Source organism: Gossypium arboreum, chromosome 3, assembly GCF_025698485.1.
Source record: "Gossypium arboreum isolate Shixiya-1 chromosome 3, ASM2569848v2, whole genome shotgun sequence".
Taxonomy (NCBI): domain Eukaryota; kingdom Viridiplantae; phylum Streptophyta; class Magnoliopsida; order Malvales; family Malvaceae; genus Gossypium; species Gossypium arboreum.
Window position 1 is genome coordinate 104,171,656 of NC_069072.1, and position 72,089 is coordinate 104,243,744.

Below are 72,089 nucleotides of genomic sequence, written 5' to 3' on the forward strand. Positions count from 1 at the left end.
ACTAGATCAACTCCGTGAATCTGCTTTCTCACTAAGCTCGGTCCAATATAAAGGAGTCCGACACTTACGACCATATAAGGCTTCAGACGGTGCCATTTGTATACTTGATTGATAACTGTTATTGTAGGCAAACTCAATCAAAGATAGATATTTCTCCCAACTACCTCCAAATTCTAAAACACAAGATCTAAGCATATCTTCGAGTACCGGATTACTCTTTCCGCTTGACCATCTGTTTGTGGATGAAATGCGGTACTAAAGTTCAATTTTGTACCCAAAGCTTCTTGTAACTTTTTCCAAAATCTCGAGGTAAATCTTGGATCTCTATCGATATTATAGACATAGGTACTCCGTGCAACTTCACAATTTCAGCAATATATAATTCGCTAATTTATCAAGTGAGTAATCGGACGCATCTTGGTATAAAGTGGGCTGACTTTGTTAATCTATCAACCACTACCCAAACAAGATCCTTCTTTTTAGGAGTTAAAGGCAAACCGGTTACAAAATCCATGGTAATCTTGTCCCATTTCCACTCAGCACCATTACCGGTTGAAGTAATCCTCAAGGTACTTGATGTTCACTTTTACTTGTTGATGATCAAACACTTAGTTACAAATTCGAAATGTCCCTTTTCATACCGCCACCAATACTGACTTTTTAAATCATTATACATTTTGTGCTACCGGGGTGAACTGATAAACACCATTGTGCGCCTCATGTAATATTTTTCGAATCAATTTATCATTTTTCGCACACATATTCTGTCTCAAACATCAAAATATCATCCGTCCAACTCGAAAATCGAGTCATAACTCGATTCGCATTGAGTTCTCTTGATCCGCAACTCACTATCATTCTTTTGAGCATCACAAATCAATCGGAGAAATAACGGTTTAGCTCTCATCTCGCTAAAATTGACCCGTCATTAGACAATGCTAACCCCATGTTCATGGCTCTCAAAGTGAAAAGAAATTTTCGCTCAAGGCGCCAAGAACTACATTTGCTTTTCCCGGATGATAATCAATCACTAGATCATAATCCTTTAATAATTCAAGCCATCTTATTTGTCGCAAATTTAGGTCCTTTTGATTCATCAAATACTTCAAACTTTTGTGATCAAGAAAATTCGCATTTTTCACCGTATAAATAATGTCGCCAAATCTTCAAGGCAAAAACAACAATGCCGCCCAAATCATGTGTAGGATAGTTCTTCTCATGCGGTTTTAAGCGCCTCAAGCATAAGCTACTACTTTGCCCTCTTGCATCAACACACATCCAAGGCCATCAATGATGCATCACTATAAATTACGAACTCCTTTCCGACTCGGTCAGTACTAAAATTGGTGCTTCATCAATCGTGCTTTCAACTTTTCAAAACTCGTTGACATTTATCATCCATTCAAACTTAACATTCTTTCGCAACAATTTAGTCATAGGAGAGGCAATTATCGAAAATCCTTCAACAAAACGCCTATAATACCCGGCCAAGCCTAAAAGCTTCTAACCTCGATACATTCTTGGGCGGTTTCCAATCAACGATCGCGAAATCTTGCTTGGATCCACTCGAATACCATCACCGAGACTATATGCCCCAAAAATCCGACTTCACGAAGCGAACTCACTTTTACTAAACTTGGCAAACAGCTTTTCTCTCAAGATCTGCAATATAGTTCTCAAGTGTTCGCATGTTCAAACTCATCTCGAGAATAAATTAAAATGTCATCTATAAACACTACTACAAACTTATCCAAATATGGCCGGAAAATCCGATTCATTAAGTCCATAAATATGGTGGAGCATTTGTTAAGCCAAAAGGCATCACCGAAACTCATAATGTCCATACCTTGTCCTAAAGGCGGTTTTCGCACATCTCGACTCCTTAACTCTCAATGGTAGTAACCGGACCTCAAATCAATCTTTGAAAACACTGTGGCCCCTTTAACCGATCGAATAAATCATCAATCCTCGGCAATGGGTACTTGTTCTTTATAGTCACCTTATTGTCGACGGTAATCAATGCAAAGTCTCATTGAACCATCCTTCTTCTTACGAATAATACAGAGCACCCAGGAGAGAAACTCGGTCTCACAAATCCCTTGTCGTTAACTCCTGAATCGAGCCTTCAATTCTTTTAATTCAATGAGCCATTCTATATGGAGCAATCGAGATCGGTGCAAGATGCAAGCAACAAATCAATGGCAAAATCTATCTCTGTTTGAGGCAACCTGCAATTCCTCCGAAATACATCCGAAACTCACGGACTATAGGTATCGATTCAAATTTCAGTTGAGACATCTCAACATTCATTACATAAGCCGATAAGCTTCACACCCTTTTCTCATGTATTTCGTGCGGACATGTGCGAAATCACCATAGGCAATTTATTTGATTCGTCTGTTTCAACCCACGAATTTCTCCATTTTCACATTTTAACTCTAGTGTCTTTTGTTTACAATCTACCTTAGCATCATACAATGTTAACCGGTCCATTCCCAAGATAACGTCAAACTCACCAAATGGTAACAAAGATCAAGTTGGCCGGAAAACAGTGACCTTGAATCATTAATGGGCAATTCTTGCAAACCTTGTCAACTAGCACATATTGGCCTAAGGGTTCGACACTTTAATCGTAAACTCAAGAAATTCAACAGCAACTTTTATTGGATACTAAATTCATGCAAATATAGGAATGGGTGGACCCGGATCAATCAATGCAATAACAATAGTATCATAAAGAGAAAATGTACCAAGAATGACATCGGAGATGATGCATCTTCTCGAGCACGTATAGCATAAGCTCTAGCAGTGCTCTAGCTTCGATCTTGCCGTTAAATCTTTCATCACGCTTCTACTACTAGTCCCACCTCCAAGATTTCTCGGTGGTCTACCTCTACTAGCGGTGGTATTCTGCATCTAACACTCAAATCTTTCTTCTTTAACCTTCTCCGGACAGTCTCTAATAAAATGCTCATGAGAACAAGACTTTTGAAACAAGCTCGCTCGGTCCCCAACACTCACCATAATGTTGCTCGCCACATTGTCGACACTCGGCTTTCTAGGTCGCACATTACCCACACTTGCCATCAAGTAGCTTGAGCTTTAGACCCGAATATGCTCTACCACGATCTCTGTAAATCCCCAATTGAAACCGCTATTCGAGGGTTTGTCTCTTTGGACCTCTTTGGTTGAGATTGAAATGGCTTACTTATCTGTTTTTTTCGACATCTCGAGCCTCAATAGCGACTTTTCTTCTTTCTTTGTTCAATTCTTGACTTTAAGAGCTCGATCAACCAATACTACAAATTCTTTCAACTCCAAAATCCCTACAAACACTTTAATGTCCTCATTCAGCCCATCTTCAAATCTTCTACACATAATGGCCTCGGTGGACACACATTCTGGGCATACTTGCTTTGAGTCTTACAAATTGCGTTCATACTCTGCGATGACATTTTTCCTTGCTTCAATTCAAGGAACTCCTTCCGCTTTTGATCAATAAATCGCCGACTTATGTATTTCTTTCTAAATTCTTCCGGAAGAAATCCCAAGTAACTTTTCTTTTGGCACCACGCAACCAAAGTCTTCCACCAGTGGTAGGTCAATCTCTCAAAAGTGATACAAAGACACTTTAAGCATTCCTCGTGTACATGAGAGCTCATCAAATACACGGTAGAATTTTCAAGCCGAATTCCGCTTTCTCGGGATCATCATCAACCTTTGCTCTAAACTCTTCGCCCCTTGTTTTCGAATCTTGTCAACCGGAGGCTTGTTCATTCTTACCAAATTTATACCTTGAGCAGACTACAGAATCGTCCGAGGTATAGGAGGGGTGGAGGAGGTTGAGCATTTGGATTTGCTCGAATAAATTCAAGATACCAATTGTTCATCATTTGGAGAAAGGCGCCCCGAGCCTCATCTCCTTGTCCCAATGTCTCGTGTCTACTTTCCACAGCGCGGTCCCTTGTGCGGAGCCGGCGACATTAGCAAAGATCATCACCGCAGTTCCTTGGGATCCATTACTATATTAAAACAAAACACGCTTTAGAATAATCAGAGTCACCACACAATCACAATATTTTTATGGCATGTATAGCTAGACTTTTACACACACTTTATTAGTCCGAGAACCGACTAAACCATAGCTCTGATACCACTAAATGTAACACCCCTTACCTGTTACCGTCGCCGGAACAGGATACAAGGTATTACCAGAACATAACATATACCAAGATAGAAATATGTCATCCCATTTGATAATGCATCGTATAACATATATCTTGAACAATATTAGCCAACTTTTATGGCTTGTACAAAGTAATTGGTCGAGTAATCAGAACTAATATTTTAAACCTAGACAAATATGACACATAACAAAATAATTTTTTGTCTACTATACATGCCATAATTCAAAACATTTAGTTCAAATACCCCAAAGTATGATAGTGCGGGTAGATCTTCACGATCCTTGACTCTGAGCAAGTGGAGAACACTATAAGACAAAAGAGAGAAAACGAAGTAAGCTTATAGCTTAGTAAGTAGTATGTAAATACTAATTTAAGAATCTAACATGTTTACACAACAATTCAAGTATGTCTACTTTAACTTCACTACTTATTCCACTTCGATTAAGCTGTCTCGCTGTGTCATATTCACTAAATAAATCATAACTCGAGTTACAAAACTCGAAATTCATATCCGTAAAATTTCCTGAATCTAGACTCATAAAGCTTCTTGCTAAATTTTTTTATAATTTTGGTTCAGCAGATTAGTACAGTTTATTAGTTAAAGTTTCCCTGTTACACAGCTCGACTGGCCTGACCTCTGTCCACTACGAATTGAATTTCTCTCAGTACATAACTCAAACAACCCTGAAGTCTGTTGTATTTAAAACTAGTCTCAATAAGGAATTTAGGCATGTAAACTATATTTCTTAATTTGCTTTGTACAATTTTTAATGATTTTTCAAAGTGGAAACAGGGGATCACGTATTCATCCTGAGCAAGTCAGTTACAATTGTAAATATCTCAAAATATAGAATTCCTTTGCTTGCCCTGCTTCTTTTATATGAAAGTAGACTCATTAAGCTTTAATTTCACATCTCATTCAACCTCTAATTATATTCCTCCTATTTTTGGTGATTTTCAAAATCACGTCACTACTGCCATCTAAAAACAGTTTTAATACTAATTTCACTCTTTCACACATTCTTTATACTAACCTCATTTTATCGTATATATGTATATGCCACAATTCATTTTCACCACATTTCATTCACTATAAGTGTAGGTCCAAACCACAATGTCACCACAAAACCATCCCGTTGAACAATTCGGATCAATCCTCGATATTTAACGGTTTCAAAGACACACCCCACCATCATACTTCATTTAGTTCGGCTCTCTTGTACACATGGGGAACACTTAGTACCACTCATGCGACCTAGCCGATTTGTCTCGTAGCTCTCTTGTCTACATGGTGTCCTTCACTTGGAATCACGCATGCGACCTAGCTACATTTATCTTTCACGTAGCTCTCTTGTCTACATGGTGTCCTTCACTTGGAATCACGCATGCGACCTAGCTACATTTATCTTTCACGTAGCTCTTTTGTCTACATGGGATACATCTCGTATCACGCATGTGACCTAGCTACTACTGAGGTGTCTCGTAGTTTCTTGTACACATGATGTGCACTCAGCATCATACATGTGACCTAGCTACGCCCTCTATTTCATTCGATCTCTCCAATGTTCAACCGGATCTCTCTCTCAGATTTATTTCCATTCTTCCAATAGTCAATTTATATTTTAACATCAGCTAGTATATTTATATAATAGGCTGAAATATAAGAATGTACATGAAATTATTGTAATATTTACATACAACTTACCTTGGTGCAAAATATGGAAATTTTGCAATTTAGTCCAAAACTTTTTCTTTCCCTGCTCGAGGTCGGGCCAGCGCCTTTCTTGATCTATAATAACACATTTAGCTCATTTAATACTCATACTATTTATTTCAATCCAAAAATCACATTGTAGAAAAATTACATTTTGCCCCTAACTTTTACAAAATTACAATTTTGCCCCTAGGCTCGGAATTTAATTTCAGCCCTTATTCTTATGTTTTATGATATGCTGAACATTTTCTCTTCTACAACAACATCAAATTCCCACTCTATCATATAGTTATGAACATTAGGTATTTTTACCGATTATGCTGCTTTTACTCGTTTTCACTTAAAACCGAGTAGCACAAATTATTTAACACAATTTAAAACCTCATATTCTATCATAAAACATCAAAATACACAAATTTCACCTATGGGTATTTTTCCAAATATGAACCCTAGGTTAAATTATTACTAACATAAGTTTAATCGAGCTTCCGGGATTCCAAAAACGTAAAGAACATTAAAAACGGGCTTAGAATCACTTACTATGGAGCTTGAAAGTTGAAGAATCCCTAGCTATGGAGAGAGTGAAGTTTCGGCAGCAACTAAATGGGGAAGATGACTATTTTGTGTTATTTTTACCATTTTATTTCATTTAATATCAAAATGACCAAAATACCCTTACTACTAAACTTTCCAAAAATTCCTTCCATGTCCTAAATTTGTCCATGAACTTAAAATTGGTAGAATTGCTATTTAAGACCTCCTAATAAATATTTCAAAACAATTTCATACTAAAATTTCTAGTATGCAAATTTTGCAACTTATTCGATTTAGTCCCTACTTTCAATTTAAACACTTTAGGCATAGAATTTCATCACGAAATTTTCACACAATCATGCAATCATATCATAAACCCCAAAATATTTATAAAACAATTATTTCTATCTCGGATTTGTGGTCACGAAACCACTATTCCGATTAGGCCCTAATTCGGGTTGTCACAGGTATTGATTTAAATGATCGTAATACCTATGCAATTGTGTTTAATGAGATGAAATGTATACAAATGTATATGTATGTAGAGATGAAATTGTCGAATGTAAAAAGGAAGTGAAGCGTATATAGTGGCTGGTTTTCGGCACTAAGTGTGAGGACAATAAGTGTTCACGGTTGAGAGAATGACACTAAGTGTGCGGGCTTGAAATGCATGGCACTAAGTGTGTGAGTTTAAAGTACATGGCACTAAGTGTGCATGGTTGATTATTAAGCACTATGTGTGCGAACCCACTATATAAATATATATATATATATATTTTCTATCAATTATTTATATTAAGGGTGCGACTTTACCGAATCGATTTTGAACAGCGGAAAGGGTAAGTACCTTGAGTTCATGGCTAATAGGCGCTATGTTTATATATGGAGTTGAGCGTGGTAAGTTTTGAACCTATGTGATGATTATAATTGAAGTCACGTACATAAGGTTCATCGTGGAATACGTGAAAGTTCGTTTAGTTGTATGATTGTAACGAAAAAAAAAATGATGTATGGAAATGCCTCAATTATCCTATTGAATAGCGTATGAAATGTCAATGTAGGACTTGGAATGAGATTGAATCGTAAGGTCTAAGAAACTATGGCATAGTTCGGTATGGATGGAGTACTTAGCCTCATTTCGTTGTTTCCTCTTGTGAAAATTTTATTAATGGATGGTAGTGTAATGCTTATGACTTCATCGAGTTATATACTCATTCGGTGTTTGCTTGTCACCCATTTTAGGTTTCTTGGACTCGACTTTTTTATGTATTCGGGACCGTCATCGAAGTCATCACACCAGCTTGCAACTTTTTGGTATCTTCTTCTTAGTTGGTCTAAGAGAACATTTCGCATGTATAGGCTATTATGTTTGTTTGAACTTTGGTATGTAAAACTTTGGATAGCCATGCGAAAATGGCTTATATAATGCTTTTAGCATAGTACTATAATCGTTTGTATGTTGATCACTAAGAGGTATGGAAATGTTTGGAAACGATTAGCCATTGAATGGTTAATCATGATTATACTTTGTGCTATGTATGCAAAAGGGCTAATTGAATCATGGAAACTATGAAATAGGTAAAGTCTACCTTAAAGGCAGATGCTGACAGCAGCAGCGATGTGGATGTGAAAAATCACTAAAAATAGTAGGAATGGAATTAAATAGTGAATAAATTATGTAAATGAACCTTGATGAATGTACTTTCATATGGAAGAAACGAAACGGTCATATGAGTTGTATGTTAAGAGATATTTAGGTTTTCGTGAAACAGGGCCAGAACGGTTTCTGGATTCCCTGTTCCGACTTTGGAAATTCATTATAAATTAACCCGAGACATTTAGAAGTCATGCCATATATTTATAGATTTATTTTTGAGTCTAGTTTCTATAGAAACAAACGGCATCAATATTGAAGCCCTGTACAGGGAGATATCCAGGTCGTAATGCATGAAGGTCAGTGTAGTCACACCCTGGAACAGGGGAGACTTTAACTAATAAACTGTACTAATTGGCCCGACCAAAAATTCTAGAAAAAATTTTTTAGATGGATATATGAGTCTAGTTTCAGGAAAAAATCACGAAACTGATTTTCGAGTTGTAGAACTCAAGATATGATTTTTAAGGTGACAGTGACACAGTTAGCCAGCTGTCTGGAAAATTTTTTTATTTATGAACGGTGAAATTAAGTGAACGGAGTCTGTTAACCCCTCGTGTCCGACCCCGGCGACGGTCTCGGGTACGGGGTGTTACAGGGTTGATTTAGTTAAAGAAACTAAAGAGAAAGTGAAAGTTATCAGAGATTGCTCAAAAGTAGCTTCAGATAGACAGAAGTCTTATGCAGACTTGAAAAGAAAAGAGATTGAGTATCAAGTTGGTGACAAAGTGTTCTTGAAAGTATCCTCGTGGAAGAAAGTCTTTAGATTTGGCAAGAAAGGCAAACTAAGTCCATGTTTTATTGGACCTTTTGAGGTGACTGAAAGAGTTGGACCATTAGCATATCGGTTAGCTTTGCCGCCAGAGTTAAAGAAGATCCATAATGTGTTCCATGTGTCCATGTTACGTCGTTATCGTTTTGATCCTTCACATGTGATTTCACAATAGAGGTTGAGATTCAGCAAGATATGACTTACGGTGAAGAACCGGTAAAGATTTTAGCTCGAAAGGTCAAGCAACTAAGGAAAAAAACTATTGTACTTCTGAAAATATTATGGAATAGGCATAGGGTAGACGAGGCTACATGGGAGCCTGAAGAGGTTATAAGAAAATAGTATCCAAATCCTTTCATAGGTAAGATTTTCGAGGATGAAAATCCCTAAAGGGGGAAAAATGTAACATCCCAAAATAAGGCCTAAACGCAACAGTGGTTGCAAAACCACGAATCTGAGATAGAAAAGTTTATTTCGATTAATTTTATAATTTACCGAATGATTAGATGCATGTGTTAGAGTATTGATGGTAAATTTTATAGATAGCATGCTTAATTTACCTACAAGGGCTTAATTGCAAAAGTTGATAAATATGAGTTTTAGATGCTAAAGGATTAAATTGAAGAGTATAATTGAAGTAGAGGTCCTTAAATGGTAAATAGACCATTACGTTTTCTTGGACAAAAGTGGACATACATAGATAAAAATAACTAAAGTTTTAATGAAGGGTATTTTAGTCATTTGGTAATTAAAAGATTAAAAAAGGGAAAAAGATGGCAAAATTTGTCCATCTTCTTCATTAGGCCGAAATTTCAAGGGTTCTTCATAGCTAGGGTTTTTTCAAGCTTCCAAGCTTCATAGTAAGTGATTTCAAGCCCTGTTTTTTTAATGTTCTTTACGTTTTTGAAGTCCCGGTAACTTGATTTAACTTATTTTAGCAATAATTTAACCTGGGGTTCATATTTGGAAAACTACCCATAGGTGAAGTGTGTTTGTTTTGATGTTTTATGGTAGAATATGAAGCTTGAAATTATGTTAAACGACTTGAGCTAAGCGATTTTAAGCGAAAACGAGAAAAACGACATAATCGGTAAAAATACCTAATGGTCATAAGTACATGTTAAAGTGGGAATTTGAGGTTACCGTAGGTAAATAAATGATCAGTATGTCATAAAACATAAGAATTAGGGATAAATTCTCATTTCCGAGCCTTGGGAAAAAAGTGTAAATATGCAAAAGTTTAGGGGCAAAATCATAAATTTGCCAAAGTTAGAGTTAAGGATTGTTTTGATAAATGTGAATATTAAATAAGTTAAAATTTCTATTATAGATCAAGAAGAACGAAATTCAGGGTTAAACTGAGGAAAGAAAAGGTTGAGGACTAAATCAAAATATTTGATCGTATTTTTATCGAGGTAAGTTTGCGGTAAATAAATGCAATGTTTTATTATTTATAATTAATGATGTTATTTTTCAGCATCTATATATTTATTTTGTAAATTTATTCCTTGATGATTCAAGCAAGAATTGACGGAGAAATGATATTTAAAAGTCCCGGTTGAACATTAGGAATGTGTAGGATACAAATGTCATGACATTAGGGTTTAAGGATACCAAGTAAGACCATGCCAAGGCAAGGAAATCATGTAAGACCATGTTTAGACGTGGCATTGATAAACTACTATAAGGCAAAGATCCCATGTAAGACCATGCCAAGGCATGGCAATGGTGAGTTCATAAGGCAAGGATACCACGTAAGACCATGTCAAGACATGGCAATGGTAAGTTTAAAAAGGAAAGGTACCCGTGTATCCTTAGTATTCCAAATGGTTCAACGAAAAATTCAAGAGTGTACCAAAGGGAAGGTAAGATAACTCCATGTTCGAAAGGTTCAGGTTATCTTGATAATTCATTTAGAATGTTGTTATTTATTTACATGCAAACTTACTAAGCTTTACGCTTACTCCATTTATTTTCTCTCTTTTTTATAGTATCTCAAAGCCAACTCAGAAAATCAAAAAGATATCGAAGATCGCCTCACACTATCAACGAGCTATCTCAGTATTTTGTGACCAGAAATACTTTAAGTTATGGCATGTATAGGGACTTGGCTATTTTGTGTGTATGTCCTTATGATATGATTAAAGAATGGCATGTGAATACTTGGTAATGATTAGCTTATGATATAGCTAAATAAGAACATGATTTGGTATTATGTATGCCTAAATCAGGTTTGATGCAAAGAAATTATGGAGTAAGAGTTGGCCATGGAACAATTAGGAAATAGTAGCAGTGACTTGGTTTTGAAAAATCACTAAAAATTGTAGAGATGGAATTAAATGGTGAATGAGATATAGAATTAAAGCTTATTGAGTATATTTTCATAAGAAAGAAACAGAGCAAGCAAAGGAAGTCTATATTCTGATATATTTAAATTTTTGTAAGACTGGTTCAGAGTGACTTCATGATCCCCTGTTCAAATTTTGGAAAATCCCTAGAAATTGTACAAAAATAATTATAAGTCATAGTTTATATTTCTAGATTCCTTAGTGAGTCTATTTTCATTATAAACAAACAGAAACATTATCTGAATTCTGTATAATGAGATAATTGATTTTTAGTGAAGAGAGGTCAGGTCCGCTGAACTGCGAAACAGGGGAACATTTAATAAATAAATTTACAAATTGGAAAAACCAAAAATGAGTCTAGTTTCACAAAAAATTTACGGATTTAAATTTTGAATTTCGTAACTCAAGTTATAATTAATTTAGTGACTGTTACGCAGATGGATAGTTTTATTATGAATAGTGAAATAAATTGTTTTGATTTGTGTAAGTAATTGGAAAATTTTTAATGTTCTCGGTTTGGGCCTGAACTGTTCCAATTGCACGTTTTAGGGCCTCGAAGGCCCTTTTTAGGGTTTTATTGGATAAATGCGAGCAAATTAATTTTTAAAAGTAAATTTTTTTTTGCCCCGAACAAGTAAGATAAGTCTGGTAACGCCTCGTGCTCGACTCCAACGACAGTCTTGGGTAAGGCGTGTTACAAGTCGAATGCAATATTATAGATCAAGAAAAATGAAGTTCAGACTTAGAACGGGGAAAAAGAGTATTGGACAATTTGGTCAATTTCTTCATTTTAGGTCGAGGTAAGTTCGTATATTAATAAATGTTATTGATTTGTTTTAATTATGCAATATTATTATATATTTGATTAAATTATGAAAATTAAAGTAAACGTTCGAATTGAGTAAAAACGCAAGATCGATCATGATCGTTGCATAGTGAAATATGAATTGACGGTAAAAGACCATGGTTAAACCATGGCAATGTGCTAAATGAAATAAGTGATTCACATGTAAGACCATATCTAGGATATGACATTGCGCTAAGTGAAATAAGACTATCGCATCTAAGTGAAATAAGTCAATGGCAATGTGCTAAGTGAAATAAGTCCATGGCATTGTGCTAAGTGAGAAATTTCTCGATTGAACCTTAGGAATAAAATACCTTGGACACAAGTGTGGTACTATGTGAAGGCCACTTTGTGAATAAAATAGCTTTGGACACAAGTGTGGTACTATGTGAAGGCCCCTTTGGCTACTAGGGTGGTACAGATACTATGTGAAGGCCACTGTGTATTCGTTATAATTCCGATGTGTTTAATGGGAATTGACTAAGTGTAAACGAATATGACTATGTGATGATTAAATGTGAAAGAATTATGATCCAATAATATTATTTGATGTTGAATTGAAATAATGTGTTTTCGTTGAGGTTTAAGTGTATCAACTGACCTAGCCAAGATAAAAAAATAAAAGTATAACTGGTTTAAGCGATACAGGTACGTATGAAATCTATGTGAATGTTTAATGAAATTTAATATAAAGAAAACGTGAGAGAGTAAAATTAGCAATAAAATAGTTTTGGACAGCAGCAGTTGTGTGACTTTGAAATATCATCAAAAATGGTGGAAATCAAATTAGAAGTTGAATAAGATGTGAAATTAAATTTTATTGAGTATATTTTCACATAAAAGAAACGGTGTAAGAAAAAGAATTTCATATTAAGAGATATTTGAATTTTTGTGAGATAGGATTAGAATGATTTCAAAATCCCCTGTTCTGATTGGGAAAATAATTTAAAATTGTAAAAAAATAATTATGCGTTATAGTTTATATTTTTAAAATCCTTAATGATTCTACTTTAAAAAAAAACAAATAGAAACATCATCTGAATCCTGTATGAGGAGATAATTAATTTTTAGTGAAGAGGGGTCAGAACTGTCGGACTGCAAAACAGGGGAGACTTTAAAGAATAAACTATACTTATTGGCTAGACCAAAAATTTTTAAAATTTTATGGTAATAACATATGTGAGTCTAGTTTCAAGAAAAATTAGTGGATCTTAATGTAGAGTTTCGTATCTTTGGATATAAATAATTTAGTAACTGTGACTTGAGTAGACAGCTTGAGATGAACAAGAGTAAATAGTGGAACTATGTGCAATTATGATTGTATTATCTTGAGAACATATTCTGAGAATTGGTAAAAGCATGGTAATAAATTTCTTATTATTTACATACCAACTTATTAAGCTATATAGCTCACTCCATTTATTTTCTGTGTTTATAATATCCTCATGTTAGCTCGAGTTGGAAGTCGTCAGAGAACCTACCACACTATCAAACTAACAAATTGGGTATTGATAATTCTTATACTTAAGATTATGGCATGTATAGGGGACTTGGTTATTTTTGCATGTGTCATAATTGTTTTGCCCTAAAATGTTGGCCTATGCTATTTGAAAGTTCATTGTTGTGTAAGGTCATTTGATGTTGGTATATTGTCTATATTATAAGTCCATGATGATGCATTTAAAGGATGTGTATGCTTACATATGTGGTTGAATGAGTTGTGATATCTATGTGTGACATAAATTTGTTTGCAATGGCAAGTCAGATTAGTGCACGGGCTAGGGACATGGTCAGGCGAGCCACACAGTAGTGTCCTAATATCACACGGGAGTATGCCTCTGTTTTTCATGAAATTTTTCAAAGTTTTCTAAAGTTCTTAGTTTGGTCCCGAACTGTTTCCAGAGCATGATTTGGGCTTCGTAGGCCCATATTAGGGACTTTAAGATGAAATGTGAAAATTTTTAAATTTGAACACAAATTCATGACCCGATTTTTTATGATTGCATGTGTTTATGTCCAGTAATGCTTCATACCCTATTTCGGTGTCGAACACGGGTAAGAGGTGTTACAGGTTGCTAATTATGTAAGTCAACCTATGAGACCTTATCATGTTATGAATGAAAGTTGTATGTGATGTTTATAAATATACTTAATTTTGAGTTGACTGGTGCTCAATAGGTTTATACTAAGTTTAAAGTATTGGTGTGAATCATGTTTAATCTATATATGATAGTTTTGAAGTGATAAGTTATGTTTCAAGTTTATATGAACTTACTAAGCATTCATTGCTTACGTAGTCATCTTCTTCTTACTTTGCAAATTTTCAGAAGCTCAACCGGTTTGGAAACTCGTCGGATATCTGTCACACTATCCAGTGACTATATCGGTAGTTTTTGATGTCTTGATCAAGGTTATAATGGCATGTATAGGTGGACTTGAGTTTTATGTTAGTTGATGAGTTTGGCATGTATATGTCATGTTGGTTGATTTAATCTTAGCATTTTTGGTGCATTATTGATGTGAGTTATTTTGACAATGTGTTAATGCATGTCTGAATGGCTAAAATGGTAGGTGATGAATTGACCTCAATATGGTCAAGTTATGGTATGCTTTGGAAAGGTTTTGAATAGATGTGCATGATTGAAATATGGTTCGTATATATGTTGGATGTTGGAACCATTTGGAAATGGCTAGGTTTGTGTCATTTAGAGAAATGATCCAAATGGTAAGGTTATTTTGATGTGGTATGAATCTAATATGGTATGGTTGATATGTGTCAGTGTGATATGTTTTGGTATGGAAACAAGTTAGTTGATACATGGTTAAATATGCATATGTTTAGGTATATTTGATGTATGTGCTTGAGGTGCCAAAATGGTATATTGGTTGTATGGATTATTAGCCTATTGTATGAACCTTTTTTTGTAGGTTTTGAGTATGTTTAAAAGCTTTGATCATATGTGAAAAAGTACTTAGGCTTATGCTTGGGAAGGGTGAAAGAAGTGGCTTTATTTTAGCCATTTTCTTGTCCACACGGCCTAAGACACGGGTGTGTGCCTCAGCCGTGTGTGACACACGGTCGTGTGTCCCCTGTAGGTTTTAATGGTTTCTTTTCGAAAGATACATGACCTAGCACACGACTTTGCACAGGGGCATGTGAGGCCATTTTGAAGGTTACACAGCCTGGCACACGGGCGTGTGGCTTGGCCGTGTGACCGAAGTTAGAGAGTTACACGAGCACGGAAATGGGCTAGGACACGACCGTGTGTCCCCATTTCGAATGTTACATAGCTTGAGACATGGGCGTGTGTATCAGCCGTGTGACCCCTACAATGTGAATTTTTCTAACTTTTTCTTCAAAGTTTTAAATGTTTCTGATTTAGTCCTAAATCATTTCTAAAGTGTTTCTAAGGCCTCGAGGGCTCGAATAAGGGATGATATGCATGTGTTTGAATAGATTATGTTGTGATTTATAAAATATTAGAAATGAATGATTTGAGTTTTTTTTACAGTAATGCTCCGTAACCCTATTCCGGCGACGGATACGGGTTAGGGGTGTTACAACATGGCTTTAGTAATTTTTAGTTAAAGAATGTTATTAATCTAACACATTTATGTCATATTGATTAAAACTCATATTTTTAGAAATTGCACATTGAAATTTTTACTTTTTATTTTTCTTAGTTTAATTACTTAGGTAATTTTTAGTTTTTAAATCACTTTTTCAAATCAACATTTTTCCTTCACCAAATTGTTTAAAGTTGCATTTCATAAATATATTTCTTTCACAATCCTTATAGGTACAATAACTTGCATATTTCCATCGTTCCAAATTTTTGGTGATTGTTAGGGACTGTTTTAAAATACATTATTTGTGAAATTGTTAATTTTGCATTTTGGTCTATTTTTTCTATTAAAATTTAATTCCAATCTTTTTTGTGTTTGTTTTAGGTGTTTATAAGTATTAATCAAATTATTGATTTACTTCCCATAGACCTTGAAATTGATAGGACTTTCAGACAGAGAAGACAAGCAAACCAAGGAAGGACTGAAGAGACGAATTTTGAAAATCAAAACTAAAATCTAAGAAGAGCATTCACTTATAATACTCATAAGCCGATTATTGTTGTCGATGACAGAAATTGCGCCATTCGACAATATGCGATTTCTCTATTCAAAAGCTCAATTCGAGTATTGTGAGACCCGAAATTGAGGCACCACAATTCAAACTAAAGTCAGTCATTTTCCAAATGTTGCAAAATATGGGTCAATTTAGTGGGATGCCTACTGAAGATCCACATCTTCATTTTCAGGTATTCATAGAAGTGAGTGACTCATTCAAACTAGTCAGGGTGATAGAGGATGCCTTAAGATTGAGATTACTTCTATACTCCTTAAGAGATAGAGCACGAGTGTGGTTGAATCCCTTACCATTCGATTCCATAACTACATGGCAAGAGTTGGTTAAACTTTTCTTAATGAAATACTTTCCTCCACCTCTGACTGCCAAGATTTGAAATGAAATTATTTCATTTCAACAACTTGACGAAGAATCTTTATATGAGGCATGAGAGCGATTCAAGGAGTTATTACGAAAGTGTCATTATCACTGCTTTCCTTACTGCGTTCAAATAGAGACTTTCTATATTGGTCTCAATATTCATACTAGAATGATGGTGGATGCTTCAGCAAATGGAGCCCTTCCTTTTAAATCTTACAACGATGCTTACGAGACTATTGAAAGAATTACCAGTAATAACTATCAGTTGCCAACCAACCAAGCAACCTCAAAAAGACAAGTAGCAGGAGTACATGAAGCAGACATACTTGCTTCTTTGGTAGCCCAGGTATCCTCTATGTCTTCTATGCTTAAGAACATAACTGTTAATGGTTTAAATGGTAATCGACAGGTCAGTCGCAGAACCAGTTCGAGAATATTTCTTGTGAATACTATGGAGATGGCCAATTCTTTGAAAATTGCCCATTAAATCAGGAGTCAAAATATTACATAGGAAATTAGAATTGGAATGGTCCGCAATCAAACTCTTACAACTCTTTATGGCAAAATCATCCAATTTCTCCATGGAGTAATTAATGGGTGGACCATAGCGAATCTTCTATGTCATTTCAACCAAATTATCTGCCGAAATATTCTAGACAAGTGCAACAACCCTCACCAACTGAATCTTCAAGTGATCTTGAGATTCTACTGAAGGCATACATAGTGAAGAATGATGCCACTTTAAGAAATCTGGAGAATCAAATGGGTTAGAACTTCAAAATAAATCCCAAAGAGGTTTTCCCAGTGATACTAAAAATCTAAGAATTTTGGGCAAAGAACATTGTAAAGCAGTCACTTTGACAAGTGGAAAGACATTGGAATCTAAGGTGGTTGAGGCTCAAGATGAGCCTATTGTAGCTCAAGAAAAAGAGGAATTTCAACCAAGTATTGAAACTTTTGTTTCACAAAAGTCAGATTCGGTGATCCTTGATGAGGTAAACTCTAAACCAATTAGTTCTGATTATCTAACACCCTTTTCAAATGCAAAAAAATTTCCACAGAAGAGTTGTCTAGTTAAAGCTAAGATTCCACCATTTCCATATCCTCAATGATTCCAGAAGCAGTAACAGGATAATCAGTTGAAAGAAATTTTTCATGATGAGGTAACTTTTAATGACTTCGATGCTACTAAATCCCCAAATGTAGTTGAAGACTGCTCTACTATTTCTAAGATGGAATCGCTGGCTTCTACAGAATTGGAGCTCAATTCTTTAGATGAATCATTAGAAAGTGTTCTACTAGCAGATTCACCAAGTGATGATGAAGATGAGGAATATTTGGTTTTGTTAGAAGCTAAAACGAAGGGATTCACTTAGGAAGTTCCATTGGAATCATTAGAGTTATAATCTCGGGAGTACACTCAACCAAAAGTGTTGATTAAAAAGCCAGTTGAATTGGAATTGAATTTTTTTTCCTCATTTGAAATATGATTATTTGAGTCTATCTTCGACTTTACCTACCATGATTTCAGTCAAGTTTACCAAGAATTAAGAAAAAGAGTCACTTGTGGTTTTGGAAAAGCATAAGAAAGGTACTGGATGGATTATTGTAGATATTCGAGTCACAAGTTGGAGGATTTGTATGGATTATTTCAGAGTTCTGAAGTGAGTAAACCTAGGGGCTTAGAAACAAGAGTTCCCAGCAAGACTCAATGTAACACCCCTAACCCGTATTCGTCGCCGGAATAGGTTAAGAGGCATTATCAGACTCGTAACTTAGACCAAAACAACCAAATATCAAATACCATATCAATTCAATAAAATACTATTCATTCATGTTCATTACGAGCTTAAACTGAGCATACAAGGTCTAATTCATGCATCTAGGACTAAATCAATAACATGTGAACTTTTCAGAACTTATAAAAATTTTCAACTTTTAAAAGCTCACACACCCATGTGAACAGGCTGTGCGCCTCACACGGCATTAGACATGTCCATGTGTCTAAGCCGTGGTGAAACAAGACATACATACTGACTTGTCCACATAGCCATAAGACACGCCCTTGTGCCAGGCCGTGTGAAAATTAGGTAGGCTACTGACTTGGCCACACGGCTGACCACACGCCTGTGTGTCTAGACCGTGTCAAAACTGGAGGGTATACTGCCTTTAATTCGTAGGGCACCCCAGGGAACACACTGTGACAGCCCTAAATTGACCCTAGTCGGAAAGCGGTTTCGAGACCGCTAAACCGAATCACCGAAGTATTTGAATATGATATTTATTGTCTAAAATGTGTGAATATGAATGTGTGAAAGTTTTAAGCTTCGATTTAGTCGATTGCATGTGAATTCAGCTAATAGGACTTATGTGTGACACTTTTAAATGTGTGAAGTTAATCTATAAGGATCAATTAATGCATGTTATAAGAATGATGGGTTTGCATGTCAAATTTCCAATTATAATGAGTAGTGGCCGCCATGGATGGGTCATTGATGATAATATGAATTTTCTATTAGCATTATTAGTTTAGAAAATAAAATAGTGAATTAAGAATGATAAAACATGAGGTGAGTGGGAGGAGAAACCAAAGTTGTCTCACCCTTACTCCCCATTGCCGTGACTAGAGAAAGAGGAGGAAGAAAAATCTTTAGGGAAGAATTCGCCAAGGTGGATAGCAAGAGGAAGGTAAGTTCAATGCCATTCTTGAAAAAAAAACTTATGCACCATTTGGATGATTAGTTAAATTCTACCTATTTTATGGTTTGAAGATACGTTTTGTATGAGTTAAGTTTCGGCTAAGGTGGATTTGTGTTGATGTCATTAGCATGCTAAGTGTGAAGCTTTGTAATAATACATGTGATGGTGGATTGATGATTCTTGGATTTTCTTTTTAGCATTTTTTAGTTAGTCATTAAGTTCTTTGCTTAACCCATGGCAAAAAATTTGAGACGGTGTGGTAGCTAGAGCATTCGGCCATGGTAGAAAATGGAAGAGATATATGGTTGTTGTTTCGTGTTAAATTTAGATGAACGATGGTAGATGAGTGTTTGAACTATACAAATAATCATATGTGAGCATTGGGTGCTAAGGGTAAAGAATCAGCTACCTTATTATGTGTCAAGACCGAATGTGAATTTGGTTATGTTTGAGTAATTTATGTGCTTAAAATTGATGTAGTATAAATTATCATGTCCTTGCCGAATATATATTTGATCAAAGAGGAGTTTGTTATTGAATATTGGTTCGGCTACTAAGCTAGGAAATAATTGTTGGAAACATGGTATCTAAGCACTTATGTAGATATATATATATATATGGCACTTTAAGTAAAATTGTTCATTTGATAAAGTTGGCTAATAGTTCAAGTAAGGATTACTCTATTTGAGAATGTACATGAATTGAGGGTTGATGTTTAAGTGAGGTAAGTATAGGTATATTCGGCTTGTAGTTTTATAAATGTGATATGAGTGTTTTGTTTTGTAAATGAGTAGTATGTTATGAATGGTTCTAAAATATATATGGATGCCATGTGATTGTGGTTGATTGGGAAGCAAATTGTTTGATTTAGCTCAAGAGCTTAGAGGATCAAAGTTGGATAAGGGAAAGGAAAAAGTGATCGAATAGCCGTTGAAATCGTTCGACAACTTCCGAGGTAAGTTTTAAGTGATTAAATGTTGAGTAAATTCAATCATAATGAGTTGATTTAATAAGATATGATGTGGCCATGATATGTCTTAAACTCAAATGGTAAGTTCATAAGTGTTTGGACTTGGAAATTTAAGAGCAAATTGTAATAATTTGCTTAGGACAGCAGCAGTAACGTGATTTTGGAAAATCACTATAAATTGTTGGTGTGGAATTATAGGCTGAATGAAATATGTAATCAAAGCTTAATTAGTCTAATTTCTTATAAAAGAGACCTTGTAAGCAAAGAAATTTTCTATAAAGAGATATTTAAAGTTGTGTGAGACAGTGTCAGAATGACTCCGAAATCCCCTGTTCTGTTTTTAAAAAATCATTATAATTTGTACAAAAATGGTTATAAGATAAAATTTATATGCTTAGACTCCTTAATGAGTCTAGTTTAAAATGAAATCAAATAGAACATATTTTGAATTCTGTACAATGAGAAATTTGATTCGTAGTGAAGAGTGGCAGATTAGTCAAACAGTGAAACAGGGGAAACTTTAAGAAAAATCTGGTATTGATTGGCCAAACCTAAAATTCTGACAATTTTATGGATGGAATATATATGAGTCTATATTCAGGGAAAATTAACGGCAATTGATTTTGAGTTTTGTAGCTCCAGTTATAAATAATTTAGTGACTATTGCTCAGGAAAATAGCTTGTAGTGAATATGTGAATTTGTTGTAAACATTGATGAAACTATTTGAGTTGCTTATAAGCTATTACTGAAATTGATGTATAAGATAAATATATACATGTGTGGTAAAGCCGAATGGCTAATGTGAAATATATATGAGATATGTATATGTGGTAAAGCCGAATGGCTAATGTGAAATATATATGAGATATGTATATGTGGCAAAGCCGAATGGCTAGTGTGAAATATATATGAGATATGTATATGTGGCAAAGCCGAATGGCTAGAGTGAAATATATATGAGATATGTATATGTGGTAAAGCCGAATGGCTAGTGTGAAATATGTATGAGATATGTATATGTGGTAAAGCCGAATGGCTAGTGTGAAATATGTATGAGATATGTATATGTGGTAAAGCCGAATGGCTAGTGTGAAATATGTAGGAGATGTGTGTATAGTGTGCCGAATGACCAAATATGAAAGGTGTGTATTATTAAATATTTGATGAGGCAAATGAATTACAAATATAGCAGTCGATGTGAATGTTGTAACATGTGATTAAATGTACATGAAACTTGGAAATATATTCCGGGTAAGACCCGATGACTACGTGTGGAGATTATGTCCGGGTAAGACCCGATGACTACGTGTGGAGATTTTGTCCGGGTAAGACCCGATAACTACGCGTGGGGACTATTCGAGCTAAAGGTTTCGCTGAAGATTCGAGTAAAGCATAAGATTATACGACTTCACAAGAACAATTGGTAATAAATACGCTCAATGCGTTAAGTCGGTCGGTATGTATTTTGAGATTATATTTAAGCTTGATTTGGACTAAATCACAAGGTCGTTATGTGATGCATATGTGAGTAAAGCAATAAGACTATTCTATGATTATTGTGCATTTGGTCAATGTGGAAAGTTAGGTGAAAATATGTAATGTACCTATGTTTATAAGAGATCACTATCAAGTGAGAATTTATCGCCTATTATATATGATGAGATGGGCATATTCGGTAAAGTGATGGTATGCCCAAGGAAGAGTGAAATAAAAATACTGAACAACTATGTTATAATTTGATTGTTATCTGTTGACTTTGCTTAAAACTTACTAAGCATTGTAATGCTTACTCCGCTTACTTTGTTTCCTCTGTTTTATAGATCTCATTTGGAAGCTACAGGCTCGGGATCGTCAAAGAACTAGTCACACTATGACTATCCACCGCTTGTTCTTGTTATGTTTTGAATTATTTTATGGCATGTAAAGAATAGACCAAAGGTCGAAGAATATTTTGGTTAATGTACACAAGCCATGCGAAAATGGCATCTTTTGAATGTGTACTTATAGCAGTTAAATTCTATCCCTGACTATCTTTAGTATTTACCTAAAGGAACGTTCTTTATAAAAAAAAAATTCAAAATTTTTACTATTCGGATATGAGCTTCAAGTCCGGTAATGCCCCTCTACCTATTCCGGCGACGGATACGGGATAGGGGTGTTACATTTTATTGGTATCAGAGCTACGATTTAGTCAATTCTAGGACTAACGTAGCACACGTGAGTCTATTTATACATGCCATAAAGTGATAAAGTGATAGTGTGATGATTTTGGACTATTAAAATGTGTTTGTTGTATTGTAATGAATTTTGATCCCGATCGAGCTGTAGCAAGCTTCTGACTATGAGAATTTGCGATATAACTTCACTTGGATATGCTTAAATCATTAAGTTGATCAGGTACGTATCATGTACTCGTATTTGAATTTTGATTTGGATTGAATTATAAGGGTATAAGTGATGCAATTTCGAAAGAGTGTTACGACTATAAATGTGATCTTTGTATGTGGCTATAGAACTGAAAGTTGAATAGTCGATAAGCATGTTGTGCTTGTATTCAAGTAATGTAAATGATATACTAATGTGTATTGTTATATATGTATATGTACATGAGAATTGAGAGTTATATAGCCGGGCTAAGTCCCGAAGAGCATTCGTGCTGGTGTTATATCCGGGCTAAGTCCCGAAGAGCATTCGTGCTGGTGTTATATCCGGGCTAAGTCCCGAAGAGCATTCGTGCTGATGTTATATCTGAGCTAAGTCCCGAAGAGCATTAGTGCTGGTGTTATATCCGGGCTAAGTCCCGAAGAGCATTCGTGTTGGTGATATATCCAGGCTAAGTCCCGAAGAGCATTCGTGCTGGTGTTATATCCGGGCTAAGTCCTGAAGAGCATTCGTGCTGGTGTTATATCCGGGCTAGGTCCCGAAGAGCAATCATGCTGGTGATGTGCATTCGGGCCTCCGTGCTTAGTAGGCTTCGTGCCGGTAATTTGAGCAAAGTTTAAGTGTTCATTACTATACGAATTCAAATTTAAATGAAAGGATATGTTTAAAAGTGTACATACATGATGTTTGCAGACTTGGTTAAGTCATTTCAATGTGTAACAACAAATGAATAGGGGCACTATATGTGCAAATGATTAGAGGCACTGGGAGTGCGAGTTCTTCAACCGAGCACTATGTGCGAGATCGCCAAGAGACATTAAGTGAGTAAAACAAGATTCATGTAAGACCTCGCATGGAACGAAGGCATTGATTTAAGATGGTGGATATGTTGTTAAGAAATGAATTCATGTTATAAATGTGTTACAGATTTAGTTTATGGAATGCTTGGTATATGAAGTCATATGTGCTATTGCTAAATGACCCCTATTTTTGTTAATCATGTTCAAGAAATTATTTCGATTAAGTTCGACATTTGAAAGTCTGTAAGAATTTTTGATGAATGCTGATAATTTTGGATATATGGGTTATGTGCTAAAATAAATCCCATGCCAGTATAATATATGAGGCTTTATGCCAAACCGATTGTATACGGGTATCGTTAACGGTGATTGAATATGCTAAATGAATTCAATGTTCAGGTATGTGGAAGTTGATTTTCTGTTGGAAATAGGTTAAGTTGAATAGTGAGATATGATGGAGTTATAAAGGATATTTATTGGGATGTTTGAGTATATGTGTACTTTCGGTCAGGTTACAGCTTATACATGAATGAAAATGTGGGTTACAAATATGTGGGTTGATGATGTGAATTATACATGTTAATATGTGCTTAATATGTGTTTGAAATGCATTTGTGAATTAAATTAAGTGATTATTGCTTATGAAATCAAGAAAATGAGATATATGTGCATACTTGTAGAAATGTTTATGTATTTGTTTTAAGATAAGAAAATGATTTTATAGATCGATACGAAATTAGTAATGAATTACAATTGCTATCGGTGAGCTAATATTTATATGGATATAATTCAATAAGAGGACGTTATCCTAAACTAGGCATCGGTAGAAATTTTCGGGGACAAAAATTTCTTAAGTGGGGGAGAGTTGTGACAACCCTAAATTGACCCTAGTCGGAAAGCTGTTTTGGGACCGCTAAACCGAATCACCGAAGTATTTGAATATGATATTTATTGTCTAAAATGTGTGAATATGAATGTGTGAAAGTTTTAAGCTTCGATTTAGTCGATTGCATGTGAATTCAGCTAATAGGACTTATGTGTGACACTTTTAAAATGTGACAGGTTAATCTATAAGGATCAATTAATGCATGTTATAAGAATGATGGGTTTGCATGTCAAATTTCCAATTATAATGAGTAGTGGCCGGCCATGGATGGGTCATTGATGATAATATGAATTTTCTATTAGCATTATTAGTTTAGAAAATAAAATAGTGAATTAAGAATGATAAAACATGAGGTGAGTGGGAGGAGAAACCAAAGTTGTCTCACCCTTACTCCCCCATTGCCGTGACTAGAGAAAGAGGAGGAAGAAAAATCTTTAGGGAAGAATTCGACCAAGGTGGATAGCAAGAGGAAGGTAAGTTCAATGCCATTCTTGAAAAAAAAAACTTATGCACCATTTGGATGATTAGTTAAATTCTACCTATTTTATGGTTTGAAGATAGGTTTTGTATGAGTTAAGTTTCGCTAAGGTGGATTTGTGTTGATGTCATTAGCATGCTAAGTGTGAAGCTTTGTAATGATACATGTGATGGTGGATTGATGATTCTTGGATTTTCTTTTTAGCATTTTGAGTTAGTCATTAAGTTCTTTGCTTAACCCATGGCAAAAATTTGAGGCGGTGTGGCAGCTAGAGCATTCGCCATGGTAGAAAATGGAAGAGATATATGGTTGTTGTTTCGTGTTAAATTTAGATGAACGATGGTAGATGAGTGTTTGAACTATACAAATAATCATATGTGAGCATTGGGTGCTAAGGGTAAAGAATCGGCTACCTTATTATGTGCCAAGACCGAATGTGAATTTGGTTATGTTTAAGTAATTTATGTGCTTAAAATTGATGTAGTATAAATTATCATGTCCTTGCCGAATATATATTTGATCAAAGAGGAGTTTTTATTGAATATTGGTTCGGCTACTAAGCTAGGAAATAATTGTTGGAAACATGGTATCTAAGCACTTATGTAGATATATATATATATATATATATGGCACTTTAAGTAAAATTGTTCATTTGATAAAGTTGGCTAATAGTTCAAGTAAGGATTACTCTATTTGAGAATGTACATGAATTGAGGGTTGATGTTTAAGTGAGGTAAGTATAGGTATATTCGGCAGTTTTATAAATGTGATATGAGTGTTTTGTTTTGTACATGAGTAGTATGTTATGAATGGTTCTAAAATATATATGGATGCCATGTGATTGTGGTTGATTGGGAAGCAAATTGTTTGATTTAGCTCAAGAGCTTAGAGGATCAAAGTTGGATAAGGGAAAGGAAAAAGTGATCGAACAGCCGTTGAAATCGTTCGACAACTTCCGAGGTAAGTTTTAAGTGATTAAACGTTGAGTAAATTCAATCATAATAAGTTGATTTAATAAGATATGATGTGGCCATGATATGTCTTAAACTCAAATGGTAAGTTCATAAGTGTTTGGACTTGGAAATTTAAGAGCAAATTGTAATAATTTGCTTAGGAAAGCAGCAGTAACGTGATTTTGGAAAATCACTATAAATTGTTGGTGTGGAATTATAGGCTGAATGAAATATGTAATCAAAGCTTAATTAGTCTAGTTTCTTATAAAAGAGACCGTGTAAGCAAAGAAATTTCCTATAAAGAGATATTTAAAGTTGTGTGAGACAGTGTTAGAATGACCCCGAAATCCCCTATTCTATTTTTAGAAAATCATTATAATTTGTACAAAAATGGTTATAAGATAAAATTTATATTCTTAGACTCCTTAATGAGTCTAGTTTCAAATGAAATCAAATAGAACATATTTTGAATTCTGTACAATGAGAAATTTGATTCGTAGTGAAGAGTGGTCAGATTAGTCAAACAGTGAAACAGGGGAAAGTTTAAGAAAAATCTGGTATTGATTGGCCAAACCTAAAATTCTGAAAATTTTATGGATGGAATATATATGAGTCTATATTCAGGGAAAATTAACGGCAATTGATTTTGAGTTTTTTAGCTCCAGTTATAAATAATTTAGTGACTATTGCTTAGGAAAACAGCTTGTAGTGAATATGTGAATTTGTTGTAAACATTGATAAAACTATTTGAGTTGCTTATAAGCTGTAACACCCCGAACCCGAGACCATCGCCGGTGTCGGACACGAGGGGTTAACAAGCCAAGTTCACATGTTTTGCCCACCAATTTGACATTTCCAGTCAGGCTGGAAGACTGCGTCACCGTCGCCTTAAAAATCATATCTCGAGTTTCAAAACTCGGAAACTGGTTTCGTAAATTTTCCCTGAATTTAGACTCATATATACATCCATGGATTTATTTCTAGAATTTTTGGTCAGGCCAATTGGTACAGTTTATTAGTTAAAGTCACCCATGTTACAGGGATCGACTGCTCTGACCTTCACGCGGTATAACTTGAATATCTCTCTGTACAGGGCTTTAATGCTGGTGCCGTTTGTTTCTAATGAAACTAGACTCAAAATGGAATCTGTACATATAAGGTATGTCTCCTAATTCTTTCTGGATAATTTATAGTAAATTTTAAAGTTGCGACAGGGACCCAGAAACCGTTCTGGCCCTGTTTCACAATAGCTTCAATATCTCTTAACATGTAACTCCTATGACCATTTCACTTCTTCCATATGAAAATAGACTCATAAAGGTTCATTTACATAGCTTATTCACTATTTAATACCATTCCTACAATTTTTGGTGATTTTTCACATTCACGTCACTGCAGCTGGCAGCATCTGTTTTAAGGTAGGTCTTATCTATTTTTGTAGTCTCCATCAACCAACTAGTCTTGCCATACATAGGTTCACATATGATCATTTTAACCATACCAATGGCTGATCATGTGACCAACACTCCCATTTCCAATCCACAATCACATCATGACACCATATATATACATTCAAACCACAAATAGTCTAAGTTCATGCTTCCTTTTACGAGCCATTTTCGCATGGCAGTATACATATACATCGCCACATTTTAAACCAACAAGGGTAGTCCTATACATGCCATTTCAAAGTTCAACCAAAATTTATACCAAAATAGAGGCGTTGATAGTGTGGATGACTTCGACTTTATTGATCCCGAATCCGATTGCTATCGGCGAAATCTATAAAACAGAGAGCCAAAGTAACGGGTAAGCATTTTTATGCTTAGTAAGTCTCAAGGAATATAATCAGCTTTAATTAAAGCAATACATTCACATAACCAAATGCATCATTTCATTAATGCACATTCACATAATCATACTTACTTCACCATCCCAACTCTTATGTTCATACACAAATAACGGCATCATTAAGGCCGATAACTCGTTCCATCATAGGAGCGGATATTCATACGCTCTTACTCCTAGCGCAGCAGCAGCACACGCACTTACCTTGTCATTGGGAAATTTCACAAGTGCATTAGCTGAAATTTTCCAGCAAGCTTATAATTTTCAAATCACAAACCTTCGGAGTTTAACCGGATGTCGCTACTCGTTCAATCGCCCGGGACATAGCCGGTTATGGTAACCCGCACCAAGGCCTCACGGACTTAACCCGGATATCACGATTTGCACAAATGCCTTGGTCTTAGCCCGGATTTAACAACTTGCACGAATGCCTTGGTCTTAGCCCGGATATAGCTACTAGCACAATTACCTTGGTCTTAACCGGTTATAATTTCCAGCATAATTGTCTTCGGGCTTAGCCGGATATCATTCAATTTCTCATGCACACATACATCAATAATCATTGGACATACATATTTCATTTTCGTTACTAAGGCTCAAACACAATTTTAATCACTAGCATAATCGCCTTGGGACTTAGCCGGGTATTATTCGAACACTCATACACACATAAATCAATAATCAATACATCCATATTTCATTCCACATAATTCAAGTAAGGTCACTTCTTGAGGACTTACCTCGGATGTTGTCGAACGGCTTTTACCGCTATTCGATCACTTTTTCCTTCCCTTGTCCAATTGTGGCCCTCTTAGCTCTTGAGCTAATTCAAACAAATTCAATTTATTAAAACCTCATTGTGCTAGCTTATGGCGAATATGACAAGGAGTTTAAATGGTCATATGGCCACTCTTTAGCTTGAATACACAATGGTCATGCACATTTTATACTACATCAAGCAATTCAATACAATTTATTCGAGCATCAAGGAAAAGCTAAGGCCTTCAATAGGCTACCCAAGGCGAATATTCATGTACATGTTGAGGCCAATTATGCACTTAATACCTCACAAAAACAGCATGCATTTTACTAGTTAATGCTTTGCATATTGTAGCTCAAAACTTATAATATAGCATCAAGCACTCATATGTGTGCTAGGCCGAATGTGCTTGCAATTTCACAATCATTCTTCAACATCTTCTTCTTTAAACAACCATATTCATCACTTAGTTCATAACCAAAACATCATGTGCAAACATATATATACATATATGAGCATGGCGAATTTCAAGGTGTCCATAGCCATCCAAAACACAAATTTTAACTAACATGCAAGAAGCATGAACCATGCTCATGAATGCATCATGGCGAATATGACAATCATGCCCTTTTCAACTTCAATCATGATTAAACAAAAGAAAACTCAAAATCTTACTCAAAAGTAGACAATCCATCATTGCATGCATCATCATCAAGCTTCACACTTAGCATGCAATGGCTTTATCACCATAACAACTTTGGCCAAATACCATTTCCATGGCATAACAAAGATTTGAGCCATGGCTATCATGCACATCAAGTTAGCAACCAAAACATGCATGAAACTCCTAACACAACCTCATACATACCTTAATCTTGATGCAAACTTAGCCAAATCTCCTTCTAGATCTCTTCCAAACCAAGCATGAAGCAAAAATCCTCCTTCTTCCTTAGTTTTGGCTCAAAGAAAGGATGAACAAAATTTTTCTTTCTTTCTCTACAACTCACGGCAATGGGGGAATACCACACTCACACACATTTTTTTCATTCTTTTCTTACCCATACACCTTTGTTTATTATTTCTCCCTAATGCACCAACAAAACATGTTTCATGACATGTTTTGCCCATCCTCTCTTGCCATGGCTGGCCACTTCATGTTGGGGGAATTTGACATGCAAATCCCTTATTTTTGCATGCATGAGCAACTAGTCATCACACATTTCCCCATCATACTTTCAAAGTTCACTACTAGGTCCTTTCTAGTGAAATTAGCATTTATAACACTAAATCGAAACATCAAAATGTCACACACAAATTAACACATATCATAGGTATCAAAATAAATTTTAAATTATTTTTATGCCTCGGTTTTGTGGTCCGAAACCACATTCGACTAGGGTCAATTTTGGCTGTCACAATTCTCCCCACTTAAGAAATTTTCGTCCCCGAAAATCTTACCGTAAATAGGTTTGGATATCGCTCTTTCATAGAGTTCTCGGTCTCCCAAGTAGCTTCTTCTATCCGTGCTTGAGCCATAACACTTTCACTAGCGGAACCCGCTTGTTTATAACTCTTTCACTTCTCGCGATAGGATACGAATCGGTTCTTCCTCATAACTCATATTAGCTTGAATTTCAATTTCGATGGACTAATCACGTGCGATGGATCGGATCTATAGCATCGAAGCATCGAAACATGAAAGACATCGTGAACCTTTTTGAGTTCGGGGCAAAATCAAGCGATATGCCTTTGGACCGACTCACTCGGATATCTCATATGGCCCAATGAACCTCGGGCTCAACTTGCCCTTACGGTACGAACTCGAGTATCTTTTTCCAAGGCGATACCTTGAGAAACACTTTATCACCCACGATACTCGATATCCTTACGCTTCGGATCCACGTCGACTTCGACGATCGGAGGCTATCTTGAGACTTTCACGGATTACTTTCACTTTACATTCAGCATCTCTAATCAAATCCACCGAAAATCTTGCTTTCACCGAGCTCGGTCCAAAACAATGGTGTACGACATTTACGACCGTACAAGGCCTCGTAGGGTGCCATCTTAATACTTGATTGAAAGTTGTTGTTGTAAGCGAATTCAATCAGCGGCAAATACCGTTCCCATGAACCACTAAACTCGAGGACGCAACATCTTAACATATCCTCAAGTATCTGAATTATCCGCTCGGATTGACCATCGGTTTGGGGTGAAAAGCGGTCTGAAATGTAACTTGGTACCCAAAGCTTCTTGCAACTTTTTCCAAAATCGTGAGGTAAATCTCGGATCTCTATCAAACACGATGGAAATAGGCACCCGTGTAATCTCACAATCGAGAAGCGTACAATTCGGCTAATTTGTCCATTGAAAAATCCGTACGACGGGGACAAAGTGGGCCGACTTAGTCAATCTATCTACCACGACCCAAACCGCATCCTTCTTACTTGCGACAATGGCGGTCGGATACAAAGTCCATTGTGACTCGATCCCATTTCCACTCGGGTATCGTGATTGGTGAAGTAATCTGAAGGCACCGATGTTCCGCTTTCACTTGTTGACATATTAAACATCTCAAACAAAGTCGTAGATGTCTCGCTTCATACCATGCCACCAAAACCGGCGTTTCAAATCATTGTACATCTTCGTACTCCCGGGTGGATTGCCATTCGGCTACAATAGGCTTCATTGAATTATCGAAATGAGTTCAATTCTTTGGAACACAGACGACTTTTGAACCTCAAACAATCGTCATCATCGATTTGAAATTCCGAGTCCTTGTTCGGCACACACTCGGCCGTTTTGCGACCAACTCGTCGTCGACTTTCTCGAGCTTCTCGAATTTGATGTATCAACGGTGGTTTGGCTTTCAATTCAGCTACTAATACACTATCGGATCGAGCAGACAAGTGCACGTTCATCGCTCGTAAAGCGAATAATGATTTACGACTCAAGGCATCCGCAACCACATTCGCCTTTCCGGGTGATAGTCAATGATCACTCATAATCCTTTAACGGCTCGAGCCAACGTCTTTGTCGCAGATTTAAGTCTCTTTGGGTCATCAAATATTTGAGACTTTTGTGATCCAGTACACATGGCACCTTTCACCAAATAAGTAATGTCGCCAAATCTTTAAAGGCGAATACGATGGCTGCCAATTCAAGATCATGGGTCGGATAATTTTTCTCGTGTGGCTTTAATTGCCTCGGACGCATAGGCCACAACTCGACCTTCTTGCATCAATACACAACCTAATCCAAGTAGGAGGCGTCGCTATAGATGACAAACTCTTTGCGGACTCGGGTTGCACTAGAATTAGGGCTTCATCAAATAAGTTTTCAGTTGATCGAAACTTTTTGGCATTTCTCCATCCATTCGAACTTAACATCCTTTTGGAGTAACCGTCATCGGCGTGGCTATCGTTGAGAAGCCTTTACAAATCGTCGGTAATAAGCAAGCCCCAAAAAGCTCGAACCTCGGTAATATTTCTGGAGGCTTCCAATTAAGTATGGCTGAAATTTTATTGAATTGACTCGAATACCCGATCTGATACCACATGACCCAAGAAGCTAACCTCTCTTAACGAACTCACACTTGCTGAACTTAGCATATAATTGCTTATCCGTAAGATTTGTAGCACTAACCGCGGTGTTCAGCATGTTCGGTCTCATTTCTTGTATAGACCAAGATGTCATCAATGAACACGACTACTGAATCGATCCAAATATGGTCGAAGATCCGATTCATTAAATCCATAAATACCGCGAGGGCATTAGTGAGCCCAAACGGCATCACTAGGAACTCATAGTGACCATATCTTGTTACAAGGCGGTCTTGGGTGCGTCCGAATCTCGGATTCGCAATTGATAATAGCCCGATCTCAAATCTATTTTCGAGAACACCGAGGCTCCTTGAGTTGATCGAACAAGTCATCGATCGTTATAACGGATATTTGTTCTTTATCGTCGCTTTATTGTCGACGATAGTCGATCTACAACCGCATGGTTCCATCCTTCTTTTCACAAACAACACCTGGCGCACCCAAGGCGAACAACTCGGACGAGCAAAACCTCTATCCACCAATTCTTGCAACCGAGCTTTCAACTCCTTTAATTCCGTTGGTGCCATACGATCACGGAGCTATCGAAATTGAGTGGTACGGTACCAATTCGATGCCAAATTCTATTTCCCGAACAGGTGGTAAACCCGGCAATTCTTCGGGGAAAACATCCGGGTATTCACAAACCACGAGCACAGATTCGGGTTTCTTTTCTGATTCCTTGTCATCGAGCACGTACGCAAGGTACGCTTCGCACCCTTTTCTTACATATTTCTGGGCCAACATCGCTGATATTACAGCTGGCAACCCCTTTAAGTCCGTAGACTCAACCCGAATTATCTTGTTATTCGCGCTCCTCAAATCGATAGTCTTGCTCTTGCAATTTACAACCGCATCGTGCATGGTCAACCAATCCAACCCAAGAATAACGTCGAACTCATCGAACGGCAAAAGCATCAAGTCCGGCGGAAAACAAGAACCTCGAACACTAGGGGACTTTTCTTGCACACTTTGTTGACAAGCACGTAATGACCCAAGGGTTTGACACCGAATTACAAACTCGATGAGACTCAATAGGCAAAGTCTTCTTTGGATGCTAAGGCTTCACATATATATGAATGAGTAGAACGGGGTCAATCAAAGCAATCACATTTGTATTGAAAAGAGTGAAAGTACCGTAATGACATCCGGAGAGGCAGCATCCTCGGCGCGCGTATGGCATAAGTCCTAGCAGAGCACGAGCCTCGATCGATGGTAGCATCTCTAGATCCTCTCGACCGCCAACGACATTGCCCATATTTCTAGGTGGCCTACCTCGGCGATGGTAGCACCGGGTTTCCACTCGACTTACATTCATTCATGCATCCTCGGGCAATCCTTCATAAAGTGGTCGGCCGACCCACACTTATAGCGGGAGCGATCACGAAACCAACAGCTCCCGAATGCCATTTGCCACAATGTGGACACTCCGCCCTCTCTCGGCGATCATTTCCACCACTGGCGATCGAAGTGACTCGTGTGGTCACAGGGGGTCGATTGCGTCCTCGTCTAGAAAAGCCCGAAACACCTCTAGACCGGCTCGCATCATCTCGAAATCTCTTTGATGCTTGTTGAAGAGACTTTCCGAGGACCTCTTCGAATTCTCCGGTTCCCACATCACTTTTTGTTTCTCCTTTCTAAGCTCTTGACTTTACAAGCTCGCTCAACAAGTACTCGAACTCTCGTATCTCGAGAATGCCAACGAACATCCTTATATCATCATTCAGCCCATCCTCGAGCGTTTACACATAATGGCTTGGACGAAATGCATTCTCGCGCGTCTGGCTAAGCCTCACAAATTTTCGTTCGTAGTGATGGCGACATAGAACCTTGCTTAAGGTCAAGGAATTCCTTCGCTTTTGGTCGATGAATCTCGGTCGATATACTTTTTGAACTCGGTTTGAAAGAATTCCCAAGTCACTTGCTCTCTAGGTACCACGAAGTCGAGTACTCCACCAATAGTAGGCGGACTCACGTAGCAAGGAGATGGTACACTTTAAGCACTCATCGGGTGTCAGGATAGCTCATCGAGCACCGGATAGTGTTATCCAACCAAAATTCAGCTCGCTCGGCATCATCATCATCCGTAGCCTTAAATTCAGTGGCCCCATGTTTTGAATCCTATCATTGGGGCTTACTTGACCTTATTTGGTCGATCCACGGAGGTATTGTAGGTGCGGGGTTGCATTTGTCGGGAATGGAGGTTGTGGAACAGTAGTGTTAGTTCGAATGTATTGATTAAACCATTCGTTCATCACACTATAAAAGGCTTGCCTAGCCTCGTCATTCGGATTGCTGGCCATAGGTTGAGAGTCCGCGCTGTCCCTTCGCTGGAGCAGGCGCCACACTCTCCACATCATCAGCTATCGCTCGGTTGGGATCGGGATCCATTGCTATAAACAAACACAAAGTCAAATTGTCGAAATCACCACACTATCGAGTCATCATTTAATGGCATGTATAGCTAGACCCCAAACACATCACGGTAGTCCTAGAATCGACTAAACCGTGGCTCGATACCAATAAAATTGTAACACCCGAACCCGAGACCATCGCCGTTGTCGGACACGAGGGGTTAACAAGCCAAGTTCACATGTTTTGCCCACCAATTTGACATTTCCAGTCAGGCTGGAAGACTGCGTCACCGTCGCTTTAAAATCATATCTCGAGTTTCAAAACTCGGAAACTGGTTTCGTAAATTTTCCTGAATTTAGACTCATATATACATCCATGGATTTATTTCTAGAATTTTGGTCAGGCCAATTGGTACAGTTTATTAGTTAAAGTCACCCATGTTACAGGGATCGACTGCTCTGACCTTCACGCGGTATAACTTGAATATCTCTCTGTACAGGGCTTTAATGCTGGTACAGTTTGTTTCTAATGAAACTAGACTCAAAATTGAATCTGTACATATAAGGTATGTCTCCTAATTATTTCTGGATAATTTATAGTAAATTTTAAAGTTGCGACAGGGACCCAGAAACCGTTCTGGCCCTGTTTCACAATAGCTTCAATATCTCTTAACATGTAACTCCTATGACCATTTCCTTCTTCCATATGAAAATAGACTCATAAAGGTTCATTTACATAGCTTATTCACTATTTAATACCATTCCTACAATTTTTGGTGATTTTTCACATTCACGTCACTGCAGCTGGCAGCATCTGTTTTAAGGTAGGTCTTATCTATTTTGTAGTCTCCATCAACCAACTAGTCTTGCCATACATAGGTTCACATATGATCATTTTAACCATACCAATGGCTGATCATGTGACCAACACTCCCATTTCAATCCACAATCACATCATGACACCATATATATACATTCAAACCACAAATAGTCTAAGTTCATGCTTCCTTTTACGAGCCATTTTCGCATGGCGTATACATATCATCGCCACATTTTTAAACCAACAAGGGGTAGTCCTATACATGCCATTTCAAAGTTCAACCAAAATTTATACCAAAATAGAGGCGTTGATAGTGTGGATGACTTCGACTTTATTGATCCTGAATCCGATTGCTATCGGCGAAATCTATAAACAGAGAGCCAAAGTAGCGGGTAAGCATTTTTATGCTTAGTAAGTCTCAAGGAATATAATCAGCTTTAATTAAAGCAATACATTCACATAACCAAATGCATCATTTCATTAATGCACATTCACATAATCATACTTACTTCACCATCCCAACTCTTATGTTCATACACAAATAACGGCATCATTAAGGCCGATAACTCGTTCCATCATAGGAGCGGATATTCATACGCTCTTACTCCTAAGCAGCAAAGCACACACCGCACTTACCTTGTCATTGAGAAATTTCACAAGTGCATTAGCTGAAATTTTCCAGCAAGCTTATAATTTTCAAATCACAAACCTTTGAGTTTAACCGAATGTCGCTACTCGTTCAATCGCCTTGGGACATAGCCCGATTATGGTAACCCGCACCAAGGCCTACGGGACTTAACCGGATATCACGATTTGCACAAATGCCTTGGTCTTAGCCGGATTTAACAACTTGCACGAATGCCTTGGTCTTAGCCGGATATAGCTACTAGCACAATTACCTTGGTCTTAACCGGTTATAATTTCCAGCATAATTGTCTTGGGCTTAGCCGGATATCATTCAATTTCTCATGCACACATACATCAATAATCATTGGACATACATATTTCATTTTCGTTACTAAGGCTCAAACACAATTTTAATCACTAGCATAATCGCCTTGGGACTTAGCCGGGTATTATTGAACACTCATACACACATAAATCAATAATCAATACATCCATATTTCATTCCACATAATTCAAGTAAGGTCACTTCTTGAGGACTTACCTCGGATGTTGTCGAACGGCTTTTACTTGCTATTCGATCACTTTTTCCTTCCCTTGTCCAATTGTGGCCCTCTTAGCTCTTGAGCTAATTCAAACAAATTCAATTTATTAAAACCTCATTGTGCTAGCTTATGGCGAATATGACAAGGAGTTTAAATGGTCATATGGCCACTCTTTAGCTTGAATACACAATGGTCATGCACATTTTATACTACATCAAGCAATTCAATACTATTTATTCGAGCATCAAGGAAAAGCTAAGGCCTTCAATAGGCTACCCAAGGCGAATATTCATGTACATGTTGAGGCCAATTATGCACTTAATACCTCACAAAAACAGCATGCATTTTACTAGTTAATGCTTTGCATATTGTAGCTCAAAACTTATAATATAGCATCAAGCACTCATATGTGTGCTAGGCGAATGTGCTTGCAATTTCACAATCATTCTTCAACATCTTCTTCTTTAAACAACCATATTCATCACTTAGTTCATAACCAAAACATCATGTGCAAACATATATATACATATATGAGCATGGCGAATTTCAAGGTGTCCATAGCCATCCAAAACACAAATTTTAACTAACATGCAAGAAGCATGAACCATGCTCATGAATGCATCATGGCGAATATGACAATCATGCCCTTTTCAACTTCAATCATGATTAAACAAAAGAAAACTCAAAATCTTACTCAAAAGTAGACAATCCATCATTGCATGCATCATCATCAAGCTTCACACTTAGCATGCAATGGCTTTATCACCATAACAACTTTGGCCAAATACCATTTCCATGGCATAACAAAGATTTGAGCCATGGCTATCATGCACATCAAGTTAGCAACCAAAACATGCATGAAACTCCTAACACAACCTCATACATACCTTAATCTTGATGCAAACTTAGCCAAATCTCCTTCTAGATCTCTTCCAAACCAAGCATGAAGCAAAAATCCTCCTTCTTCCTTAGTTTTGGCTCAAAGAAAGGATGAACAAAATTTTTCTTTCTTTCTCTACAACTCACGGCAATGGGGAATACCACACTCACACACATTTTTTTCATTCTTTTCTTACCCATACACCTTTGTTTATTATTTCTCCCTAATGCACCAACAAAACATGTTTCATGACATGTTTTGCCCATCCTCTCTTGCCATGGCTGGCCACTTCATGTTGGGGGGGGAAATTTGACATGCAAATCCCTTATTTTTGCATGCATGAGCAACTAGTCATCACACATTTCCCCATCATACTTTCAAAGTTCACTACTAGGTCCTTTCTAGTGAAATTCGCATTTATAACACTAAATCGAAACATCAAAAATGTCACACACAAATTAACACATATCATAGGCATCAAAATAAATTTTAAATTATTTTTATGCCTCGGTTTTGTGGTCCCGAAACCACATTCCGACTAGGGTCAATTTTGGGCTGTCACATAAGCTATTGCTGAAATTGATGTACAAGATAAATATATATATGTGTGGTAAAGCCGAATGGCTAATGTGAAATATATATGAGATATGTACATGTGGTAAAGCCGAATGGCTAATGTGAAATATGTATGAGATATGTATATGTGGTAAAGCCGAATGGCTAATGTGAAATATGTATGAGATATGTATATGTGGTAAAGCCGAATGGCTAATGTGAAATATATATGAGATATGTATATGTGGTAAAGCCGAATGGCTAATGTGAAATATATATAAGATATGTATATGTGGTAAAGCCGAATGGCTAGTGTGAAATATGAATGAGATATGTATATGTGGTAAAGCCGAATGGCTAGTGTGAAATATATATGAGATATGTATATGTGGTAAAGCCGAATGGCTAGTGTGAAATATGTAGGAGATGTGTGTATATTGTGGCCGAATGACCAAATGTGAAAGGTGTGTAGTATTAAATATTTGATGAGGCAAATGAATTACAAATATAACAGTCGATGTGAATGTTGTAACATGTGATTAAATGTACATGAAACTTGGAAATATATTCCGGGTAAGACCCGATGACTACGTGTGGAGATTATGTCCGGGTAAGACCCGATGACTACGTGTGGAGATTTTGTCCGGGTAAGACCCGATAACTACCGTGGGGACTATTCGAGCTAAAGGTTTAGCCGAAGATTCGAGTAAAGCATAAGATTATACGACTTCACAGTAACAATTGGTAATAAATACGTTTAATGTGTTAAGCTGGTCAGGTATGCATTTTGAGATTATATTTAAGCTTGATTTGGACTAAATCACAAGGTCGTTATGTGATGCATATGTGAGTAAAGCAATAAGGCATTCTATGATTATTGTGCGTTTGGTCAATGTGGAAAGTTAGGTGAAAATATGTAATGTACCTATGTTTATAAGAGATCACTATCAAGTGAGAATTTATCTGCCTATTATATATGATGAGGTGGGCATATTCGGTAAAGTGATGGTATGCCCGAAGGAAGAGTGAAATAAAAATATGAACAACTATGTTATAATTTGATTGTTATCTGTTGACCTTTGCTTAAAACTTACTAAGCATTGTAATGCTTACTTCGTTTACTTTGTTTCCTCTGTTTTATAGATCTCATTTGGAAGCTACAGGGCTCGAGGATCATCGACAACTAGTCACACTATCAACGTCCTTTGCTTGTTACTATTATGTTTTGAATTATTTTATGGCATGTAAAGAATAGACCAAAGGGTAGAAGAATATTTTGGTTAATGTATATAAGCCATGCGAAAATGGCATCTTTTGAATGTGTACTTATAGCAGTTAAATTGTATCCCTGACTGTCTTTAGTATTTACCTAAAGGAACGTTCTTTATAAAAAAGAAAATATTCAAAATTTTTACTATTCGGATATGAGCTTCAAGTCCGGTAATGCCCCTTTACCTATTCCGGCGACGGATACTGGATAGGGGTGTTACACACACTGCCATGTAACGTGATCTTGTGTCACACATGGCTAAGACACACGTCCGTGTCTCTGCTCGTGTGGACAAAAATAGGCCATTTGAATAGCCAATTTGCCACCCCAATTTGGGTCAATCTACAAGCAAAGAAATAAGCATGTACCAAATTTCAAACCAAAACATAAGCCACTCATGACATATCAATTCCAATCAAATACAAACTCATAAGCCTTACCAATCTATATCAAAACATAAGTCAAAAGCTTGTCAAAACATTTCTTTCTATACATCATTCAATTTCATGCTAAAACTTGCCAAAACTTACCAAAATTTACCATTTCCTTTGTCCAACTAAAACATATCAAATATATCATATTGCATCACATATCTTATACAAAAACCATGACATATCCACAACCATACCAAGCCATATCACATGGCTAAATATATATACATCACAAAACATAATCCCACAACTTCTAGCCTATACATGCCATACTTTAATATATACATTTTCAAAGTACCAAAATGAGGTTCGGTAGTGTGGTGATGATCCTTGACGATCCTCAAGCTCACAGTAGCTTTAATATCTATAAAACAATACAAACACACACACAAAGTAAGCTTTCAAAAGCTTAGTAAGTTCGTACCAAAATCATCAACAGTATATAAAATATGAAACACCAACACATAAGTACTTATAAATTCTCAACTCATCTATCAATTTCAAGCCAACATCATCCATATGTTTACACCAATTCAATAAACTTTATATGCATAATACCATCTACCACATAGGTATTATACTTACCTGAACATTCTCGTATTCATTCATTTTTATTCTCACCTCTTGTTCGGATATTTTAAGACTTTCTGAAGATTACGAAGGTTTTAAACATCCACACACTTAGTGCTTTAAATATTAGCCGAAGCTACAATAATTCCGCACACTTAGTGCTTTCTCAATTAACTGAACCTATCTCGGTATCGCACACTTAGTGCCTCATATAGCCAAAGCTAGTTTAAATTGCACACTTAGTGCCAAATACCATTGATTTATCATCATATTCATCCAAACTAAATGTATATACAATCTATGTATAAACACAACATCAAAACATACTTATAACATCATGTTTTACGTACGAACTTATCTTGTACTCGAAATTGTCGACTCGGATCATCTACTATATAATCTTCTACTTCCTTCAGTCTAAGTCCGAATTCCTCTTTTCTTGATCTATAAGTATTCAAAATTAACCATTTTATTCACTAAATTATTCAAAACAATCCATAGACACATATTTAGGGCATTTTGCAAACTAGCCCTCACATTTTCACATTTCGACACTTTAGTCCCTAATTCACAAAATCACAAAATACACAAAGTTTTCTTGTACAAAAGCTTAGCCAAATTTTCATAGCTCTCATACAAATCCATACATTTCATTTATTTCACATTTTAGTCTCTTAAAATAACATTTTTACAATTTAGCCCAAATTACTCAATTTCATCAAAAATTCAAAGACAACATATGTTAACCCAAAACATATCTTTCATAATTCATCAACTAACATCACAAAGCTCATATTTTATATCTTTCATAATTCATCAACTAACATCACAAAGCTCATAGTTTCATCGATGGCATAACTCAAAAGCATCAACAAAATCAGAAATTGAGACATGGGTTTGATAGTATACTAAGCAACGATTACAAAAACGTAGAAATTATCAAAAACCGAACAAAACTCATACATTAATCAAGCTTCAACCATAGATGAATGAAAACCTAGCCTTTGGATTTCTTTATTTCAAATTTTCGGTCAAAAATGATGACAATAAGGATGATTTTATGATATGTTTTATTTAACATAACTTAATTACTAAATACCAATTTTAACCTTATCTATTTCATTAAAATTCCACTAACTATTGTCCATATTTTTCCATTCATTAAACCAATGGTCTACTTGCATCATAAGGACCCCTCATGTATAAAGCCAAATCAAATAGGCACTTTTAACATCTGCCACACAGCTTTTACATTTTATGCGATTAGGTCCTTTTTATTAAATTAAGCACACAAACATTCAAATTTTCATATGAGACTTTCACACATGCTAATTCACACATCATAAACACAGAAAATAATATTTAAACATTTCTCTGACTCGAATTTGTGGTCTCGAAACCACTATTCTGACTAGGGTCTAAACCGGGCTGTTACACTCAAAGTGAACTCAGAGTTCAATGTACGCATGCCTAAGCCTATTTGTGAGGATTAAGAGGATCAATCAATGAAAGTCACAATGGGGACGAGTAAGAGCGGTGGCCTCTTATGAGTGAGACATACAAATGAGAAATACAATGCAAGTTAGACAATGACGGAAACATAAGACAAGGAAAATGTTCCAAAAGGTAGAATTACATGATAGAGAGAGTAGTTGAGAATTAGCTGAGGCATCAAGACCGTTCCGAGATAAGTCAAACCAGTGCCATTCTAAGGACGCGACAAGGGCGTTGCAAGAATGGATAGGGGAGAATGTCATAGATCACAGATCAAAACTCCTGACCATTGCATACAAAACATCCCATAGAGATCAACTTATGAAATGGGGCTCATTTGCCTGGTTCGACTCGTGAAACCCATGGAGAAGCCCATCTACTAGAAGCTTTGGTGATCCAGTGAAACATTCCAATAAAATTAGAGCTACTAGGGTAATTTATGTAAATCGTAAAGAATAAAGATGTATAGAGTTTAAATCCCTCAGGAATCTCATCTTGTAGATAGGCACAAATCTCAATCGTTGATGGAACTCAATCTGTACATTTGGTTTTGGGGGAGCTCAACTATAAATAGAGGCATTTCCCTCATTTGTATTCACCCAGTTGTAAACTTTTAAAGTAATAGAATACTTTTGAAAGCATTTACACACTAAGTGTGCGTTATTTTTTCTGTGGCTTTTTGTTTGCTCTTAGCTTCTTTTGTTTTTATAATTTTGCTTCTACTTAACTTCGATACTTAAAGAATTTTTACGAGATTTTTAATTTTCCGAGAGTAGGATAATTTAGGTGGATTTAAATAGAAAAATCGTTTAAAGTCACATAATTTACTAGACTAAAAATCTAACCTCGTGACAAAAAGACACTCTTAAAATTAAGTACTAATGGAGTAGACGAGAAAATGGACAAAATGTGCATGAAAAGTGCGAATATCCTTTACATTACCATGATTTTTTTTTTATCTTTTGTTATGTAAAAAAATATAATTAATCTTTTAAGTCTTAATTTATTTATAGAATGATAAAACACAAATAACTTATATAGATTTCAACTCAATAGATGTTAATAAAATTTACTGAAAATAATCAATTACATAATTTAATACTAATAAATTTTAAAATATTGAAAACTCTATCACCCAAATCATTAGCATGGGCATATTTTTAGTCAAATCTGAAGTTTGGCATTTTTATTAAGTGCCTTTTCAAGTTCTTAAAACACTCAAAATCTCTCACAGCTTTTACCAAAAGAAAAAAAAAAGCTCACAGTAATTACGAAAAGCACTACAAGTTTGTGGCCTTTGTCCATAAATAGCATTCCATAGACGACGTTTCCTCTCTCGGAAAGTGGACTACTTGAAGGAAGGAGCTCTCAGGAGAGACAGTAAAGAGTAATTTATATAAAGGTGACATTTAATTGAATTGCCCTTTTTAACATTGAGCTGTATTCAAGTAAACAAACAGTCGTAAAAAGAAAAACCCGATTAAGTTTCTTCCTGTCTTTTCGTTTCATTTTACTTCTCTCTCTCTCCCTCTCTCTCTCTCTCTCTCTAGATTCTGAAGTGAAATTGTTTGACTGTTATCTAATTTAACAGGGGAGATTACTGTCTAAAGAAGTGTTTCTAATTTAGCAGGTAATCGCATATGATGGGTGGTGGTAGTGCGGTATATGATGACTGCGAGTTTACCTCGCCTTCCAACGGAGCTAAAACACTGATTTTAGTTGGGCGTACGGGCAATGGAAAAAGCCCAAGCAGTCTTGGCATCAAGTCCTTTACCTCAAAGATTAGCCCGTCTGGGGTAACTAGAACTTGTGAGTTGCAAGACAACAGTGCTCAAATATGGGCAAATTTTTAATGTCATTGATACTCCAGGTATGGTGGAAAGGGTATTCATTTAATCCAAGGTTATCAAGGTTATCAGTGCATTTACTATAAAAGACTTATAAAGCATGTCCTTGCAGGGCTTTTTGATGCTTCAGTTGAATCTGAGTTCATTGGAAAAGAAATTGCCAAATGTATCGATCTTGCGAAGGATGGGATACATGCAGTTGCTGTAGTTTTCTCATTAAAGACTCGTTTTTTAGCATAAGAGAAAACTGCATTTCAGTGTTTGGAGACTTTGTTTGGAACCAAAATTTTTAGCTACATAATTATAGGGTTCACTAAATGGGGATGCCTTGGAAGAGGACGTAACATTGAAAGATTATTTGGATGATGGTCCACAACCATTAAAGGTTGTTTCCTAAATTAAATGCAACTTGATTTGTGTAGTTGAAATATAGCGATGGTAAAAATATCCTGAGTACTTGATTCAGATTATATTATTTTTTATTCAAAATTAAAAAAATACATTATATAAAAAAGTAAATTGATTTTTTTAATTTTTAAATTTTTTACTGTTAAAAATTGTGTGGTACAATGACATATAGGGTATCATATGTACCTTATGTTAACGTAAATGAACTATGAACCAATTTTTAACGTATATTGAATCTAATATATAAATATTAAATTATTATTTTTTGAATATAGGGATCAAAATACAATTTAATTTTTAATATAGAGTATTCCATGATACTTGTACTTAAGTAATACATGTCCTTCACTTGAAATCCAATAGGAGGTTCTACTTTTTTGTGGACATCGATTCGTACTCTTTGACAACAAGACTGAAGATAAAACCAAGAGAGTGAAACAAGTTGATGATCTTGTCTCACTTGTGAACATGGTCATAGCGCAGAATAGTGGGCAACCATATTATGATGAGTTGTTTGTGGAACTAAAGGATAGTCGGGTTTTATTTTAGTTTGTAGGGAATTTAGTATAAAGAACTTATGTGAGTAATTGTACTACAGAGAGGGGCAACTACATGTGATAAACAAGAAGAGGTTGCTTCTCTAAAAGGCTACATAAAGCAAGAAATATGCAAGGAGCAGAATGAAAGATTATATGAAAAGCTGCTTATGCGTATTTCTGAGTTGGTAATCCCCCTATCTTCTTCTTAATTTGATGGTTACTGTTTATAGTTTAGTCAAACTTGCAACATAAAGCATAAGTATAAACCCAATTACAGAAGGAAATTAAACCATATAAAATGTGACTTTAGAATAATAATAAAAATCTCAGTTTGTAGCCTACTTGTATAACTGCCCCGAAAAGTGAGTAAAACAATAACTTAAAATATAATTAGCTTTCGACATAAATGAAGGCTTGTAACTGTTTACAGAATTATTAGTTAATAATGTTTATCTTATTTGTTTGTTTTACATAAAAAGAAATATTTTAACGACAATTAATAAGTTCACTCAGGTGCCTCATCAACTTACTAGACATCCTTATCATACATTTGCTTTTTTTTTTCGACTATTAGCTTTCATTTCATTCGCTTTTTACTCATGAGTTAGATTAGATTTGAGTCGAGCTTATATAAGATATTTAGATCAATTTTTAAGTTCGGTCTTAGTATAGCTTAAATTATTTTTATTTTAAAAAATATAATGCATTAAAAAATACTCAAATAAATATTTTCTAACACATTAAAAATTATTTATACTAAAAAACACTAACATAAATATAATAAATATTTTATTGTATTAAATACAATTTTAAAATTTTATATTTCAAGTTATATTATTAATTGAGTTAGGTTTTTTTAGGGTTTTGGATAATAGGTTTTTTAATACAAATATAATAAATTTAATTATTATTAGATTAGTTATTAGATAATATAAATAATTAATATAATTAATTTTTATAATATTATATATTCAGGTTGGGCTAGATTAAAATAATCTTGCTCAAGGTTTGACTTACATAAAAAATGGATCTTAAATTTTACTCAAGCTCATTTTTAATTTTTATTTTAATTTTGTTAGAACTAAATGACCGAATCCTTATTTAAATAAAATACGGTGGTAAAATAAAATAAAAATAAAATCCATATAGAACTACACTTCTTTTATTTTATTTTAGAATAAGATTTTTAAAATCTTATTAAACTCTATCTATTTTATATTGATTAGAATAAGATGTTTTAGTCTTACTAGAATATGGTTTTACAAGCCTATAAATAGACATAATCTATTACTCTTGTATTCATTTGAATTCGACATAGTGAATTTTCTTCTCCTCTGCCTGTGGTTTTTTCCCGAAAGGGTTTCTACGTAAAAATTTGTGTGTTATTTTATTTTATTTTATTTTTCACAAATTGGTATTTGAGCTTCCGGATTGTTCATCTCGATCACAGTAATGGCGTTTTTGAAGTATGAAATTCCGCTGTTGGATCGCAACACTAGATTTGTGTTGTGGCAGATTAAGATGCAAGCAGTTCTTACGCAGATAGATCCAGAGGATACCCTGCTAGGGATAGGTAAGATGCCTTCGACATTAACAAATGAAGAGAAAAAGCCTAAGGATCGAAAGGCATTAGCACAATTACATCTGTATTTGTCTAACGAAATTTTGCAAGATGTGATGAAAGAGAAGACCGCCACTGCATTATGGAAGAGGCTAGAACAAATATGTATATCGAAAACTATAACAAGCAAGCTGCATATGAAGCAGCGCCTTTATGCTCATCGTTTAGAGGAAGGTGCGTCTGTACACGAACACTTAACAGTATTTAAAGAAATTCTCTCAAACTTAGAGGCCATACAGGTTCAGTATGATAAGGAAGATCTAGGGTTGGTTCTACTCTGTTCGTTGCCCCGTCTTATTCAACCTTTAGAGACACAATTTTATATAGTCGCGAGTCTCTCACAGTTGATGAGGTTTATGATTCTTTGACCTCGTATGGTAAGATGAAGCATCTAATGGTTAAACATGACTCTCAGGGAGAGGGTCTTATTGTTCGTGAGAGACAAGATCAGAATGGTGATGATGATCATGGAAGGACATAGGAACAGAATCCTCGCGGTAAATCTAAGTGTAGATCAAAATCTTCAAACAAAGGTAAAACTTGTAACTTCTGCAAGAAGAAAGGGCACATTAAATTTGAGTGATATAAGCTACAGAACAAAATTAAAAGGGAGGTTGCGAATCAAAAGGGAAAACAATCAGAAAATTTTGGTGAAGCTGATGTTGTAAAAGACTACAGCGATGGTGAACTTCTAGTCGCTTCGGTCAATAATTCTAAAGTGAGCGAGGGGTGAATACTTGATTCAGGCTGCACCTTCCACATGAGTCTCAATCGGGATTAGTTTATAACTTACGAAACAGTGTCTCAATGTATTGTTTTGATAAGAAATAATACTTCGTGTAAAATCGCAGGTGTTGGAATAATTAAAATTAAGATGTTTGATGGAGTTGTTAGAATACTTAGTGACGTACGACATGTTCCAGAATTGAAAAGAAATTTAATTTCATTGAGTACTCTTGATTCAAAAGGGTACAGATACACAACTGAAAGTAGGGTTTTAAAGATTTCCGAAGGTTCTCTTGTTGTGTTGAAAGGGCAGAGAAGGACTGCCAAGTTATATGTTTTGCAGGGTTCTACTGTTATTGGTGATGCAGCTGTCACTTCCTTTTCCTTGTCAGATGATGATATTACTAAACTTTGGCATATGCGGCTAGGGTATATGATTGAGAATGGCACGGCAGAATTGAGCAAAAGAGGACTTCTTGATGAGCAAAGAATTTGTAAATTGAATTTCTGTGAGCACTGTGTTTTTGGAAAGCAAAAGAGAGTTCGATTCACCAGAGGAATCCATAACACGAAGAGAACGTTGGAGTATATTTATTCTGACCAGAGTGCTTTCAAGAGGTGGAGCTAATTATATGCTAACCTTTATTGATAATTTTTCCAAAAAAGTTTAGGTGTTCTTCTTAAAGCAGAAAAGCGATATATTTTTCGCATTTAAGTATTGGAAAATTATGACTGAAAAACAAATAGGAAAACAAATAAAATACCTCCGTACAAACAATAGCTTAGAGTTCTGTTCTAATGAGTAATAGATTTTGCAAGTCAGAAGGGATCGTGAGACACTTGACAGTTCGCAATATTCCGCAGCAAAATGGCGTTGTAGAACGAATGAACAGAACGATCATGGAGAAGGTTCGATGTATGTTGTCAAATTCCAACTTACCAAAGTCATTTTAGGCCGAAACAACCTCTACTGCATGTTTTTTGATCAACCGATCCCTATCCGTTGCTATTGAGAAAAAGACTCCGCAAGAGGTATGGTCTGGTAATTCTACAAATTATTCTGATTTAAAGATTTTTGAGTGTCCTGCGAATGCTCATGTTGATAATAAAAAATTGGAACTGAGATCTATTAAATGTGTTTTTCTTGGTTATAAAACTGGTGTAAAAGGGTATAAGTTATGGTGTCCTGAAAATAAAAAAGTTATGATTAGCAAAGATGTTTTTTATGAAACTGCTATGCTACCTAACTTATCTCTTAAAGACTCTTCCAATAAAGAAAATCAAAAGCAGGTGGAGCATCAGATTAATACAGAATCGACTCCTCAAGCCAGTACAAAAATTGAGAATAGAGTTGCTTCTTTACCGCAATACTCTATCGCCAAAAATAGAACTAGAAGAAAAATTAAACCTTCAAGAAGTATGCTGAGGCTGATCTAGTTGCTTATGCTTTAAATGTGACTGAAGATATAGATGCAAATCAAGAGCCATCTAATTATTCTGAGGCGGTTAGCTGTGAAGACTCAGAAAAGTGGATGTTTGTTATGCAAGAGAAGATGGAATCACTCCACAAAAACAAAATATGGATCTTGTAAAACTTCCTAAAAGTAAAAAGGTTGTTCGTTGTAAATGGGTGTTTAAAAAAAAAGAAGGCACTCCAGGAGTTAAAGAATCCAAATATAAAGTAAGGCTTGTTGCAAAAGGTTACAGTCAAATTTCAATAGTGGACTTCACAGATGTGTTCTCCCCAGTTGTTAAACATAGTTCGATTCGATCTTTGCTTGGTAGTGTGGCCATACATGATTTGGAGCTTGAGCAGTTAGATATAAAAATTGCATTTTTGCAAGGAGAACTTGATGAGGATATTTATATGCAGCAATAGAGGGTTTTACAGTCTCAAAAAAAGAAGACTATGTTTGCTTACTGAAAAAGTCCCTTTACGGTTTGAAATAGTCAACAAGACAGTGGTACAAGAGGTTTGATTCCTTTATGACTTCTCATGATTTCAAAGAAGTAGTTTTGACAATTGTGTTTACTTTAAGAAAAACAGTGATGGTTATTTTGTGTATCTATTTCTTTATGTTGATGACATGTTGATAGCAGCAAAAGATAAAAGAGAGATAAGAAAGGTCAAAACCCAACTAAGTGAAGAATTTGAGATGAAAGATTTAGGACCAGCAAAGAAGATACTTGGTATGGAGATTCTCAGAGATAGAAAAGCAAGTAAATTGTACCTAAGTCAGAAGGGGTACATTGAGAAAGTTCTTTTTAGGCAGAGTGCTAAGCTTGTTAGTACTCTTTTAGCAGCCCATTTTAGACTTTTATCAGCTTTGTCTCCACAATCAGATGATGAGATTGAGTACATGTCACATGTTCTATATTCTAGTGCAGTGGGATCTCTTATGTATGTTATGGTTTGTTCACGTCCAGATTTATCATATGCAGTTAGTGCAGTTAGTAGATACATGGTGAATCCTGGTAAAAAACACTAGAAAGCAGTTCCGTGGATTTTAAGATACTTATGAGGTACTACTGATGTTTGCTTACAGTTTGGAAGAACTAGAGATGGAGTCATTGGATATGTTGATGTTGATTTTGCTGGAGACCTTGATAGAAGAAGATCTCTCACAGGTTATGTCTTTACAATCGGAGGTTGTGCAATCAGTTGGAAAGTTACTTTGCAAACTACAGATGCTTTGTCTACCACTGAAGTTGAGTACATGTCAATTATTGAGGCTTGTAAAGAAGCTATCTGGTTGAAAGGACTCTTTAGTGAACTCAATAAAGACCTTCAAATTAGTACTGTATTTTGTGACAGTCAGAGTGCAATCTTTCTTACAGAAGATCAAATGTTTTATGAGAAAATAAAACACATTGATATTCGGTATCATTTTGTTCATGATATTATTGCTTGTGGTGATATTGTTGTGAGCAAAATTAGTACTCATGAAAATCCTGCAGATATGATGACTAAGTCACTTCCTATAACCAAGTTTGAGCATTGCTTAGATTTGGTTGGTGTCCATTGTTAAAGTTAAACCCTTAAGGAGTTTTATGGAAGAGGTGGAGAACTTGTTCGTTGAGAGTTCGCGATGAAGAACTTGTTCATTGAGAATTCGTGTGAAGGTGGAGATTGTTAGAATTAAATGACCCGAATCCTTATTTAAATAAAATACAGTGGTAAAATAAAATAAAAGTAAAATCCATATAGAACTACACTTCTTTTATTTTATTTTAGAATAAAGTTTTTTAAACCTTATTAAACTCCATTTATTTTATATTGATTAGAATAAGGTGTTTCAGTCTTATTAGAATATGGTTTTACAAGATTATAAATAGACATAGTCTATTCCTCTTGTATTCATTCGAATTCGACATAGTGAATTTTCTTCTCCTCTGCCTGTGGTTTTTTCTCGAAATGATTTCCACGTAAAAATTTGTGTGTTATTTTATTTTATTTTTCATAAATTTAAATCGTTTTATTTTTTGAGCGAATTTTTAGACTTAGGGAATCAACCATCAGCAACTCTAATAATATTGTTTAAGTATCGGTTTTCCCATTTCGCAAATTGAATGTCATTTTATGATTTCACCGTAGGTAGAGACAAAGTTGAAGAGGCTTGAAGAGAAGTTAGCAAAGGAGCAGGCAGCGAGGAAGTTAGATCAAATGAAATCAGACGAAATTAACAAGCTTAGAGAGTATTTAGAAAATGCACAGAGGGAGACTGTGGAGCTCTGCAAGAAAGCTAAAAATAAATGTGCCATCCTCTGAATGCTATTATTTTATATTTATGTCATTTTAGATTTAAATTATTTTGAGTTCCTTCATTCGCATTTGATATTTGGGAAAACATTTCTTCACCCCTTGATTGCAAACATTTGATCGCTGGACAGGTGCCTACATCTTCCAACTTTACTTTTTTCATATACATGAAAACTCATATTTTTCTGGTTGTATGAAAATGTGTCAATTTAAGAGTATAAATGAAATACTAGTACTCACAAATTACTAGAGATTGATTCAAAAAAAATTCTAACTTGATTTGATAATTATTAAGCCGAGCTCAAGCTATCAATCAAGAATTCAAACTTAATAATACTTGGAGTTAAATGACTGATGAATTTTATCGAGCATTTTATATTTTTATATTATTAAATTACATTATTACCCTTTAATATGTATTATAAACCTTAAGCTTAATTATTGACTCGAGCTCAAACTTAAAAATAGATGTTTGATTAAGCTTGAGCTGAGTATTGAGCTTCAAATTTTGAGTCAAACTTGAGCTCGAACTTAGCAATATTCAAGCTTAGCTTGGCTTGATTGCACCCCTATGTCAGACCATATGCTTCAAAAAAAAATGAATGGTTGAAACCACGTAAACAAGGAGGATGGAAACTGTACTAGAAAGGTATACACATAGACAAACATCGAAGCAGGATTAACTGAACCATAGAATTGAGTCAGATTTGTCATAAATATATTAGCCATTCCTATAGAACATTGTATGTCATAAATTTATAGACATCTGCTGAAAGGTATATAGATAGATGCTTTAATACTTCACTCATCTTCAACTATTCACAAATTCCAACCCATAAGCTGTGGAACTTGAAACCATGGGAAGCATTTCCAAAGTTAAGTACGTACTTGGGGAATCAGTCATGGAATCAGTCATCTGGGCTAAACTGTAGCATGGAAAAAACTTCTCAACTATCTCATCTTCAAATGATCATATGATCCAGTACTGGGAAAACTATAACCAGGAAATTCTACATGCCATTTGAAGTTAAGAATGAACTTAAGGAACCAAAAGACACCAAAGGTGACAAGTCCAAGGAATTTCTTCTCTGTATGAAATGAGCAACATTTTTTTCTCCGAAGAACTTTTCAACTGGACTGCTTCCTTCTTAATGCCACCACTATAGTCCATCAAAGGGCATGAGTGGCAACCAGAGGTTTGGGGCCATGCATGGATTCAAGTCTTGACTAACTTGTGTTGTGTTTCTTATGATAGATGCATGATATGTTACCATAACAGCATATGGTAACAGCAGCAGGCTACATGAATAGAGCAAACACATCCAGGTCAAAACTCAAGGGATTGCTAAAGCCAGTAATCTTATCCAATTCATACTTAAATGAATCCAAGAAGAGACCAAGAGAAAGGCCAGCTTTCCAATAGTTAAATATGGTGATCAGACTCCTAACATTGTTGAGTACAGGAAGAGAAGCCCTATACATGAGGGCTCCTATACCCTCTACAACAAACACAGCCAAGGCAGCGGATAGGATATCCCAGTCACCTGTCTGCCCAATAAAAGTTGCAAATGCTGTTGCACAATAAAATCCTACCAAGAAAAAGAGTATCTTCATGGGGAGATTTTTCCTTAGCTCCTGAATCCTCACACCTAGTTTGGTTTGAATACCTTGGATGGCCCTAATTAATCTGGGCCGCCCACCGTTGCTGGAAGAAGGATCAAACCCACTGGCATCCACATTGCTTCTAACAGACCATTCCATTTTCCTGCAGAAGATAAATAAAAAATAAAAACCACCCAGAAGTTCAATTACACCATGGATACAACCTTCAAAGATCATACCACCCTATTTGACCTAAATTTAACGGCATATTTCTGGGACCAGATGCATACCTGAAATTATTGACATGAATGAAACATGGCTGAGAATGGAGCTTCCATCCAAAGGAGCAAACATTCTTATGAGAGCATGGTCCAAGATTCAAAGCCGCATCACTTGAATTGGAAAGCTTAAAAATGGAAACAATAGAATTCCGAGACAACCTGGTTGTCGTGGTCATAGCTTGGGATGAACCTACAAAGTGACAATTCATTAACCAACAGCATCATGCGGCAAGCAGATGTCAGAATCAGAATTCTTTAAAAAGAGAATGGAAAGGGAAGATTAGAAAGAGATGAGAAGGTTTTAAAATTAAAAAACAAAATAGAAAAGAAGATGCAATGAGAGACAGAGAACGTACAAACAACGGCCTGCAATTGCAATTGCAATTGCAATTGCAGTGAGGGAAACGCAGTGGCTTAGTCAATAATTTGCAGAATCCAATCGAAAGGAGATAGGGGGAGAAATTTGGTAAGCCCAAAATAACTAAATGATGGTACAATTTTGGGTAAAATGATACAAATTCCTAAACGCGTATAAACTACGGACGGTGCTATGCTATACACATGGATCTGACTTGTATGAGGAGGATGCCTATAAACTTTTGGATATTGTTTCTTTTTCTCCATCTTCTTCTAATAATTATCATTGTTTCATATTATATTTTTAAAACTTTTATAATTAAATTTAAAATATTTTTATAAAACTATATTCCTAATTATAAACTGTTCCTACATATTTCTTATCAAATAAGTGCCACATAATTATATAATATTTCACTGTAATCCCGTAAAGAATGTGTGATGAAAATGATACAAATCAAGGAGTTGATTGAAACAAATTTGATGAGGTTTTATTTCTTTCTTTCTTCAAAATGGAGTCCATCATTCATTATAATTTGTTGAGATTTTCTCTCTTTCTTTCTTTAGGATTGAGTCCATCCTTGATTATAAGGATTCTTCAACTCTTTCCCTGTAAAAGCTTCATGTGTTGGAGGTTATATATAATGTAACTTTTCTATTGTTAAAGATATACAAACATTATTTCATAATTGTGTTGATTTAGATGGTGCCAAAGCCTCCTTCAATTTTTTTTGGAATTGAAGCAGACATAATTATTATTTATGTTCAACGCTTCCATTGTAAGCTCCTTCCTTGTAACACGGTCACTATGTCTGGTTCTAAAAAGGGTGACAGTGGTTCTCATGAGAAAACCAACAACCTTACAATTGTTTTTCAAATATAGGAAAATTCTCTAATCACCCTAGAACGCCTTGATGGAATCAATTATATTGAGTGGTCCCTAAATGCCCAGGATAAGATTTGTGGAAGAAAGCATTGGGGTTTTATTTTAGGTACGAAAGTACCATCAAAAGTTGAACTTTCAAATAAGTACGAAACCTGACAAGAAGAAAATTGCTTGGTCAAATCATGGTTTCTTGATGCAATGACAAAGGACATCAGATCATTATTCCTTCACTTGGGCAAGAAAAAAGAAATATGGCATGCTGTAAAATAAACGTATTCTGTCTAGCAAGATGCTTCAAAAGCATATCAACTTCATTATGAGGTGATGTCTATTCGGCAAAATGGTGAGTTCATTATTTCTTAGTTTGGAAAACTACAAAAGATTTGCCAACAACTTGATAATTTGATGATTGTACTATGGAGTGTGCAACTGACATCACAAAATATACTGCAAAGGTTAATACTGTAACACCCCTTACCCGTATTCAACACTGGAACAGGGTACGAGGCATTACTGGACTTATCACACGAACAAATATACAATTTCGGGTTATAAATTTGCGTCCAAATAAAAAACATTTGCTTTTAATCATAAAATCCCTAATACGAGCCTACGAGGCCCAAAACATGCTTTGGAAATTGTTCGAGACTAAACCGAGAAATTTAGAAAATTTTACAAAAACTTAGAAAATTTTTCACTAAACAGGGATCACACGCCCTTATGGATATGGGACACGCCTATGTGGGCAGGCTGTGTGGGCACACACGCTCGTGCCCCGACCCCGTTTAACTCTCTATTTGTCACCCAAGAACAAATTGAGGACACATGGCCAAGTCACACGCCCGTGTGCTAGGCTGTGTGGTCGATTTAAAACTTATGATTTTTTATTAAATAGGTGCAGACTTCACACGCCCAGGATACACGCTTGTTTCCTAAGCCGTGGCCCTCACACGGTTGAGACACGCGGCTGTGTCTCTTCCCGTGTACTCAATATTGGGCATTCTGTTTTGCAAAAATTAGGGTGTAGGGGGGACACGGCCTAAACATATGACTGTGGGGCAACTTGTGTGTCGCACACGGCATAGACACACGCCCGTGTGTCTACCCGTGTAGAAAAAATAAGGCTATTTACTAAGCCATTTTTCCACCCTTTAATGCACACACCTACACAACATAACATAGCACCAATCCAAGCATATACATACAACTAACATCCACAACCAAGACATCAACACATCATTCATGAAAGGCATCATTTTATAAATATACTTATAGCTAATACTAGCGTATTTGCAATGGCCTTATACAAAATGAACTTCTAACCAATATAAGCCAACATATTTGGCCAAATCAATATGACCAATAATAAAATAACCAAGTCCCCTATACATGCCATAATTGAAAATGTTGAATTCATTGGTACCAAAATAATTGTTGATAGTGTGAGTGGATCTTCGATGGTCTCCGAATCCCGAGCTAGCTTGGTGACACTATAAAACAAGGGAAAGGAAAGGGAGTAAGCTATATAGCTTAGTAAGTTCCTATACAAATAATAAGCATCATAACCATACAATTAACATGAAGAAGATTAGTATGAACATTATCAAAATCTCATAGTCATAACTTCTCAATCACAATCCTACCAAGAGTTCATCACATATCGAGCTCATTGCTTATGATTTTTATGTACATACCTGTACCAACTCGCAACATAACCATATCCTTTCACAACTTTGACATTCCCATTGAACACTCGGAATATTAATGGATACTTGAAAATCTTGCACAAAAATGTCATATATGTAGTCGAAGCTACCTCATATCTCATAATACATATGGACTCGTTTTCGAGCTATTCAAGGGCCTGCTCACACAAGCTATCAGCCAGGATGTGGCTATACAGTGTTGCTTACACAAGCTGTCAGGTATTTGTAACATATGCCGAACTACCCAGCCACTAGAAGGACATACGAGACCAGCACCTGGATTACATAATCACATATTCACATGGGTTTCTAGTGACATGTCACTCATATCCTATTCTATTCCTAAGGTTCAACTGAGATTTCTCGCTTGTCAAAACTTTGTCAAATACATCCAATGAGTCAATCACAATTCATACAATGTTAAAGCATTTAAAACATAAATATAACAATGCATTATTTACATATGAACTTACCTCGGTACAAAATAGTAGAATTGGACCTAATTGTCAAACACTTTGTTTTTCCCCTGATCTAGGTCCAAACCTCATTTTTCTTGATCTATAATAAAAAATTTAACTCATTTAATACTCATATTATTCAATTTGGCCCAAAAATCATATTATGAAAAAATTACATTTTTACCCCTAATATTTCATATTTTTACAATTTAGTCCCTAGGATCGTAAAATGAAATGTATTCAATTTCTTCAAAACCTAAGCCTAGCGGAACCATTTTCATACTCATATCAGCCCATTTTTCCACTTAATCACACTTTTACTACTTATTTTATAACTTTTACAAATAAGTCCTTTTTAACATTTTTACCGAAAATCACTTAGTAAAAGTTGTTTATCTAACACCAAACATGCATTTTCTACCATTAAACATCAAAATACACAAATATATAATATGGATAAAATTTTAAACTTTGACAATACTTCAAAATAGTCCTTGGAAAAGCTAGATAAGGTTACAAGGATCTCAAAAACATGAAAATCATTAAAAATGGGGCTAGAACGGACTTACAATCGAGCTTGAAAGTAGCTAAAACCCTAGCTATGTCTTCTTTTGCAATATTCGACCATGAGGGACTAAATTGATGAAGATGAAGACTTTTATTTAGTTATTTTGGCTTTATTTACTAGATTACCAAAATGCCCCTTACCTAAACTTTGAAATTTTTCACTAACCATGTCCATTTTTGTCCATACTAAACTGTAATGGTCTAATTACCATTTAAGGATCTCCAATTTAAAATTCCATAGCAATTAGACACCTCTAGCTTCTAGAACACACATTTTGCACCTACTGCAATTTAGTCCTTTTAGCTAAATTAAGTGCCCAATCGATAAAATTTTTGAACGAAATTTTCACGAGGCAATTCCATAAAACTGTAGACCATAAAATATAATAAAAATAGATCTTTCTACATTGGATTTGTGGTCCCGAAACTATTGTTCTGACTAGACCCAAAATTAAACTATTACAACTCTCCCCTCTTTAGGGATTTTCGTCCCCAAAAATCTTACCGAAAAATAAGTTTGGGTTCTATTTTCTCATAGCTTCCTCGGGTTCCGATGTAGCATTTTCGACCCCATGTCTTTGCCACAAAAATTTCACTAGGGTTATACTTTTATTTTTCAACTATTTAACTTCCCGAGCTAAAATCTTGATCGGTTCTTCAGCATAAGTTATATCGGTCGAATCTCAACTTCTGTCGGTGAAATTATATGCGAAGGATCTGATCGATAACGGCGCAACATAGACACATGAAACACATCGTGGATCCTTTCTAACTCTGTTGGTAAAGCTAGCTGATATTTTAACACCCCGTACCCGAGACCGTTGCCGGAGTCGAACACGAGGTGCTAACAGACATAATTCATTTATTTTCACAGTCCATTTTAAAAATTTCCAGACAAGCTGGCTAACTGCGTCACTGTCACCTTAAAAATCATATCTTGAGTTCCAAAACTCAAAAACCAGTTTCGTAAATTTTACCTGAAACTAGACTCATATATCCATCTACAATTTTTTTTCTAGAATTTTTGGTCGAGCCAATTAGTACAGTTTATTAGTTAAATTCTCCCCTATTTCAGGGTTCGACTACTCTGATCTTTATGCATTACGACTTAGATATCTCATTTTACAGGGCTTCAATACTTGTGCCGTTTGTTTCTAAAGAAACTAGACTCGAAAAGGAATCTGTACATATAGGGAATGACTTCTAATTATCTCTGGTTAATTTATAGTGAATTTCCAAAGTCGGAATAGGGGATCCAAAAATCGCTCTGGCCCTTTTTCACGAAAACTTAAGCATCTCATAAAATACGGCTCATATGATCGTTTCGTTACTTTCATATGAAAATAGATTCATCAAGGTTCGATTAAATAATTTATTAACTATTTAATTCCATTCCTACTATTTTAGTGATTTTCAAATCCACACCACTGCTGCTGTCAGCATCTGTTTTAAGGTAAACTTTACCTATTTCATGGTTTTCCATGAATCAACTAGAATTTGTCATACAAAGCACCAAAATGATCATGATTAACCATTCCAATGGCTAATCGTTACCAACATTTCTATACCTCTCAATGAACAACATACAAAACGATTATAATGCTATGCTCAAAGTATATATAAGCCATTTTCGCATGGCTATCCAAATTTATACAAAACCAAAGGGTACATGACCAACAACAAAAGGGTAGTCCTATACATGCCATTTTGAGTTCAACCAAAAGTGTACCAAAAGGGCTTTGATAGTGTGGACGACTTCGACTTCGACAATCCCGAGTCCGATAACCCGGCGAACCAAAATCTATAAAGCAGAGATTCAAAGAACGGAATAAGCGATTAATGCTTAGTAAGTTTTGAGCAATGAAATTAGGCACAATTGAAGTATAGCATTCATATAACTAAGCGGATAATTTCATATACACATATTCTCAAAAATCAGTCCTACTTCACATTTCCAACCCTTATATTCACACATAAGGGATCAACTTAACCAAAGGCGGAAGCTCATTAATTGTGCGGCGAATAATATTTAAAAGGAATCAACTACTCCAATGCATATCTAAACGTACCTCATCGTTGGGATTTTACGAGCGTATTAATTGAAATTATTACAGCAAGATAGCTCATTCCCAAACCAAGTACCTTGAATTTAGCGGATATAGCTACTTGCTCAAATGCCTTGACACTTAGCCGGTTATAGTAACTTCGCACAAGTGCCTTGGGACTTAGCTCGATTATAGTAACTAGCACAAATGCCTTGGGACTTAGCCGGTTATAGTAACTCGCACAAATGCCTTGGGACTTAGCCGGGTATAGTAACTCGCACAAATGCCTTGGGACTTAGCCCGGTTATCCTCCGAATATCCATGCACATATCAATAAATCATGACACATCTATATTTCATTTTCATAACTAGAATTCAAACACGAGTCACTTATCAAGCATTATCATTTTTGGCTCAATAGTTACATACAAAGAGCATGATTTTGATTTACTTAAAACATGATCTAATCGAATCATAATCTAAGATCCATTACTCAAAAACTTACCTCGGATGTTGTCGAACGATTTCGGCGGCTATTCGATCACTTTTTCCTTTCCCTTATCCAACTTTGGTCCTCTAAGCTCTTGAGGTAATTCAAACAAATTTAACTTATTAAAGTCTCATTATGCTAGCTTATGGCCGAATATGACAAGGAGTTTGATAGGTCATATGGCCACCTTTAGCTCAAATACAAAATGGTCATATGCATTTTTAATCACATTGAGCAATTTAATACAATTAATCTAACATTTCCTCATGTGCACCTTTATGACCGAATACACACATCATTAACCTAATATCAATTAACTAAGCACTTTAACAAATTCTCCTTGAACTGATTATCTAAGTCAAGATAGATTCATCATTATGCTCGCCTATAACCGAATACATGCAACACCAATCTATCTCATGTGGCCGAATATGCATGTCTATGTTGAGGCCAATTATATGCTTAATACTTCCTACAAATATGGTTACTTGTATTGACTACATACCATTTTGTTTCAAGTTCAAAACTCGCTAATACACATATATACACTAGTAATCAAATACTAACATTTGCACTTCACCTTACTACCATTTTTCATCCAAATAACATGAATCAACAACCATATTTCTTTTCTACTTCCTACCATGGCCGAATGCATCAAGACACCATACCATTTCAATTTTGGTCATGGGTTAAACAAAGAACTTAATGTCTAACTCAAAGATGCTAAAAAGAAAATCCAAGAGTCATCAATCCACCATCACATGTATCATTACAAAGCTTCACATTTAGCATGCAAATGACATCAACACAAATCCACCTTAGCCGAAACTTAACTCATCTTCATGCCTCATCACCACAACATCAAACACCAACCAAGAAGACAACACCCATGGCGAATATCATCTCCATCACATAGCAAAGATTTAAACCATGGGCTAGGTAGAACTCAAGCTAACAACTAAAAACATGCATGAATATCATGGAACAACATCAAACATACCTCCTCCTAAACACCAACCAACCGAACATGAAGCAAGAAAATCCTCTTCTTCTTCCTTCCTCAAGTCACGACAATGGAGGAGTAGCCTAGCTCATTTTTTTTCTTTTTCTCTTTCTCCTCCTACTAACCACTATTATTTTATTACCCATGCTCCTTATTTTATCATTCCTCCCATAAAACACTAACATAACATGTTTATGACATGTTTTACCCATCACATTTTGTCCACCCTCATTGTCATGGCCGGCCACTACCAATTAAGTGGGGAAATTGACATGCAAGTCCACCCTTTTTAATTACATGCACTAATAGATCCTTATAGATTAACCTATCACATTTCACAAGTGTCACACATAAGTCCTATTAACCAAATTCACATGCAATTAACTAAATCGAAGCTTAAAACTTTCACACATTCATATTCACATATTTTAGACAATAATTATCATATTCAAATAATTTGGTGACTCGGTTTAGCGGTCCCGAAACCGTTTTTCGACTAGGGTCACTTTAGGGCTGTCACAACTCTCCCCCACTTAAGAAATTTTCGTCCCCGAAAATCTTACCGGTAAATAGGTTTGGGTATCGTTCTTTCATAGAGTTCTCGGGTTCCCAAGTAGCTTCTTCTATCCCGTGTTTGAGCCATAACACTTTTACTAAAGGAACCTTTTTGTTTCGCAACTCTTTCACTTCACGAGCTAGGATACGAATTGGTTCTTCTTCATAACTCATATCGGCTTGAATTTCAACCTCGGAGGGACTTATTATGTGCGAAGGATCAGATCTGTAACGTCGAAGTATTGAAACATGAAAAACGTTGTGGATCCTTTCAAGTTCAGGGGGTAAAAGCAACCTATATGCAACTGGACCAACTCGTTCGGAGATTTCATACGGCCCAATGAATCTCGGACTCAATTTGCCCTTACGGCCAAATCTGAGTATCTTTTTCCAAGGTGAAACTTTAAGAAACACTTTGTCTCCCACCTGATACTTAATGTCTTTTAGTTTCAAATCCGCGTACGACTTCTGACGATCTGTGGCTGCCTTTAGACTTTCACGGATTACTTTTACTTTTTGTTCAGCATCTTTAATCAAATCAACTCTGAAAATTTTACTTTCACCGAGCTCGGTCCAAAACAATGGTGTACGGCATTTACGACCGTACAAAGCCTCGTAAGGTGCCATCTTAATACTTGATTGAAAACTATTGTTGTAAGCGAATTCAATCAAAGGTAAATACCGCTCCCATGAACCACTAAACTTGAGGATGCAACATCTCAACATATCCTCAAGTATCTGAATTATCCGCTCGGATTGACCATCGGTTTGGGCGTGAAAAGCGGTGCTAAAATGCAACTTGGTACCCAAAGATTTTTGCAATTTCTTCCAAAATTGTGAGGTGAATCTCGGATCTCTATCCAACACAATAGAAATAGGTACCCCGTGTAATCTCACTGTAATATCCTGATTTTGGGCCTAGTCGGAATAGTGGTTTCGTGACCACAAAATCCGAGATAGAAATAATTATTTTATGATTATTTTAAGGTCTATGATATGATTGCATGATTGTGTGAAAATTTCGTGAAGAAATTTTATGCATAAAGTGCCTAATTTGAAATTTGGGACTAAATTGAATAAATTGCAAAACTTGTGTTCTAGAAGTATTTTGCATAAAATTGAATTAGATTATTAATTAGAGGTCCTTAAAGAGTAATTTTACCAATTTCTAAGTCTATGGACAAAAATTGGACATGGATGGAATTTTGGAAAGTTTAGTAGTAAGGGCATTTTGGTCATTTAGGGTAAAATGAATTAAAATACAAAATTAAAAGCCAATTTTGCTCATCTTCAACCCCATGGCCGAATATAGCAAGGAGAAACCATGGATAGGGTTTTCAAGCTTCCAAGCTCGATTGTAAGTTCGTTCTAGCCTCGTTTTTAATGATTTTTACGTTTTGGAGTCCGTAGCTCGATTTAGCTTATGCTAGCAATAATTTAACCTAGGGTTTATATTTGGAAAAATACCCATCGGTGAAATTTGTGTATTTTGGTGTTTTATGATAAAATATGAAGTTTTAAATTATGTTAGACAACTTGTGCTACTCGGTTTTAAGTGAAAACGAGCAAAAGGGCTTAATCGGTAAAAATACCTAATAGTCATAAGTACATGTTAGAGTGAGAATTTGATGTTGCCATAGAAGGAAAAATGATCAGCATGTCATAAAACATAAGAAAATAGGCTGAATTTTAATTTACGAGCTTTGGGGCAAAAGTGTAAATATGCAAAAGTTTAGGGCAAAATTGTAATTTTTCCAAAATATGATTTTGGGTCAATTTGAATAATGTGAGTCCTAATTAGACTATATTTTAAATGATAGAGCAAGGAAAACTGAAATTGGGCTAAAATGGGGAAAATACCAAGTGGTGGACGAAATGGTAAAATAGCCATTTTAGCATACGAGGTAAGTTCATATGTAAATGTTGGTAACATAGTTATTATTTTAAATGTTTTAATGTTTTTAAATGATATGATAATTATTATGAAATATTATACTTGTGATAATTGTTTGATAATATGTCAAATTATGTGATATACTTGGAAAATATGAAATACTACCAGAGTATCGTATCGGCATTCCGTAGAAGATGGTTGAGACACATGATTGGGAAAAGGTCCGTTGAACCTTAGGAATGGATTAGGATACAAGTGACATGTCCTGGGATATTTGGGCATCCGAACTCGTTGAGTTGAGTCCGAGTTCACTTATGGATGCGAGTGTCCGAACTCGTTGAGTTGAGTCCGAGTTCGTGAGATGTAACTAGGCATCCAAACTCGTTGAGTTGAGTCCGAGTTCACTTATGGATGCGACGCCTGAGCTCGTTGAGTTGAGTCCGAGTTCACTTATGGGCGGGTTACATGGTAGCTTGGCTACATATGTGGCACTTATGTGCAAACTTTCCATGTATCCGAATTATATTCCGATGTGTTCAACGGGTAAAGTTCTACTCAAATGGAGGAATACTCAAGATGAAAGGGACGTATTGGTAAGTGTTGTGAAATGGATACTTTGAACAGGTATGTACTTAACCCTCGGGTTGAAAACTCGATATAACAACAATATGGTAAGATGATAAATGAAAAGGTGATATGAATGTCTTGGTGATGATTATGCAAATGATGTTTTATGTTTGCTTATATGGTTATGTTACTTGCTATTTGCATGTGAGCTTACTAAGCATTTATGCTTACTCCTCCTTTTCATTCCTCGTAGTGTTGACAAGCCAGCTCGAAATCGGAAGCGGTCGGAGGCACGCTCACACTATCCGTATACCATCTTGGCATAATGGCTTGTATATTTTGAGTATGGCATGTATAGCATTATAATCATTTTATATGTATGGTCTTATGATATGGTTATTGAGTGGTATGGAAATAGAAATGCTTGGTAATGATTAGCCATTGGAATGGCTAATCATGATCATATTTGGTATTATGTATGTCAAATTGCTAGCTAATCCATGGAAACCATGAAATAGGTAAAATTTACCATAAAATAGATTCAGACAACAGCAGTGACGTGAGTTTGAAAAATCACTAAAAATAGTAGAAATGGAATTAAATAATGAATAAGTTATGGAATCGAAGCTTGATGAGTCTATTTTCATATGGAATAAGCGAAACAGGTATATGAGCTATATTTTATGAGATGTTTAAATTTTTGTGAAACAGGGCCAGAGCGATTTCTGGATCCCATATTCTGACTTTGGAAATTCACCATAAATTTTACAAAGATAATTAGAAGTCACGCTTTATATGTACAGATTCCTTATTGAGTCTAGTTTTATTAGAGACAAACGTCATAGTCATTGAAGCTCTGTACAGGGAGATATCTGATTCGTAATACACAGAGGTCAGAGTAGTTGAACCCTGAAACAGGGAGACTTTAACTAATAAACTGTACTAATTGGCCCAACCAAAATTCTAGAAAAAATTAGTAGATATATATATGAGTCTAGTTTCAGGAAAAATTTACGGAATTGGATTTTGAGTTTCGTAACTCGAGATATGATTTTTAAAGCGACTGTGATGCAGTTAGCCAGCTTGTCTGGAAATTTTAAAATGAATTGTATGAGCTGTTTAATTAATGAATTAAGTCTGTTAACACCTAGTGTTCAACTCCGGAAACAGTATCGGGTATGGGGTGTTACACTCACAATCTGAGAAACATACAATTCAGCTAGTTTATCCATTGAAAAATCCGTGCGTACGGGGATAAAGTGAGCCGACTTAGTCAGTCTATCAACAACAACCCAAATCGCATCTTTCTTACTTGCCGACACTGGCAACCCAGATACAAAATCCATCGTGACTCGATCCCATTTCCATTCAGGTATCATGATCAGCTGAAGTAAACCCGTAGGCACTTGATGTTCCGCCTTCACTTACTGACATACTAAGCACTTCGAAACAAAATCGGAAATGTCTCGTTTCATACCATGCCACCAAAACTGACGTCTCAGATCGTTGTACATTTTCGTACTCCCCGGGTGAATTGACATTCGGCTACAATGAGCTTCGTTCAGAATCATCGAAATAAGTTTTGAATTTCTTGGAACACACAAACGACTTCTGAACCTCAAACAATCGTCATCATCAATTTGAAACTCTGATTCCATATTCGAAACACATTCAGCCCGTTTTGCAACCAGTTCATCATCGACTTTCTGAGTTTCACGAATTTGATGAATAAACAATGGTTTGGCCTTTAATTCTGCCACTAACACATTTTCGGATAGAACAGACAAGTGTACATTCATCGCTCGTAAAGCAAACAGTGATTTACGATTTAAGGCATCCACAACCACATTAGCCTTTCCCGGGTGATAGTCAATGACAAGCTCATAATCTTTCAACAACTCGAGCCAACGTCTTTGTCGCAGATTCAAGTCTCTTTGAGTCATCAAATATTTGAGACTTTTTTGATCCGAATATACATGGCACTTCTCACCAAATAAGTAATGTCGCCATATTTTCAAAGCGAACACGATGGCAGCTAGTTCAAGATCATGGGTCGGATAATTTTTCTCATGTGGCTTCATTGTCTCGACGCATAAGCTACAACTCGACCCTCTTGCATCAATACGCAACCCAACCCAAGTAGGGATGCATCACTATAAATGACAAACTCTTTGCACGATTCGGCTGCACTAGTATCGAGCTTCATCAAACAAGTTTTCGATTGATCGAAACTTTTCGACACTTTTTCGTCCATTCAAACTTAACATCTTTTCAAGTAGTTTCGTCATTGGTGTGGCTATCATCGAGAAACCCTTTACAAAGCGTCGTAGTGGCGGCAAGTCCCAAAAGCTCGAACTTGATAATATTTCTCGAAGGCTTCCGTTAAGTATGGCGAAATTTTGTTCGGATCAACTCGAATACCGTCTGAGATACCACATGACCCAAGAAGCTAACCTCTCTTAACCAGAACTCACACTTACTGAACTTAGCATATAATTGCTTATCCCGTAAAATTTGCAACACTAATCCCAGGTGTTCAGCATGATCGGTTTCATTTCTCGAATAGACCAAAATATCATCGATAAACACAACTACAAACTGATCCAAATACGGTCTGAAGATCCGATTCATCAAATCCATAAATACCGCGGGAGCATTAGTGAGCCCAAACGGCATCACTAAGAATTTGTAGTGACCGTATCTCGTTCTGAAAGCAGTTTTGGGTATATCCGAATCTCGAATTCGCAACTGATAATAACCCGATCTCAAATCTATCTTTGAAAACACCGAGGCTCCCTTTAGTTGATCAAACAAATCATCAATACGCGGTAACGGATATTTATTCTTTATTGTCACTTTATTCAGCTGACAATAGTCGATGCACAACCTCATGGTTCCGTCCTTCTTTTCACAAACAATCTTGGTGCACCATAAGGTGAGAAACTTGGTCGGCGAAACCCTATCCGTCAACTCTTGCAACCGAGCTTTCAACTCTTTTAACTCGGTTGGTGCCATACGATCGGAGCTATTGAAATCGGTGTAGTTCGGTACAAGCTCAATACCAAACTCTACCTCCGAGCAGGTGGTAAACCCGGTAATTCTTGGGAAAAACATCCGGTATTCACAAACCAGCGCACGATTCAGCTTCTTTTCTAACTCTTTGTCATCAAGTACATACGCAAAGTATGCTTCACACCCTTTCTTACATATTTACGAGCCAACATCGATGATATTACGGTGGCAACCTATTCAAGTCGAGAGACTCAACTCGGATTATCTCGTTATTTACACACCTTAAATCGATGGTTTTCTTTTGCAATTTACAATTGCATCATGTACTGATCAACCAATCCATACCGAGGATAACATCAAATTCGTCAAATGGTAAAAGCATCAAATCGGCGAAAACAGAACCTCGGATTACTAGGGACATTTCTTGCACACTTTGTCGACAAGCACGTAACGACTCAAAGGATTTGACACCGAATTACAAACTCGAGAGACTCAACGGTAGAGTCTTCTTGGATGCTAAGGTTTCACATATATAAGAATGAGTAGAACCGAGGTCAATCAAAGCAATCACATTAGTATCAAAAAGAGTAAAAGTACCAGTAATAACATCTGGCGAGGAAGCATCCTTGCGTGCGCATATAGCGTAAGTTCTAGCAGGAGCACGAGCCTCAGATCTAGTTGTAGCATCTCTAGATCCTCTCTGAGCGCAACTAGCATTGCCCGTATTTCTAGATGGTCTACCCCGAGCAGTAGTAGCACCAGGTTTCCCACTCTGATTTACGTTCTGTTCAGACAATCTCGGGCAATCTTTAATAAAGTGGTCAACTGATCCGCACTTGTAACAGGAGCGGTCATGGAATCTACAACTCCCCGAATGCCATTTACCACAATACTGACACTCTGTTCTGTCTCGACGATCATTTCCAACACTGGCGACCGAAGTGACTCGTGCACTCACAGGGGGTCGATCACGATCTCGTCTAGAAAAACCCGAAGTGTCTCTAGATCGGCTTAAATCATCTCTAAATTTCTTCGATGACTGTTGAAAGGGCCTCCCCGAAGACCTCTTACGAAACTCCTTTGCTCCCATATCAACTTTTCTTTTCTCCATACTGAGCTCCTCGGCTTTGCAAGCTCGCTCGACAAGTACCACAAATTCTCGGATTTCCAAAATGCCAACATACAGCTTTATATCATCATTCAGTCCATCCTCGAAACGTTTACACATCACGGCTTCTGAAGAAATGCATTCTCGAGCGTACCGGCTAAGCCTTACAAACTTTCATTCATAATCGGTAACTGACATGGAACCTTGTTTAAGTTCAAGAAATTCCTTCCGTTTTTGATCCATGAATCTCTGACTGATATACTTTTTCCGACACTCGGTTTGGAAAAACTCCTAAGTTACTTGCTCTCTGGGCACAACAGAAGTCAACGTATTCCACCAATAGTAGGAAGAATCACGTAGCAAGGAGATAGTACACTTTAGGCACTCATCGGGTGTGCAAGATAGCTCATCGAGTACCCGAATAGTGTTGTCCAACCAAAATTCAGCTTGCTCGGCATCATCACTGTCCGTAGCTTTAAATTCAGTAGCCCCATGTTTTCGGATTCTGTCAACTGGGGGCTTATTTGACCTTATTTGGTCAGTTACCGGAGGTATTGTAGGTGCGAGGGTGGTATTAATCGGGAATGGAGGTTGTGGAACAGCCGTATTAGTTCGAATGTATTGGTTGAACCAATCATTCATCACGCTATAAAAAGCTTGTCTAGCTTCATCATTCGGATTACTAGCAATAGGTTGAGAGTCCGCCGGCGCTGTCCATTGTGCGGGAGCAGGCGCTACACTCTCAAGATCATCAGCTACCGCTCGGTTGGGATCGGGATCCATTACTATAAATAAACACATTTTCAGTTGTCAGAAATCACCAGACTATCAAATAATCACATATTGGCATGTATAGCTAGACCCAAACGTATTACGGTAGTCCTAGAATAGACTAAATCGTAGCTCTGATACCAATAAAATTGTAACACCCCGTACCCGAGACCGTTGCCGGAGTCGAACACGAGGTGCTAACAGACTTAATTCATTTATTTTCACAGTCCATTTTAAAAATTTCCAGACAAGCTGGCTAACTGCGTCACTGTCACCTTAAAAATCATATATTGAGTTCCAAAACTCGAAAACCAGTTTCGTAAATTTTAACTGAAACTAGGCTCATATATCCATCCAAAATTTGTTTTCTATAATTTTTGGTCAAGCCAATTAGAACAGTTTATTAGTTAAAGTCTCCCCTGTTTCAGGGTTCGACTACTCTGACCTTTATGCATTACGACTTAGATATCTCCTTGTACAGGGCTTCAATACTTATGACGTTTGTTTCTAAAGAAACTAGACTCGAAAAAGAATCTGTACATATAGGGAATGACTTCTAATTATCTCTGGTTAATTTATAGTGAATTTCCAAAGTTGGAACAGGGGATCCAGAAATTGCTCTGGCCCTTTTTCACGAAAACTTAAGCATCTCATAAAATACGGCTCATATGATCGTTTCGTTACTTTAATATGAAGATAGATTCATCATGGTTCGATTACATAATTTATTCACTATTTAATTCCATTCTTACTATTTTTAGTGATTTTTCAAATCCACACCACTTCTTCTTTGTCAACATCTTTTTAAGGTAAACTTTACCTATTTCATGGTTTTCCATGAATCAACTAGAATTTGTCATATAAAGCACCAAAATGATCATGATTAACCATTCCAATGGCTAATCGTTACCAACATTCCATACCTCTCAATGAACAACATACAAAACGATTATAATGCTATGCTCAAAGTATATATAAGCCATTTTCGCATGGCTATCCAAATTTATACAAAACCAAAGGGTACATGACCAACAACAAAAGGGTAGTCCTATACATGCCATTTTCGAGTTCAACCAAAAGTGTACCAAAAGGGCTTTGATAGTGTGGACGACTTGACTTTGACAATCCCGAGTCCGATGGTGACGAACCAAAATCTATAAAGCAGAGATTCAAAGAACGAGAATAAGCGTTAATGCTTAGTAAGTTTTGAGCAATGAAATTAGGCACAATCAAGTATAGCATTCATATAACTAAACGGATAATTTCATAAACACATATTCTCAAAAATCAGTCCTACTTCACATTTCCAACCCTTATATTCACACATAAGGGATCAACTTAACCAAAGGCCTAAGCTCATTAATTGCGGCGAATAATATTTAAAAGGAATCAACTACTCCAATGCATATCTGAAACGTACCTCATCGTTGGGATTTTACGAGCGTATTAATTGAAATTATTATAGCAAGATCGCTTATTCCCAAACCAAGTACCTTCGGAATTTAGCCTGATATAGCTACTTGCTCAAATGCCTTCGGGACTTAGCACGGTTATAGTAACTCGCACAAGTGCCTTCGGGACTTAGCCCGGTTATAGTAACTCGCACAAATGCCTTCGGGACTTAGCCTGGTTATAGTAACTCGCACAAATGCCTTCGGGACTTAGCCCGGGTATAGTAACTCGCACAAATGCCTTCGGGACTTAGCCCGGTTATCCTCCGAATATCCATGCACATATCAATAAATCATGACACATCTATATTTCATTTTCATAACTAGAATTCAAATACAAGTCACTTATCAAGCATTATCATTTTCGGCTCAATAGTTACATACAAAGAGCATGATTTTGATTTACTTAAAACATGATCTAATCGAATCATAATCTAAGATCCATTACTCAAAAACTTACCTCGGATGTTGTCGAATGATTTCGGCGGCTATTCGATCACTTTTTCCTTTTCCTTATCCAACTTTGGTCCTCTAAGCTCTTGAGCTAATTCAAACAAATTTAACTTATTAAAGTCTCATTATGCTAGCTTATGGCCGAATATGACAAGGAGTTTGATAGGTCATATGGCCACCTTTAGCTCAAATACAAAATGGTCATACGCATTTTTAATCACATTGAGCAATTTAATACAATTAATCTAACATTTCCTCATGTGCACCTTTATGACCGAATACACACATCATTAACCTAATATCAATTAACTAAGCACTTTAACAAATTCTCCTTGAGCCGATTATCTAAGTCAAGATAGATTCATCATTATGCTCGCCTATAACCGAATACATGCAACACTAATCTATCTCATGTGGCCGAATATGCATGTCTATGTTGAGGCCAATTATATGCTTAATACTTCCTACAAATATGGTTACTTGTATTGACTACATACTATTTTGTTTCAAGTTCAAAACTCGGCTAATACACATATATACACTAGTAATCAAATACTAACATTTGCACTTCACCTTACTACCATTTTTCATCCAAATAACATGAATCAACAACCATATTTCTCTTCTACTTCCTACCATGGCCGAATGCATCAAGACACCATACCATTTCAATTTTGGTCATGGGTTAAACAAAGAACTTAATGTCTAACTCAAAGATGCTAAAAAGAAAATCCAAGAGTCATCAATCTACCATCACATGTATCATTACAAAGCTTCACATTTAGCATGCAAATGACATCAACACAAATCCACCTTAGCCGAAACTTAACTCATCTTCATGCCTCATCACCACAACATCAAACACCAACCAAGAAGACAACACCCATGGCCGAATATCATCTCCATCACATAGCAAAGATTTAAACCATGGGCTAGGTAGAACTCAAGCTAACAACTAAAAACATGCATGAATCTCATGGAACAACATCAAACATACCTCCTCCTAAACACCAACCAACCGAACATGAAGCAAGAAAATCCTCTTCTTCTTCCTTCCTCAAGTCACGGCAATGGAGGAGTAGCCTAGCTCATTTTTTTTCTTTTCTCTTTCTCCTCCTACTAACCACTATTATTTTATTACCCATGCTCCTTATTTTATCATTCCTCCCATAAAACACTAACATAACATGTTTATGACATGTTTTACCCATCACATTTTGTCCACCCTCATTGTCATGGCCGCCACTACCAATTAAGTGGGAAATTGACATGCAAGTCCACCCTTTTAATTACATGCACTAATAGATCCTTATAGATTAACCTATCACATTTCACAAGTGTCACACATAAGTCCTATTAACTAAATTCACATGCAATTAACTAAATCGAAGCTTAAAACTTTCACACATTCATATTCACATATTTTAGACAATAATTATCATATTCAAATAATTTGGTGACTCGGTTTAGCAGTCCCGAAATCGCTTTCCGACTAGGGTCACTTTAGGGCTGTCACAGATATGCTACTGGCCCTATCCTTTTAGTAATCTCATATGGCCCAACGAAACGTGGACTTAACTTGCCTTTACGGCCAAATCTCAGAATCTTCTTCCGCGGAGATACTTTCAAAAATACTTTATCACTGATATGAAATTCAATCTCTTTACTTTTCAAATATGCATACGACTTTTGTCGATCTGAAGCGGCATTCAAACAGTCACAGATTACCTTTACTTTCTCTTCGGTTTCTCTAACCAAGTCAACCCCATGAATCTTTTTCTCACTAAGTTTTGTCCAATACAACAGAGTTCAAAACTTGCGGCCATACAATGCTTCATATGGTGCCATCTTTATACTCGACTGAAAACTGTTGTTATAAGAAAATTTGACCAATGGTAGATATTTCACCCAACTACCTTCGAATTCTAGAACATAACATCGAAGCATATCTTCAAGAATTTGGATTACTCTTTTAGATTGACCGTCGATTTGCGGATAAAAAGCGGCACTAAAATTGAACTTCGTACCCAAAGCTTCTTGTAATTTCTTCTAAAATCTCGAAGTAAATCTCGGATCTCTATCCAAAATAATAGAAATAGGCACTCTGTGCAATCTAACAATTTCAGCAATGTACAATTCAGCTAGCTTATCAAGTGAATAGTCAGTACGTACTGGAATAAAATGAGCCAATTTCGTCAATCTATCAACAACAACCTAGATGACATCTTTCTTTTTCGGAGTCAAAGGCAAACCTGTTACGAAGTCCATCGTAATCCTATCCCATTTCCACTTGAGTACCATCATTGGCTGAAGTGTACTCGAAGGCATTTGGTGTTTGACTTTTACTTGTTGACAAATCAAACATCTTGAAACAAACTCTGAAATGCCTCATTTCATACCTAAACACCAATACAATTTCTTCAAATCATTATACATTTTCGTACTACCTTCTTGAACTGATAAACAACCACTGTGTGCCTTGTGCAAAATTTTCTAAATAAG

The 72,089-nt window shown here is 36.1% G+C and overlaps 1 protein-coding gene, 1 non-coding gene and 1 pseudogene across 5 annotated transcripts; 1 reads left to right on the top strand and 2 right to left on the bottom strand.

The window, feature by feature from the left end:
* Positions 1 to 16,564: 16,564 nt before the first annotated feature.
* On the bottom strand, positions 16,565 to 16,671 carry LOC128291126 (small nucleolar RNA R71). Its single transcript, XR_008280902.1, has one exon. It is a non-coding gene; the product is annotated as a small nucleolar RNA R71 (small nucleolar RNA).
* Positions 16,672 to 42,776: 26,105 nt separating this feature from the next.
* LOC108471639 (immune-associated nucleotide-binding protein 9-like) lies at positions 42,777 to 50,387 on the top strand (annotated as a pseudogene).
* Positions 50,388 to 51,057: 670 nt separating this feature from the next.
* LOC108472537 (ycf20-like protein) lies at positions 51,058 to 52,828 on the bottom strand. 4 transcript variants are annotated; one of them, XM_053026202.1, is made up of 3 exons: positions 52,271 to 52,828; positions 51,972 to 52,143; positions 51,058 to 51,677 (listed from the first exon to the last, which is right to left on the bottom strand). In XM_053026202.1, the coding sequence occupies exons 1-3, from the start codon at positions 52,468 to 52,470 to the stop codon at positions 51,606 to 51,608; spliced, it is 444 nt and encodes a 147-aa protein (XP_052882162.1). In that variant the 5' UTR covers positions 52,471 to 52,828; the 3' UTR covers positions 51,058 to 51,605. The 4 variants fall into 4 exon arrangements, with proteins under 4 accessions (XP_052882162.1, XP_017629564.1, XP_052882163.1 ...); XM_017774075.2 differs by having other exon boundaries at positions 51,058 to 52,143; positions 52,271 to 52,451; positions 52,618 to 52,825; XM_053026203.1 differs by having other exon boundaries at positions 51,058 to 51,304; positions 52,271 to 52,825.
* Between the last annotated feature and the right edge of the window lie 19,261 nt (positions 52,829 to 72,089).

Bases quoted from the DNA above. Each gene is read 5' to 3' on its own strand.
- LOC108472537 (XM_053026201.1), bottom strand. From the start codon at position 52,470: ATGAATTGTCACTTTGTAGGTTCATCCCAAGCTATGACCACGACAACC. The intron at 52,144-52,270 runs GTATGCATCTGG...TATCTTCTGCAG, and splicing joins ATTCATGTCAATAATTTCAG to GAAAATGGAATGGTCTGTTA.